Source organism: Xenia sp. Carnegie-2017, unplaced genomic scaffold (genome assembly GCF_021976095.1).
Source record: "Xenia sp. Carnegie-2017 unplaced genomic scaffold, XeniaSp_v1 HiC_scaffold_22, whole genome shotgun sequence".
NCBI lineage: Eukaryota > Metazoa > Cnidaria > Anthozoa > Malacalcyonacea > Xeniidae > Xenia > Xenia sp. Carnegie-2017.
Genome location: NW_025813485.1, coordinates 11,499,092 through 11,560,039, shown reverse-complemented (window position 1 = coordinate 11,560,039; position 60,948 = coordinate 11,499,092). Strand labels below are relative to the sequence as shown.

Sequence of the window (60,948 nt, the reverse complement as noted above, 5' to 3'; positions counted from 1 at the left end):
CATTCGACAACATTAAAAGAACAGCATGAAGCAATTAAGTACGTCCTAGAAAAAATTTCTTATGACCAACATAAATGGCTGATTTGCGTTTGCAACTTAAAAATGGTCAACTTCTTGCTTGGTCAACAGTCTGGATTTACCAAATACCCATGCTTTTTATGCCTCTGGGATAGTAGGGATGGTACTCATCATTACGTGAAAAAATAATGGCCAGTACGTGAAGAGCTTGCAATTTGTAGAGCAAAAAATGTGATAAACAAGCCTCTAGTTGACAGGGGACGTATTTTATTTCCTCCACTGCACATAAAGCTCGGTTTGATAAAGCAATTCACAAAAGCTTTGGATAAAGATGGACGGTGTTTTCAGTTTCTGTGTAAAACCTTCCCCAATTTGTCAACTGAAAAATTAAAAGCTGGTATTTTTGATGGTCCTCAAATTAGGCAGCTGATCAAAAACTCTCCCGCGTTTGAGGAGACCATGAATCCTGTTGAGCAACAAGCGTGGAATTGCTTTGTTCAGGTCGTGATGAATTTCCAAGGCAACACAAAAGCAGAGAAATATAGATCTAGTAGCAAACATGTTATTGGCCTTTACGAACCTTGGCTGCAACAAGGGCATAAAAATGCACTACCTGTTCTCGCACATGGACCGCTTTCCCGAAAATCTTGTCTCTTTAAACGATGAGCAAGGAGAGCGCTTTCACCAGGACTTAAGAGAAATGGAATCACGCTACCAGGGAAGGTGGGAGATGGTGATGATGGCGGACTACTATTGGAATTTAAAAAGAGCTGTGCAAGCACCAAAACATTCGCGACAATCAAAAAAACGAAAATTTAGACCGTAATAATGCAAACAATAAGTTTTCATTTTTAGTTACATGTACTGTACATGATTCTTTGTTAGAATACTGCAATTTTATCATAAAAACTGACATTTTGTTTTGAAACATCATTAGTAAATCTTGAAAACATTGTTTTAAAAAAATATAACTAAAGTCGCATAATTTTAAATTCAAATTTGCAAAAAAATTTGACCTTCGAGAGCAAAATGAATGGTATTTCTAGATTTAGCATAGCAAAAATATAGTAATATGAAAGATTGTTATATGCAGTGCGGTGTTTCATATTAAATGAAGATATGATCTTCGCACTTTGCTGGACAATTTAAGCAATTGTCTCATGAACCTGAAAAATTCAGGTGACTCAATGGGATGAGTCACCTGAATTTTTCAGGTTCATGAGACAATTGCTTAGATTGTCCAGCAAAGTGCGAAGATCATATTTTCATTTAAAAATATAGTAAATCAGTCAAAAAATATGAGACACCTTTTAAAAAGTTTCTTTTTGTTGACCAGTGTTATCAATATTCTTGAGCAGTCCGTATGCTAAGTCAGCGGTGGAATGCTCGATTGCTGTCAGCGGATGCCGTATTTTTAGGTAAGAAATCTTCTCACGCATGAGCAGTTTCAACTCCGACAAATTAAATCATTTGCACAATAAGATGAAACATTGACAGTTGGTAACGTTTAATTGATTCATTGTAATCGCAAATAAATAAATAAAAATGCCATCTAAAACCTGAAGGGGACGGTTTGTTCTTGATAGAAAAAATACATCAAACAATTTCGACGAGCAACTCAGCAAATAATAAAATTAAAGATTGATGTCTTAAAAAGGCGACAACCAAATGCGCAATAAAGAAAAAAAAACCAACACATAATACTGCAAACTCTCAACTGATTTATACCGAAACAATCAAGCGCTTCAAAACAGTACGTTCACAGATTACGACGAAATACATCGTAGAAACACCCGTGCTGCATTTGGGCACGAATTGTTCGCAGTCTTGCCGAACTTCGATCTTTTGACACTTAACTTTCAGCCGTCTCTTCGCTACAGGACAAAGAAACAAATTGCATATTGGTAACAGTTGGTAATGAGCTGACAAAGCCTAAAGGCTGCTGACGTATTGATTTTATGGAGCGTGTGGCGTAGCCAGCCCAGCCTACTTAGTCCTGAAGCGTAAATTTTCAGTCTGTTTACTCACTGTGGAAACAATAGATTTCTAAAGAGGACGAATAATGATAATACTCTGGGGTCAGTTGCACGATGACCGAAAAGCGCTTTCCACTGGATAGCATATTTTTGAATGTTTAAAAAATCTCTTAGGAAAAATATACGATTTTAAGAGAGCAATCAGCTGAAGTAAAATATTACTTCTAGGATTTCAACATTTCTTTCTCGTAAGGAGAATATATCAGCACCTATTTTAACAGGTTTGAAAATTTTACTATTTAATGGATTACGCTATCTAGATTTCGTGCAACCGGAACCAAAAATCTTCATAGCAAGACAAAAACTTGGTTGGTTATGCCAGTGCATGTTGCCTTGCAACACGGTCACAATTAACATATAGTGACGCTCCATTTGAAAAAAAGAGGAAAGAGACGTTTAGTATTCTTCTATAAGAATTTATGCATTTTATAAAAATGCTATTTTGTACCTGGATACTTCTTTCTCTTTCGAATCGTCTTCATCATTCTGTAAGCAAAAACGATAAAATAATGTTAAGTCGCAGTGCGTCGAATCTTCTGAAAAGTCTTGTAAAAAAGCCTTCAATGACGAGAAACGTACGATGCTCTAATCCCACAGGGTTGTGGAAACCGGAGACTCGTCGTGTAATTGTGAAATTCATACGAAAAAAAACCCAGCAACAACACATGTAATTGAACGATATTTTAAGATTGATACCTGTTCGTTGCTTTCTTCCTTTTTATTTTCCTCGTCATCAACTTCAGTTTCTTCCTTCTTTTCTTGACTGCCATTTTCATCGTCATCTTTTACATCCTCCGTAGGTTCATCGGTTTTTTTCTTCAATGCAGCCTCGTCCACCTGTAAATATATGCCATGAACAAACAAGGAGCATTTTAAAATAAATTTGCGTGGCGGAGAGAAACAAATTCATGTAAAGAAAGAAAAAAACAACAACGTGAATTTCAGTGCTATCTAGTAGTGACATCAGGTTGAAATTTCACAATCAATCGTTGGAATTGCCAACAAATCAATCGAAGATCAAAAATCTACTAAAAAACAATTCCATGTATTCTTCACTTACACAAAAGCCAAAGTGTTAAACCTTAAGGTAAAACAACTTTTAATGTTATCAGTAGTTACTGTTATGACTTGCGAGTAAGCCCACGAAAAAGAACTACTCGCACAAAGATATCAAATTCATAATACTGCTTTTCATGCAGCAAATAACGAAACGTTTATCAGGGCCAAGATCACGTTGCCTGTCTCACGATCAAACCCAAGTCCCTGAATATGTTTGGTTGTACGTATACCTTTGAACTCGGGAAACAGCATGCAGCTATCAAGATGAAAGGGACTATGACTACGACAGCGTACAGCAACCACAGCCATGGCCTCTCCTTCGTGGCTTCCATAAGATTACTCACAACGCTGCCCTTTAAAAACACATACACAGATCGTTACCGTAGGAATGAAATGACATAAAGATTACAGACAGTTGAATAAATAAGTTATGTTCAATTTTTAACGTTTAAAAATATATTCTTCTTGCGCCATCTTAAAGTCTTACTACGGATTTCAACTTATCGAGGATTTATCAGTAAGTGCCGAAGTTCGTTCTTTTTTGAAAAATAGCTTGATATAGGTTAAAACTAAGATTGATTGTTAGAAAGAGACGTCAAGTCGTGCAGCACGAAGATTAAAAGTGAATTTTGAAATATTTGCCGAATATTTTAGTTGTATTTTAATAATCGTACATTCAATCGAACATTCAAGGTAATTATTAAAAGCAAATCGAAATTAAGAGATCCAACAAGAATATATTTATACTGTTCCGATTAAGTGCGCGACTAAAGTATGTCCTTTTCCCATTTATAGGTTTTAATTAGATTATCTTCAGCGCCAGGGATATTTTTGGCACATACATAAAACCCCATTCTTGGCTTGCATCATACACAGTTGAAAAAGCTTACCTCGCCAGACATTATGCCATCTTTAGTAGCTTTAAGAGCCCAGCTATTCAAAAAAATATTTGAAAAACGTTTTTCGTTAAGCTCTAACATGAAGTTCTTACAAACGAGTACAAATATGTACTGTTATTGTGGGATCTATTCGCAACATTAACCACACCTGTCCTCTGCTAGTTTATCGGCAACCGTAAGATCGTCCGTGATCAACAAGTTATCGAAAAGAATGTTTTCGGTCATTGACCACAGCTCAAAACCAACAGCAGCCTGATATGGAAATAAAATATAAAATGAAGCATAAAAAATATGCATTTTTCACTTTCATATATAGAGGGGAAAAGTTATTTTTGTCACTGGAAACGACATTAATATAAGCTGTTGATTATAGATTCTAAAACAGCAAGTTCATTAAACACTGTGTTTATTTGACGTTGCGAAATATAGTTCTACTTACGAACGTAGAAAGGAAAAAATCAACCACCACTTAAAAAAACTGAGATTATAAACTAAACCCTAATTGCCCAAAAATAAGATATAATGTACTTACAATGGGTGTCATACGGAAAGGTTCTTTGTCTTCAAAGAAATCTGGATTTGGTATTCTCCTAGGCTTCCATATACCCTACAAACGAAATTCGCATACTGTAGTACAGCACATCTCAAATGGAAGATTTCTAAATTTAACGAATGATTGGTTAACTAGAGAATAAAGGCTGACACACATATATTACGTGTGTTTCACATTCATTTCCTTCGACGTACCTGGTAACTAGGGTTTGTTATCAACGGAGCACTCCACTTGCCCTTAAAGTCAGGGTTGTCAATAGTTGGTCGCTCCCATTCTCCACAGCCAACTTTCTCGCATTTCGGATTCGCTGAAAAGAAAATGATGTTCAAAATAATAAACAGCGTTGATATACCAAACAACCAGTACCCTCAGGGTTTCATATTGCACGAGAAAATTTATTACATTTAAAAGGTAACAATCCATCGGGAGTTTGCAAAACTAAATCGTTAAGTGATCCCCTTTCAATCATGACGTATAGTTTTGCAAACGAATCAAAATAAGACAGAGCAAAACTAAAACAAAGTTTGTTCCATGCTTCAGCAAGAAAGTATCAAGTAGATACAACTTCCTGCAGCATAATTTTTTGTGATACTCTCCAGCCAAAGAGCATTACAGGACAAAGTAATAGCATGCATGATTGTGAACATAAAAAGATGTCATAATCACCAATTTGAGGAGGTTCCCACTCCCCATCTTCCTCATTATCCCAGTCATCGGGTTTGACAGCTTTAGGATCGGGAATATATTGCGGTTCGTCGTCCAACCATCCCTCGGGTTTCTATAAGAAAAACTCAAATATAGAGATTGGATGCGATGATAGAAGCGATGAATTCAAGAAATTGACGTGTAGCATTTAACATATATGCATTTAACAAGTTATGTAGCGATGTATTTAAAACATTCGGGCGAGACACGTTGGAGACCGTCATAACTTACCAAGTTCGAAACTAATCAATCTTGTTTGATATGCATTTTTTCACGATAGATATTCAAGACAGAAAAACCGTTTCAGCAAAAGAACAAAATCTTCTAAACTTCTTTATGTTTAGAGAAGGCAAAAACTTTAGTAGTAAAATATACAGACTTCACAAGAATACGCAAATATTAACATAATTCAACAAAGTTGATCACATCTTCTTCCAGTAAATTCGACATGTTACATACATATACAAATGCGTGTACAAAGATAATCATCAAACACACCTTTGCATCAGGATCAGGAATTGTGGCGGGAGCCTCCTCATCCCAGTCATCGGGTTTCTCCGCATCCGGATCTGGAATTTTCTCGCGCTCGTCCCAATTCTCCGGCTTTGAATCATTAGGATCGTCGATCTCGGCTGGCGGATTGACCGGAGGTTCGACATCCTTTAGTAGACTCCCGGAGAAAATACTGCTGCTATCCAGGAATATTTCAAAGCTGTTATCGGACTGCACGACCAAGCGAAGCAAATGCGATTTCTTATCGTCGAATATGCTATCAAACTTGTCACTAGGAATCTTTGCATGCTTCTCTTCGAATGCACCAGTGTTTGGGTTCTTGTGTCGAAAAATGAAATGGAGCTGCACAAAATGAAATGTAGAATTTGATACAGAATACTTTGCGACTCAATATATGAGGAACACAATAATGGCGAAAAACGACAGGAAAAAGATGAGATGGGATTTTTTTTAATTAATTCTTCGAATCTACCTTTTTTTCCAAGCCACATTTATCGGGACCAAACATGATGGTGTAAGGTGTTTTGTCCTGAAATTGGCTCTGGAAAAGAAAGCGAAACACTCGCGAAAACATTTTGGCATAAAAACAACAGAATGCGAGACGATTTTGCCTTTCTTTCTGCGTAATTAAAACATTCGTACTCATGAACTACTTACGCTGTGTAGCCCTACCTTGATGGGGATTATAAAAATGGGAGCTGAAAAGAGGCTGTAGGCTAAATAAATCTTCACTCAAATTTGCTAGCGCATAGTCATGCACAGACACGTGATTCGATAACCAAAATCTATATTTTAAAACACTTAATCAAGTGACAGTACGTAGGTGCATTTGAAAAAGAGAAAAGCGTAACTTTCAAACAAATAAACGCTTATAACAATGAATCAAGCTTAATCACTAACCGTACTTAGTAATGATTTCATCGCGAGATTAACTTCCAAAGGACTTTTTAGTATACGTATTAGAGTGGGGGATGAATAAAGGGCGATGGGTTATTTTTTTGCTACGTTTCAAGTAGATTATTAGAATTGGGGGGGGGAGGAAATATGGTAGTTGTAGAGCAGACAAATATACTTGGTGGACATTGGCAGTGGCATATACTTGACGATATATTAACTGGGGGGAGCGGCGGCGACGAAACAAGTATTACGGGTCCAACATACGTTAACTAAAGAAGTCATTGGGTGTGTATACTTTTGTTAAAAATATTTGCTTTGAAATAATTGTGGAAGAAATTTTTCCCGCTACTGTCTGCTACTGATGATTGCAATTTATCATAAGATAGCTACGTACTGCATCAGCTTACCAACTCGAGATTGTCTGCCTTGCTGATCAACTTGAGGTAAGCTCCACCACATTCCAGAGGAACTTGAAATTGCACTTCATACCTTCAACACACGTAACATACTATTCTCGTATTCACGCGCATTACTTCCTAATATTTATGTAAGTATTTCCATAGGTGATGTACGTTATTATACCATTTACAGTTCAATATTGCTCAGATTCGACCTTTGAGATTATATTGTATCGGGTGGTATGTCGGTCATTACTAAATCTCATAGATGACGCGAGATGCAGTACATTATTCTGAAGCAGCAAATAGGAGCATAGTTTTCAATTCCTGCCAATGACAAGCAGGAAAGAAGCAACTTACTGTACTATTAAAGGCGATTCGTCGAACTCAAAATCCTCGTTAAGTTGAAGCGCAATTGCATGATGTTTGGCCTTAGACTAAAAAACGAAGAAAAAACTAATTAATGCAAAAGAACATGCTATTCATCAGGAAAATCGTCGCAATCGTTTAATCGTATCATTCATATGCCCCACATAGTAAGGAAATCGTACTGGCATAAACATTTTCTCTTATAGAAAGAAAAGCGTTAGCAAGGAAGCAATGAAACTCGCAAATTATACCTTCAATACAAGTCCAAGATCACCAGGAAGAAGTTTCTCTGAGGATTCTTCAACTGCCCATATTCCTGATAAAATTGATGGAAAACGCAGCTTATTTTCCCCTCATGATATAAAATCTCGATGAAGAGCACGTATATATAACACTTAAGAATTTCATGTTGAACATTTAATATTTATATGTACGTACCGTCATATTTTGATATCTCGCTATCAACTCCATCTTTCTTTGCCTCGGATACAATCCATCTACACATAAATGACATTCGAGTTAAACACTGCAGGTTTCCCTTTTGCAATTAACAAAAGCATGTATGGCAATTCTATCATCAAAATAATTAATACCACAAGTCAACATAAAGTGAAAGTGAGTGTTCATTATTTTTATGTTGACACCAAAGAGAAATGGCTTAGTTAACTATTACCCCGGCTTGGTAAATATAATTCTTTTATTGGCTAGGTTGAAATGAAAATCAACATCATACAATAGCTGGGTGAGAAAAAATGGTTGTTGAAAGGTTGGATAGCAGTTTTTCTTTTATCAGTTTGTTTCTCCAAGGTATCAATCCAGGTGAAAATAACAAACACTCTCACATAAAGCACAGCAAGACATTATGGAAAGCAATGCAGTGAGACATGTCAATTATGAGAGCAATATAATCGGGCATGTTAGAAGTGAGAGCAATGGAGTTAGGCAAGAAAGTAATTGCCATTGAAAGTAATGGATGTTGCAAGAACGTTTTAACATTCAAAAAAATTTGCTATCCAATGGATAACACTATCCAGACTTCATGCAACCTCATCCATTGGATAGTAAAATTCTCAAACTTGGATATTTATTAAAACTTCTAGACATTTTTGCTCTGGGATAATTCCCATTCCTATCCAATGGATAACACTATCCAGACTTCATGCAACCGATCTCTGCATAGTACAAAGCCCAGGATATTTATTAAAACTTCTAGACATGCTCTGATAATAATACACAACACTACTGCAGTCAAGCTGGAAATAGTACACAACATACAAATGTTTAACAAAGGAGATCTTTATGTGAATAAACTTGTTATTAGCAAGACAGATAGTGTCGTAGAGCAATACACTACCTCTTTTTGAACTCTTCTTCTGATTCAAACGGATCAAATAAATAAGCACTAGCCACTTCAGGTAGTTTGTATTGTACCTATATTCAGGAAAACATAGTTGGTAAATGTGGCATGACCAGCATAGAATGAACTTTTTTCAAGAAAAATAATGAGGGACCATTTTTTTTTATTTGAAAGCTCTTACTCACATCAACATTAAGTCGAGATGTTTTTTATTATTGTTAGAATTGAATATTTCCTGTTCCTTGAAATTCAAACATTCAAGTCCGAGAGCATTCAAGTTAAAAATTCAATTAGTTTTTGAAATAAACAACCACAGAAAGCTTGGACTCCTTGGAGTCCATTAAGAAAGAACCATTCTCATGAATATGCTAAGGCAGAGATATAGTTGCCACCATGAAAGTATAAAACGTTGGATAGTTGTCATTGTGTGCCCAATGCAAATGCAACTCATAGTACCATTTCATGTGCAATGTATGATGCTTTCAATACTTGCTATAACTACAATGTACAAATTTATTTTTCCATATGGTTACGTTGATGAACACCTGTTCCATACAAACGTATATACAATTCAAAGTAAGTATGACACAAAGCGCGTACATTCACGTATTTTCAAGTTTGCATAGGTTCAAATGTCAAATGTGGCGGACAATGGTAAAAGAAATAGACAAAATTATAAATGAAGGAGAAATATTAGGCTCGAACCAGAAACCGTCTGTTTCTCAATGACCACAAATTCAAACTTGTAAGTAGATGGGCTTCGACCAACAAACTGATCTTAAAACTTCAACATTTTGAACACGTCCTTATAAATAAAACTAAAATCGGTCGACTTAACTGCTCACATTTATGGTGCAACTTACTGTACAAAAATTATTCAAATGAAAGTCCAAACGGCTATATAGCATTGATATAGACAGTACGTTGAAGGCCAAAAACTTACTGCAACATCTTCCCCAGAATCGCTGTCGTCAGCCAGGACATATTGGTCGGACCATACAGTGCACAGAAGAAACAAACAAAGATACATGACAAAATGTGCAAATTTCATAATAATTTATCCAATAATCCAGAAAGAGCATGAACAACAAGGTGCTCTCGTTTACAAAGACTGATGTGAAAGCGGTCACGAGTATTTGTGGGGGGAATGGACCGGCTGTGCAGTACGTTGACGCGCGGTGAATTTTGATTGGTTCTTGAAACGTTTGAATTGTTTCTTGTGCATTTCAATTTTCAAAGTATTTCTGGCTTTGTGCCATCCGTTGACGATGCTGTTGGGCCACTGGTTGGGCAAAAAGTTGTGATTGTTTGTAGTATAAGCTAGGGAAGATGTATATAGAGAGATCTTCCAAACTGATCTGTTTCGCATTTTGCTCAACTTTTGTACCCAATGTACATTTTGACACTTTCAGTTTTATTTGATAGTAACTGAACCACGAAGTGATTCCACCCTTTCCTTGCCTTTTTTCCGTCGTCTGCATGGATCCGTGGAATGAGGTAATGGTAATTCAAAGTGCATATCCTTTTATGCGTGAATCTTTCACAAAAGTTTCGAGATCGAAAATTTGATTGATGATGAGAGAATAAATCAGGTATTAGAGTTTGTAACCAGTTGCCCCACCCGATTGCAAAAAGTGGAAAAGTGGAGGTGAAAAAAGTGGAGGCGAGGCATGACCACTTTGCAACTCTCGTCCAAATGCATTATTTGAAAGAGAAGCCAGAAGGATCCATTTTAATAAGTTACCAAGTGATTTTTTCAAAGGGCAAACCGAACCATGCCCCTGAGGCATTGCACACACCACAAGACATGTATACTGTAATTATTTCTTGAATATATCGCAATAATCGACTTTCGACATTCTTTTTCCGGCACATATTCCATTTCACATCATGTAAATTGTAAACAAGACATTTTCATGACTGTATGGGTGAATCATTTGAATTTGTACAAAATACTGTGGTAAATTGATTTCGGTGGAAATGTTATTCCTAATGAGTCACATCATGTCCTAACGAGTCACCTGACTGTCAGTTTTTAAGTGAAAATTTGAAATAAGTTCGGCCAAAGAATGGCCGGCTTTACTCATGTCGCATGGGTTGATAGTTCCATTACGGAAGATCACCTTGCGTGCGACAAAGAAAATGACATTTCATCGATGGTCCCGATCGTGGAAGAAATTTTAAAATGCGGAGAATCGTTTGACAAATCGTCGAAATCTTCGAGTTACGCTAAACTGCGCGAATATATTAGGAAAGGTTTACCGGCTGTATTACGTCCGAACACATGGAGGACACTGTGTAATTCTAAAAAAGTGGTAGAAAGTACACCAGGTCTTTTCAATGACATTCAACAGGATTTTGGTAAGTACCTCATCTAGATATCCATATGTTCCAGGTCCCCCACCCCCCAACATGAACTTGATGTTCCACATCCCCATATGCATATATAGTGAATGTTAATAGGGGGGAGATTTGTGTCGACAACTGACCATAAGCAACACAAATGCTAACAGGTTAATTGCTCATCTTGCTCATGGCTCAACATATTTTTGGAATTATTTGTGCATTTACTTTGGTGATATTTAAAACCCAATTTTGAAGGATAATGTGTTGAATAAATTTGGCAAAGTGGCATTTGGTACAATCATACTTGGAATAATTGCATCACAATGTTTTACAGTGTCCCCGTATCTCCTGATATAATCTGCAACTTTTCAACACATTATGAAACTCATTGAGAGTAATCTGTCCTCCACAGATTAAGTTTCAAACAAAGTGAATTTTATTTAGAATATGCCTTATTCACGGGAAGTGGTCAGTATTTCAATGCAGGTTTCATTCGCAAACATTTCCTAACTGAAGATGGCTGGAAAAATTGTCAGGAGGTTCTTGCTGTGCTTTCTAAATTGAATTGTGATGTAATGTTTTGCCCAATTCTTCAGCATCTTGTTTGCATTTTCATGCACTTTATGGGCAAAGAAGATTGTTTTGCATGTATGGACTACATATTTTCTTCAAAGAAACATGGATTGGACAAATCAGCTACAGCTTACTGCTTGACAGCTAAAACATTTCAAGATGCTCTGAAGACATGGAAGGTACAAGCACTTAAGACACTGATAGTAACTTTCCCTATTATTAGCTAGTAGATTAGTCCTCTCCTTCCAACCATTGTGGCATCCATTACCTTAGTTTGTCAAATGAATTTAGATGTCTTAAATGTCTGTAAAAAGAAAAATGTCATTGTATGTTTTAATTTGCAACTGCATGCATGCAAACTTATATTAAATGGTTGGGAGTTCTAAATTATTGTTGCAAGATCAAAGTAGAATTTTTCATTTGGGAAAGTGATGGGGAAGCTTTGAATCAGCCAGCATCTTCCCGTGTCCTCAGTCCTCGCATCACTGGAAGTAGGTCCGAAGCACTTTGTGATGGATTTTGTTGTAACTGACTTTTGTTTGGTTCAGTAATTCATACCCATATGATAATAAAATGCTCACAATGACAATGCCACCATGGTCAGTGTGAATGCTCTGTTCTATCCTTTTTAATTACTACTGGCCTCTTTTTTGCACCTAGAAACCTGTGTATGCATGGTTTAAATTGATGTTAAAAGAAAACCATGACATTAAAACGAAAAGAGAAATATTCTTCGTGCATTGGCTTCAATGGATCTTCAAATACCTTGACTTCTGGACATTGGTTTGTATACAGAATACTATGGTCTAGTCGACATGTTTGCAATTCTTGTTTTGCATTATTGATGACTTTAAATCGAGTAAAATGCGTTTTATATGTTGACGTGTTTTTCTTCAATTTTTCCCCAACAATTTATTGGCACTTGGTCATCCCATTTGTACTTAGCGTACATGACCTAAACGCCCTGGGCGTTAACAAAATCTAGGAAGCGTTTAATACTGTCTAATTTCACCATAGCGCAAGCAAATGAGAACAAAACTAAGACTAAATGTACGGTTCTGAGCCCAATCGATGACCCACTGTGATAATAATATTATCGCACTCATGGGAGGCGTTTATAGGACATTTATGAGACGTTACATACAAACTCACGCTTCAAAGTTTCAGGAAAGGGTGTATATTTGACAAGACGCGTTCATTTGATAAGGAGGGCGTTTATTGAATCATTTACGGTGAGCAAAGAATTAGACGGGTAAGGTGTATAATCCGTGCGTATATTCGCGCACACTAAGGAGTTACGGCTTCTTTAGCCCAGGGATAATGGGCGAAGGTTTACGTTATACTAATTTGTAGTAGGGAAGCAGAAATTTTAATTTGTCAAAGTATTTTTATCCAATGTACATTTGTGAACGGGAGAAAGGTAGTCAAATTGTACATTTGTGTTTACAAGGGAGGCGTGTGATTAAAATTCGGAATATTTTGTTCTAAATAGACAGCACCCTGTCTTTGTAATAAGAAAAATATTTTCCAGCCGACAATTTGAAGGAATATAAGATAAACCACACTCCAAAAAACATCATCTTGTTAACTCAAGAGTCGAGTTGTATTAGCAAGAGACAAGACGACTTTATTTTTAAGTCATTACCAAGGCAATATGATACATTTCTTTTAAAGGAAAAAAAGTTGTTGGTTTGATATGCTCTCTCGTAGTTATTATTTATGTGTTGACGTAATTGCTAAATTTGGCATTCTTGCAACACAGGTCCACATTCTTGACAACTACCTACTTGATGGTGAGAAAATATTTTATCGAGTCGGCCTGGTTACGTTTGAGCAAGTCTATAACGAGTGCAAAAAACGAGGTGAATATTTTATAGAGTTTGATGTCATCTGAAATACTTTTATAATGCTTCTCCTGGTTTAAGTGGATTTCCATCTGAAAACCTTGATTCTTAAGTGAAACGCGCTTCATACCGATCAGTGGCTGATGTGAATGCCATTGCGTCGCTCTCGGTCTTGTGTTGCGTCTTTTTGGGGAACACCCGGTGGGTGGAATAAGAAATATTCAGAGGGGCCACTCCTTTGAAATTTTTCGTGCAGGGCATATTTTCTTACGCGAGTGATGACTATCATGGTAACCAGTGAATTGTCTTTTTTGACCTATAGATGACATCCCTTGTTTACGTTTTGCTGGCAGGCAGATTTGGTCGAGTGTTTTTAGACAACACTAGCAACAATAGTTAACCTCTCTTAAGATTACCTGCCAGACAAACGAAAACAATTAAGGCAAGTCATCTGTAGGAATCACGAAATTTATAGCTAACTGCAGCCAGTAATTTAATTAAACATATAGCACCAAGTTTCACATGAAGTGGACCTTCTGTATATTCCTTTTTCTATGTTGCAGAGTCCACTTCAAGCAAACATGTTTTATAAAGACAACCGATTAGCTATATTAGGGATGCTCTTCTGATGCCAAGTTTTATGATTTGTGTTTTGAGTTGCCGACAAAATGAATGGTCAATTTTCTTTGAATGGAGAGCACTTTTAACTAGTAATGCTATTCGAAATTTCCTTGAATCAAGCCGTTTCTTTTTTTCCAGGAAAACTCGAGGATGAAGAAATGGAAACATTATTTAGTGAAGTTGTATCGACAAGGTTCGGGAAATCGTCGGATCTTATCAATGTATGTTTGTCTATGTTTAAGTCGATGGTTTTATTCTAAAACATATGGACATGATTTCCCAAAATACCTTACCGTATTTCCCGTAATTAGCCTGGTAAGGGAGAAGGGGCTTATTTCTTTGCAACCTTTTGAATGGGGGATTATTAGAAGAGGGGGGTAAATATATTTTCATACAAAAGTGCTAGCGCGTACTAATTTATACAACCATGCTTCAATACTGAATTTCATTAGTTAAAATACCCAATCCAGTAAGTGCAAAAAGAATTTTGAAAAAAAGAAGAGCGAAAACACATAACTATGATTTTGGTTGAAATTTTGACTCGAAGTGACTACTTAAATTTTTAAAGTAGCAAATTTCAAACGAATGAATGCTTATAACAACGAATGACGTTCGATGAGCATTCGTAAGTTTCTTATGATTTCATGTTATGAGATTGAGTTCCCGTCAATTTTTTAGTTTACTGAGAGTGGGGGATATATAGAGGGCGAGCGTTTGTTTTTTCAACCTTTTGAGGGACGATTATGGAATGCTGAAAATGAGGCTGTGAGAATATACTGTACTTTCTTCAACACGCATCTGCTCCTGGCGTTTATTATAGAGAGCTCTAAAAATCCCTGGGGTGTCAAGAAAAATACTTGCAGAATTGAGACAGAAAAATATCATTTACGAAAAATCTGGATTGATCAAGCTTCCCGAGATAGAAACTGAAACGCTATTTCGTGGTGTCGTGAAAGGTTCTGATTTACTCTCCTCAGATCAGGTGAAGAATTTCATGCAAAATTCCATTATTACCCTTCTTCATTGTTTATCATACCATATTATACCAGATACATCAAAGGAAATTTTTCATCTTCTGAGTCTGTCTACTCGTCAATAGTTCAATACTTTCAATATCAGGTGCAGGATCTGTTTGCCGCATGTCCTAGAAGAGTACGACAGCTCTGCAAACTAACGTGTGTATTTTCTACGGAGGTCGACGGAACCAGGTATATTTTTCCAAACAACTGACCCACAGGGTTCGTTGGTTCATACACAGTTCTCACATTAAGGCCTGTTTCAAACGTCGCATTTTACATGTGCCGAATGCATTTAAAACAAAAGTTAGTGAGGGCCTAAATCCAAGACTTTCCATAACCATATTTAAGAGAAATCCATGATTTAGATTTCCTGAATTATCTGCTTTATAACTAAACCGAAGCGCGCTTCTCAACGTAAAGCAAATGGTAACACCATAAATGAATTATCAAAAGCTGAAAATTTACGTTTGTCCAGAAAAATGTCTTGCGGAAATTTTCAATTATATTCTCGAAGTCCGCAAAAATTTTAAAGGGTCTGTAAAAAGAAAATTTTTCTGTTTAAAACATATTTTCATTGAAGAGAACTTTTGGAATGATAACGGACATTCTAAAATAGTTGAGTCATATCTTTTTTACTTCTCAAGATATTAAAGTTTCGTGATGTTCGATTTTAACAGAGTGACGTCATTGGTATGAGAATTGGAATTATTAAGGATAATATGTTAGATTAACAGGATATAGTTCCTGTCGTTGTGAAGTGCTAACGGTATGAAATTCTGCCTATGTATTTCATCCGAAAGTTGGTAAGAAATTAAGGAATATTTTAATAAATTTGCAGCGATGTGACGTCACTGGCTGTGTAAAGCGACACGAAAAGCTCATTAAGAACGAAAACGACTAAACTGAGTTCTTTTAAATGAAACTATAATTTCAAAATGTTCTGGCACTTACTCATAGTGGGCCATAAGGGCCAAGACATTACTCCCAGTTTAAAGCCTTAAAAACAATAGGGTTAATAATTTACTAAGGCCGGACTCGTTCCATATCAAATTAAGTGTTCATTCATCAATGATGATAAAATTATTCAATCCTTTTCATTTCTCCTATTTGCAGTTGTCCGTGCAATTGATTCGCTTTCGCTTTGTTTTCATTGATCGGTGGTCACTGCAATTGATTCGTTTTTAGTTTGACATCCTTTTATCGAAAATCAGAAGCAACTCCATGCACTGTTCTTATCGTCAAAACGTCCAAACAAGAGGTTGGTGCGCAGCTCGAGCGAAGCTCTAGCCGTTAGTTTGATGAAGATAATCGGTGAAAAAAGGGGCAATGAAAAAAAATTTTGCCCATTTAAATTGTGTTTTCTCAATGAAAAGAACTATTAATATGACAGTGGATTTTCTAAAGTTTAGTCACATCCAATGTGGCCAGATTGGGTAATTTTTATTACCAGATCTGCTCTGTTGAGCTTAGACAATCCCACCTGATTTACATAATTGCAACATCTAAAACAGGAGGAAGCAATCAGCTCAGATCAACGAATTTTTCATAATAAATTATTCATACATGGTCACACTGGTCACATGTCTTTCCATTTTTTCTATGCTAATATCCGATTTAGATAACCATTGACAAATGGATTAATCAGAAATATTTGCTGATATTATGGTATAAAAATTCTGTTTTAGTATTTCGTCCAACAGTTGACAAGAAACTGAAGGATTTTCATAAATTTGCAGCGATTCACTATGTAATGTGATAGCAGTTGCTAGATCGGAGATTACAAAAACTTCGAAATCTCAATAATAAAAACAGACAAAAAATTTAGAAAGTCCACTGTCAAAATTTCGTTTTACTGGCCCGCTAAGATCAAAAATCTTTTTCAGATTTTTGGGGCATTTCTATCAACGCCGTGGAACGAACGATTTAATCACAGCAACAGTTTCTTTGGAAATGGCGAAACATTTTTGTTTCGTTTCTACCCGCATTTCATAAGATATACGTGGTGCGGTCTCAGGAAGAAAGCTGTAAACACACCAGCCTTTTTCATGCTAGCTGATTCTCAAAGAATTGTCGTCGGTGGAGGGTAAGATATACATAAGTCGAGCTGCCCGTTGACTTTATCAGGATATGATTGCACATTTCATAGTACTTTGCTCAGGTTAACTCCATGGTTAACTCGTGCTAGCTTCCACGCTAACTCGAATAAATTTCATTTTTCCTTGGTCAAATTTCCTTGGATAACTCGAACTTTAATCCGCGAAACGCCAAAGGGTAAATAAAACCAGATGGCTTAAATTTTGTAAGTCGAAAGTCTAAATTCGATTTGAACGAGAAGGAATTATTCCATTTATACATAGTTTTAAAAGTTCGTAATGAGCACTTTTCCTGAGCAGGGTTACAACCTTGATATAACCAATGTTACCAATCTAGCATATGCAGGTCGTAACTATATATATGATGCACTTTCTATTTGAATCATCTCAGTGCTAATTGCAGCTCACTATTGTAAAGAACAGTAAAACTACTATAGCTGAAGTATTGACCGAAATATACGAAGTAACATCATTCTCGCTAACCCTAACTCTAAACACCGCATGATAAAAAGTTTTCTTTCCCCCTAAGTGTTCAAGTTATCAGGGTTCTACTGTTAAATATATTACGCAACCCCGACCATTCCAGCCTTGATTAGTTTTGGCGTGATTTTAAGAGCATGTTGATTTCAGAAATGGTTGGGGATTGAGCATCGAAAGTGATCTTACACGCGGAAGAAGTCAAAAATGTGACACTTTTGAGAACGAGCCACTGTCAAGTGGAAGCGACGGTGAATTTGAATGTGTCCGTGTGGAAGTGTGGGGCTTGCAGGAGATGGGTCATCTTACAACATATGAAGATAGCTTCAAGGAACGCACAGAGCCACCTAGTTCTCTCTGCACCGATGATCAACGAGTTGATTTGGCGGGGGATGTGAGGCTTACGTGTAAAGATATCGACTAAGTCTTTCTGTTGAAGTTTGAAAATTTTGACAAAACCAACAGCTGAATTTATATAATTATCGATGCATATACCGGAATACTAAACCCTACGATTGCCATTTTGGAAACTGTACCTCTAAGCAATGCTATAAACATAAGCGAAATTTTGCTTGCATGATAAAAGTTACACAATGGAAATGAAAGTTGAAAAAGAGAAGGAAAAATTTTCAACTTTTGTAAAGGTATATCTGCGTAAATCTGGTTATAATAATCATAAGTATAGCTACCATTTATAGCAAACTTTTGTTTGCGCCAAGAAACATTTTCATGTCAAACTTTTGTTTGCGCCAAGAAAAAAATTAAAAAATGAATTGATTCAAACTGAGTTGTATCAAAAATTTCTTAAACTCGACCATCCTTAGTCCAGCTATTTTAGCTTGCTATCACTTGGTCAACTTGGTTCGTACAAAACTTGAATGTCCTTGAATTTAACTGAAAAATTCAAGGCCTCAAAAATACTTGAATTTAATACGTCCTGGAAAGTGCTTGAATTCAAAATTATGATCGAATTTTTGTAGGACGCTGCTTCTTTTTAAAAGTGAAGTTGAAATTGTATCTTAACCTTTTATTGCACAAAAAAGTATCTCTTGGGCTAAAGGATTTAATGTCAGAACTTTAAAGTAACCAACATATCAGCTTTCCATTTATGTTCTTTTGTTTTAATTTTGATGTTTTTTAAAGATTTCTTATTCTAGTTGTGCTTTGTGTACAACTCGAGGTCTTCCTCGTTCTTAAATTTTTCAAAAAAAGTATATGAAAAGTGCATTTTTTTCTCGTAAGCATCGCTCTAGCTCAACATGCTGTTGATAAAATACATGGAATTATACATGACGAAATTGTAAAATATGGTCATTGAACCAAACACGACACAAAAAGAAAGTCCCCCCCCGAGATATATTGTTATAAATTTCAAGTGTGTATTCAATATTCAACCATAAATTGAACAGTATATTGATTGAAAAAAACAATGTAAAAAAATCAGAGAAACTTTCAAGTTCATTCAACTAGTGTTCGCGTGCAATTACCACAGAATAGATATCTTAACAGAAGGTCCACTCGTGTCGGAATCTTTGATGTTTGTGTAACCCACTTTCTAGAGCAATTTTAAAGAGTTCAGGTGCAAACTAATTCAACTAAAAACATCGACCGTTGTTAATATGCTTTTTTAAAAGCAACTATGATGACTGTTAAAAACCAAGTAGATGTAAAACCTGTTAAATATAATCTAGCTACATTATTGATGAAATTGACTTGCCTCATCTTCGTCGTCGCGAGTCCCTTCCATCCCTCTCTCTGCAGTAATGTTCATCAGAGCTATAGGTAACATCATGTCTCTGAACCATCCTAATTGGTTGTCTTCTTCGAGCTTCCACGTGATCAGGATCTCGAGCTTCCCAATGGTATCCACCTCTATCCCTAAACGCACCTGTAGCCCTTCTTCCATGAGGACCGTAGTCTCTTCGCTCAATTCGTCTTCTATCGGGATAAACATCCTCGGGATAAACGCGGTTGTTCAAATAATTAACCTCATAGGAATCGGCGTATCTCAATTGAGGTATTCTTTCATGGCAACGAAATCCAATGTGATCCGGAAATTTATCTACGTGAAAACGGTGGAGGCGCGGGTCATCATGGGAGGGTCTCCGAGTACTACGTGTATCATCACACCTACAACATGAAATAATACATGCTAAGTTTAACTGCGACCCATCGGTTTATTGAGGGAAGCGCGAAAACCTCAGAAAAACTATACAAGTAATTAAACTTCACACTATACATGCAGAGTGCATAAAGAGGTAGAGGTTAAGTGAGAATGAGAACCACCAACTTTATAAATTGCTACCTCGTAAATGGCGGAACTCGGGCCGCTTTTGAGACCTCGTGAAAATATTTTTTCCGTGTGGACCTTCCACCCGGTAAATAACATATATATATATATATAATTGAAAATAAAATAAACCACGAATTACTTCATCGAAATTTATTCCCTACAGAACTGTTTCGTATGGCAGTTGTTTAACTTGCCACACTCGTCAGGAGAGCTCTCGTGGCATTGAGCACTCTATCCGTGCGATTTTGTTTGCGATAGTTTCTATCACAAAATCCCATTATATATATATATATATGTAAACCATGCAATTCGGCCGTTTCCGTTTGGCTGGCAGCCGATTTTAAATAAACACTTTATCTAGTGTGTTTTTTACGGTGGCTCACAAGGGACACCACACAAAATAATAAGAATTATACAAAATAAAGATATCAATACATACACAAAATACATTACACACACACAAAATACATTACACACACACAAAATACATTATACACACACAAAATACATTATGCACACACAAAATTAAAATACACACACAAAATAAAAATACACACACAAAATAAAATACACACACAAAATAAAAATACACACACAAAATATGATCGCGGGCGCTTGCAGTGTCGGATAGCTGACTACTATCAGTTTGTTATAAGGTTGTAATCAGATATGTATAATTGTGAATTTAAAATGTGGTCGAATAGTACTTGTCGTCGTATTTAACAGTTTTAACTGCGAAATATTTTTGTAACAATGTTATCGGAAGAAGCGAGGCTGAGGAAAATAACATTGACCTCGGTCTGAATAATTATTGATATCGTGCTCAACCTCATCCAATAATTGCTTATTATTTCTCTTATTTGTTTTTCGCTTCAGTATCGCAAGACCTTGCTTTCGATTCCTTTCCAAATGTCATTTAAATTATTTCGGAGTTAAAACTGTTAAATACGACTACAAGTACTAGTTGACCACATGTTAAATTCACAATTACACATATCTGGTTACAACCTTATAATAAACTAAAGTAAATGGTTTGAACACGGGAGTATCGTTACATGTTTGTAAATGTAGATCGTCCAGGTTGGTATAGTCCTGAGAAGGACTGCTTTTGTTGTTGTTGACTGACGTTTCGACAACCTTAGCGGTAGTCATCTTCATAGTCAAACGAGCCGTAAACGTAGGTTATAATAAACTTATAATAAACTGATAGTTGTCAGCTATCCGACACTGCAAGCGCCCGCGATGAAAAAAAATGAAAACGCGATCATATTTTGTGTGTGTATTTTTATTTTGTGTGTGTATTTTTATTTTGTTTGTATTTTTATTTTGTGTGTATATAATGTATTTTGTGTGTGTTTTTTATTTTGTGTGTATATTTTTATTTTGTGTGTGTATAATGTATTTTGTGTTTGTATTTTAATTTTGTAGGTGTGTGGTGTATTTGGTGTTTGTATTAGTATCTTTATTTTGTATAATTCTTATTATTTTGTGTGGTGTCCCTTGTGAGCCACCGTAGTTTTTATGTGAATTTACTGAAACTACACTAGCTTGCTTAAATGAACGACACATACTATATTTTAGCTCTGTACGTATGTTCAAATTGCACTTTCTTTCTGGAGCAAGCTACCGTAGAGTTTCGAAAGTAGCCTCCACCTGAAATTAACCGCCTTGTGCCTTTTTTAAAGAATCGCGACAGCTAGTAACCGTCCCCACGAAAGTAGCGACCCTCTCGAAAGTACCGCCCTTTTTATAGAACTTTTAAGAGCTTTGCAACAGGTTCCTCTTGGTTAGTTAAGCAACGTTTCCCCAACTTCAAACTTTTTTTACACACCATGTCTATCAGCTACGATAGGTAGTGTACGAAGTAGCAGCAGAGGGTTACAGGGTTCTTACAATGTAGAGACTAAGAAAAGGCAAGCACTTTTCCAGATTTTTAAGGCATGCATGAACGTAGTGCATGATAAATAGGAGCAGTGTCATATTATGCGCACCCCTGCTGCCCATCGCGAACTTGAAATTCCACACTTGTATTTTTTCAAGTTAGCAAATCAAATATGGCGGCAACATTTCGTTCTATTATTTACGTATATTACTGTGTTCAGTACAACAACATGATTTATAATGGTAGATTTTGTAATCCGAATAAAGGAAAAGATGTGTTAGGGATGGGATGTTCTAAAACAATCCATAAAGAACAGAATACAGCGATTTAACACCGCATATCGTTCAATTTGGAATACAAAGGACACTACAGTGGTATTTAAGATAAATTTTAAAAAATGCTCTTGTAAGGTCGCCTTCATCGCTAAATATCCTTTGCATACCTGCTTCGTAAGTAGTTGCAAATTTTATGTCAATACAGTCACAGATTACATTATACGAACAGTTTCCGGCAACTGCCGAATGATTATTATGCGCAGAAGGGATGCACTGACTTTGTTTTTATGATAAGTGACGCGTAGGTAGGTTAGTTGGCAATTACGACATCAAGATTACAATTTCACCGAATTTTTATCTCCATTTCCGAGGAAAAGACATCGATTGCGCTAACTGACATGTTAGAATTAAAAAATTAGAATTCGAGGACTTTTAAGCACATCTTTTTAAATTCAAGGAATTTTTAAGTCCTTGGCGTCTTAGACTTACGTATTCAAGAACATTCGAGGACACCAAGTTCTATAATCAAGTTTTGCACGAACCCCGGAGTTAGAAATGTAAGACTTCAAAGAAAGGGAAATATACCTCTTTGTGCCACTGTTGTTTCCATGGAAATGACGTCTTGGCTGATTAGGGAAACCCTCACGGCGTTGCGCGGGGAGGCATTTATCAAAGTGCTGATTATAGCGCGGTTTTTCATCGTTCAAAAAGCCGTCGCTCCACGATTCTATTAAATAATCAATTTCTCTCTTTGACAATCTAAAAAAACAAATAAAACGTTTATTTGATGAGAGGGGCAATAATTGAAAACTGCGATAAATTTACCGCCTTTCGAAAAACTCAACACAAACAAATGCATTTAAAGTATAATAAAAGTGTGCAACAGACATACGTCTTTGGTTTCCGTCCCTTAAGATCATTCAGATAGTTGTCTCTTTCCATTGAATGACCACGAGCTTTATTGAAAACTGACCAAAAAGATAATATATGTGATATATCTTTCATGGCATATAACTCATGGAGTAATTGCATCATAATCTTAATCAAAGATTTGCAAACGAAAAATAAAGAATGATACTAGAACAAATACAAGTATACTCTTTGTGTCCACTTTGTATAGCTGCATATATTTGTATAGGTAAGTATGTAATCGTATGGTCGGCAAAACGCGCAAAAGTAAGCTTTTCAATATTGTAAAAGTAACATAGAGCTTGATTAAGAAACGAGCGTCATTTTGGGTGGATAAAAAATTCACCAGTTCAATCGCAAACTTAATGTATGCTTTAAATATTATTTAGATGACAACGTAACATAAAATCGAATCCGTAAATTACCTAATAAGCGCCCGGAGCATAAAAACGGAGGGGAGAGGGGGGGGGTACGTCAGATAGATACGTTCATTTTATATATTTAGTTTATTTAGATACGATAGATTCAATTGATTGCCGCGTCTTTCATTTATTGGGGGAGGGCAGAAGGAGAAAGCATCCCTTGTAGTAGTATATGTTCCCAATACGACCTCAATTTTTATTTGTTCCAAACCTTCTATGGCTTCTTGAGGTGAATATCCGCGGCATTCAATCAGGTACCTGCGACAAAACCGTTCTTAATTCTCGTGTTTTCACACAAATACTTGCTTCCAAAAGCAAAAATGTCTACTTACCTACAAACAACATAACCCGAGCGGTTTAGGCCATGAGTGCAATGAACTCCAATGACAGTAGTGCCTACACAAATAATTCTATCATATAATCAAAAAATCTTGACCACTTGTGACTTGTTATTAAAATAATGCTGAATGTCAGCGAGAACCTGACCTGTATTGGGAAACTTCCTTAGAAATGCCAAGACTGTTGCCTTAAATCTTTATTAAATTCAAAGAATACGAGTTAAGTCATAATCAAAAGTTTGAATCTATTAACTCAAGCAAATAGCCAAAAGTATCAAAGAAAACAACTAGTTACATGTTATGATGCAAACATTGCCATTACATCTGAGTACCTATTGACAACTTCATCAGATGGAACGACCTTTCCTTCACATTTGATTTTCTTGTATTCAACTTTCCAAAATGAAAGATCCTATGGGAAAAAGCTCTCAAGAATTACAAGAGTTATAATTGCTATATTGTATAATGTATTATCACACTGCTAAGTACCAGAAATTACCCATGGTTGATAGTAGCGTTTGGTATTTGTCAAATCAACAACAAGTCCTAACGTCAATCCTCTATCCCGAAAAATGTCACAAAGATCCTTCGGTGTAAATCTGAAAATAAATTAAATTCTCTTCATGTACATAAGCATACCCTTAAGGTGCAAACAACTATCCACTTAAGAGAGATGTATGTTAAACAAAGGCTCTCATTGTCAAGCTTCTCTCCATAAACAACTATGATAAACATGAAATCAATAACTAAAGCAAAATGATGTGCACTTAGAAACAATTTTACATAAAAACAAATAACTTGAAAACATTTCCGGTGAAATGAATGCTCAAATTAACACAAAGTTCCACACTCTTTGCATGGCAAAGACAAAAAAGCAACTTCAAGAATGATTGGTGATTAAAAATTCAGACATTCACTCCAATGTCATCAATGGTCACAATGAAATTGAATGTCTGAAATACAAGCTGTCAGCAATTATTCAGACCACGATGACAGTATATTCATAAATATAAAGGCCTGGAGCATACTCATTGTCCTTTTGCAAACAATCTTCAGCATTGCGTTCATTTCCAGTGCAGTGGTAATTCTGTAAAGATTTGTTGACCATTAAAACAGTATAATTGATATTTAAAAGGAATTTTTTTTAAGAGTAGTTACTAGTTAGACGAAAATTTAAAACCCAAATAACACACCACACTGATCAACTTAAAAAAGACTTGTACATTATATACTTAATTATATTTTGGTTGTACATATGAAGACCAGAGTCAAGACAACATTTCCTTAGAAACAGGTCGTAAAGGTGAATCACAAAGAACTAATTGCATAACAAACCTCTGATAATGGAGTTTTAAATGAAGCTAGTCGTTCACCAGGAATGACCTTTCCACATCTAGTGTAATCAAGCCATCTATATTTAGGGGAAAAAACAATTGAATTACATGTAAACATACAAGTACTACTGCTAAAAAAACATAATGCACCAATGAAACTTTGGCTACTATCATACGTATGCTTATCAAAAAACAAGACAAGGGCTGCTGCAAGTTCCATTATGAGCTAGCTAAACAATAAATAATGCATCAGTTTTAATATGATTACAAATTTATGTTTGGCACTCTTATCTTTCATCTTTCAAATTCAATGGCGTCAATGTGGAAATTTCAGAAAAAAAACAGTACACCATAAGTTATTACAAATAGAACAGAAGTTATGCTGCATGGCGGTAAAGTAAGCATATCGTAAGATAATTTTACTTTCATTATCTACAATAACCTATCATATTAACTTGAATGTGGTACGAAAAAGTAGATGTTGCTTAAAAAGTAATGCAGAATTTATATAAATACATATATATCATCGTCCTCATTGAAATTCGTTGCTTTTTGACAAACGCAGTTCACTTTCACAATTAAAAAGCACTGTAACTTTTCTTGGAAATTGGTACTTAATGCATCACTCATGATGAAAGTTCAAATGAGAAACACTACTACGTGATTGCAACATGAAAATACCCAAAGCTTACTTTGCGGGGATCCGTGTGAATTTCTTAGTTTCGTTCTCTATTTTTGCCATGATTTCTACAATCGATTTTCGAATTAACCGCATTAGAAGTGGTTAGATGTTTGGGATTTAGACACGAGCACATCACAATAACAAATCAATGACTATATAACTGTGCTCGAAATGCATGACGGTAAGGACGAAAAGCTCCCAATCGCAACTGTGCTGAACTTTACCACGTAACTCCAAAGGAATTTGGTTACTTTTGTAGGCCTTTCTTCTCCACTTTGCTTCGATTGTCATAGTACTTACTGTAAAATGTAAACGATGGTTCTTTCCTAACGTCGTGATTCATGTTAATTGTGAATTTATGGTCCCACTTATTCAGTCACTGCCTTTGAGTTCTGGTAAGACTGGAGCACAGTATAGGAATATACAGTAAGGCCACTTTGCTGGGCAACTGGCTGCTGTATATTTAATTAGTTTACTGGCTGCCGTTTGCCATATCGTCAATCCTATTGGCCACACAATGCAATTTACTGGCTGCCAATATGGTAATCACATGCGTAATAAGATATGCGTGGCACGAAAAAATTCCATGGAGTGGCCCTACTGTATGTTCTCTTTACTGTGGACTAGAGGGAGCATGTCATCCAGATTACTATGTATTATTAGCAAGCGGCCGGTTGCCAAAAAAATTCCGAAACACTTTAATACCTCGTCTTGGGAAATGTTTACGTTTACAAGGAAAAGCACAAGGACAACTGCAAAGTGAAAAGTTTCTCAAAAAACACGCCATTTGAACAGGGATAATATGCTAAACTACAAGCATCAGTTCCATGAAAGTGTTAAAAAATAATTAAGAACCCACAATTTTTTAATGGTTGGTAAATTCTGCTGCCAAATGTCGTCCTTACGTCATCAAAAATTACCTAACAAACAAAACAATTAAAAATTAAAAAAAAGCAATGAAACTAAAGGCCCGTTCACACTATCCTGCTTGTCGGATCCGATTGTTTCGGTTCCGCCTTTTGGTTGCTTGTTCAGACGGTGAAAGTCCGATAGTTTTGTTGATATTTATATTCGATCGTTTACATATTTATAGTCGTCTCTTGATCATTTACAGGAGACTAACTTTATACAGGGTGTATCGAAAAAAGACCTTTAGAAAATGACGTAAGCGATAATCTCATTATTTCAATACCTATTGCTGTGCTAAGCCCATAGATAACGTATCGTCAGCTACATTCATAATTTACATATAATTATCATTTGAGCAGAACCTTTTCATTATTCTCAACGGATATCATTACCGCCATGCTTTTGACAACCGGGTCAAGGCCCTTGTTCCCTCCAGGTCTTATAGAACTCAATGATTATAACATGCATATAAGAATAAGACTCCCCCCGCGAAAAATTACTAATATTCCTATACGCCCATACTGTAGAGATTGTTTACTTGACGTTTAGCCGCGATTTTGGTATGCCATTTGAAAGGAATGATTGAGATCCTTTATAATCTTCGATTATACGATTATATACGTATCTATTCTGTGCTCATGTAATGAGACTTGCATAAGTTACATTAATAGAAAGACACGCAAAGTGATACCGGAAAAGGTTTTTTAACTGGGAGGTTTGTCAATTGTTATAAAAACAACAAGATTTGCTTTTCTATCTATTTTCTATTATCAATCATTTCTTTGTAATTATCTTTTCTACTAATCTGTTCTACAATTATCCATTTCTAATTTTCGCTTTATTATCTATTAATCCGTTTTGAAATACAGCGATTTTCAACAGTCACTGTGAAAAAACTCGTAACAATTGAATTCTGGTCAAACTTTTTAAGGATAAACTTTGAAAATACCAAAAAATCATTTTGATTTCAGTTGCAAAGATTTATAATTGCCTAAACATTGAAGTACTAACGACACTTATAAAAAGTTTAAGATGCTGCCAATAGAGCAGGTCCAGTGTTATAGGAAAAACAAATTATAGCCTTGAAATAATTTCGAGGCATTGAAAGGAGGCAAAACTTCAAGCGTAAATACTACAACTGTTTGTTAAGCGCGACAAGTCATTCCTGTTGAAATTCTCAAATTAGGCCAAATTAGTTGTTTTAATTTTAAATGTTTTGCGTAGTTATTAAATCAGAATATTGTGAAATTGCTCGGGAACATTTATCTGATTATAATCACTATTTTATGCCAAAAACTTTATCGCTTGACTGACTTCCGGCTACCCGGGCTCATGGAATCAGCTCCTTAACCAGCAAATAAGACAACATATTGCTTTTTAGATATTTAGACACATATAATCATCTTTTAAATCTATGTATTATTGCATTATTTGTATCTTGAAATATTTTATTCTTTAGAGTTTATAAATCTTATACTACATTAAGAGAAAACAAGTCCATGGCAGTATTCAGACTGATTGGTTGGATTCTCTGAAAATATATGTTTTTATGCTATAACGAAAAACCGAGAAGGGTTATGGAATGAACACTTCAAACATTGTGTAGAATTCCTCTATGCAAGAATATTCATAATATGCAACAAGTTTTTTTTTGGGGGTTCTGATACTCGTATCTCTAAATATTCATACACATCGTGACATTCCACGAGCGTGTTGATTAGAATCGTCTCAAGATGTGCTCCAAACAAACCTTTATGGCATCGTTTGAAACATATGTTTGCAATCCTGCACAAAGAATATCTAAGATATCAGTGTCGCCTGCGTGACAAGCCTTTGATTGCTTAACACTTGTGATGAGATCATGAGAAAACAGCAGAAAAGACGCTTCGCTTTAAAAGAAAAGACGCTTCACTTCTAAAGAAAAGACGCTTCGCATATATGTAAAAACGCCTTGGTTGATCAACCATTTAGTTTGATGAAAGGGTTGCTTGAGGTAACTAAAATATTGTATTTGACAGAAAACTACGAGTTTCTCAGCATCCAAGACATTCTACCGAAGTCTTGTTTTGTATTAATGAGTCATAGTACTTGCTCGGTTAGGACAATTCATTGCTTGACGATGAAACCGTGACTTTGTCGAAAGAGAGTGAGAAAACAACTAAGACACCAACAACTTCATGCTATCTTTTCGAAGGACGTGAGCTGCAATTTCACCAACTCGGGATGTTGATAATGATAAAACGAGAGAATCAAACTTTCCTTATTGTTGTATAAATAAAGAAAGACAACTATTTACTCAATCAAGTTATTTCCCCGTAACCTCTGAACTGGGAATAGCGTTTTTAAATACCTGGATTTTTTTACAAAATTCATGATTTTCGATTGCGCAATATGGCTCCAAGTTAACATTAGACGAAAAGTTGTCAGTTAAGTTTCAATAATTCAAGTCTTCATTTCCTATACAACCCAACAGGATAAATGTCAACTTGAGTTTTCTTCGGATACTAACTTTATTCATGACAAAACGCGGGACAACACAAGAACCTCCCTTATTACGGGACTTTTCTGATCCTGCAAATATCCGGCCGAAACAACATGAAACCCTTTATTACCCAACGCCTCTAATATTGACGTTTTCGGTTCGTTGCCGACAAAATCACCGCGACGATTTGTTATTTTCACTTCAAGATTTGCGGAGCCTTCCGTGGTGATTGTGCAATCGACAGCAACAAAAGCCGAAAACATGGACTTCTGAAAACACTCTTCCATCGTGGCCTTTTTCCCGAACACTTCAACTGAACGCGGACGGCAAACTAATTCGACATGTTCATAACAGCGACTTTCAATGGTCGACGTATCACCAACCTTAGACGACAAACGACTGATGCCAAACGCCGCAGCTTTGCTCAAATGAGCCATCATGTCCTTCAACTGATAGAAGTCCACTTCTTGTTTCAAAAGTTCGAATTCGCCAAATCCCTTTGGCAAGTGCAGGTGACCCGATCGCAGAAAATTCAAAACATGCCGAAACAACTTGCCATCTCTGTCAATGAAATAGTTGCCATTCGCATCGGTTTCGATTGGCACACGACCACTGAACATTGCAGCAAGCATAGATTTTGAATATCTCGTGAGAGTTGCAAGCGAAGCGGCGTAAATCATTCCTCCCACATTTAACGAAACTACGGAAGGAAAGCCTTGAGAGGAATTGGATTTCTTCTGAACGTTCATGATTTCTGGTTCAAAGCAACTCTACGGTTCCATACAGCTGCGCTTTGTTTTGAAGATGTAAATGAGTGAAGAACATTAATTATTAATTAAAAGTCACAATGCGATAGCAAAACATTTTAACTGCATCCATGATCCACAAATGGGCTAATTTTCCCTAATCCTCAAGACGAAAAAGAACGTGGAAGATTACATGTTGGTTTCGACAGCTGGTGGGCCTATTCTTGGGTTGCAACCAACCTCAAGGAAATTTTCCAACAATGTGGCTCGCCCACAATAGCATTAATAAAATATTCTTTACGGAATACATTCGTTTCTCTCGTCTTGAAAAATACTGTTAGAAAACCATATCGAAGATTCTTTTTATGTCACGATCACGATGAAGAACGATGTGCTGTGCAGGTCAATAACCTTCTGCTGTATTCTTGACTTGCAATTCAGCCCTGTTGGTGGTCTGATTCAAAAGAATATTGAGGATCCAACAGGACCTGAGGATCCAACAGGACTCGAGGATCCAACAGGACTTGAAGATCCAACAGGACTTGAGGATCCAACCGGACTTGAGGATCCAACAGGACTTGAGGATCCAACAGGACTTGGGGATATAGGTTTACACTTTACATCAGTTGAATGAGTACAGTTGCGATCTTGGACTTCAGAAATTAATAGGTACAATTGGACTGCACTGAACATTTTCACCAAAAAACTACCTCCAAAGATTTATAGTCTTTAAACATGGTTCGGATACACGTACATATGAAAAGCCTCCTCCAAGATGTATTGGGTAAAAACTATAGCTGGAGACTCTCTCTTCGTTTGAAAGCAGGAATTTTTCACCTCAACTACAGCAATATTCAACTATAATAATCGACAATAATGCACAGCAATGACTCGGCCATTTTTTCTCTCCGCCATTATCAACACAGAATAAAATACGACTTTGGCATACAAAATATCTACACTGGACAACATACCATTGCATCTACACTTATATAATAATATTGCAAAATTATGGTTTTTCCCATACTTGGATCCTCTCGCTAGAAAATGGTTGAAGGTAACTACCCCACACACACAACCTTATATTTATATTCCGAAGCTTGACAACCAAGCGTTATGTCGTGCATACGCACGTGCGCTAAAGCGTGTGGCCCGTGCGCACAATTTTTATAACAAAAAATGTTCTGAGAGTCTGTAGCAAAGATTCCAATCAAACTGTTGAGTGAGTTTATTGGATATTATACGCAAACAGCTGCTACAGGAGCTCCCACAATTTTACTTACTATTATTGCCGTAGTAAGCTCTATAGCAAAATTTATTATTGTAAAGTGCAAAAATACTAAACTATCGTAGTGCAAAATTATTAAAAACGGCTTGCAAGGGGCATATATGGGTAAAAGATAGGAATTGGTATTTTCCACTAAACAACAAAACTGACAAACTTTACTTTTCTGACAAACTTTATTTCTTGTATGCATGTTTTTTGAATCCAAAATCTTTTTGATTCCTTATAATTTGATTTTTATGACTTGCTAGTTCATATGTCATTTATAAGAATTGCTATTTCAAAAAACATTTCTAAAACTTCCACGTTCAAATACGTTCGACAAGGGAGCATGATACACGCTGTCTTATATATAACATACACTGCTTTCTTGATTCTTAGCCTCAAACCACAAACACGTCGATTATCGTCAATAAATTTCACCCCCTGTAATAAATAACAGCTGTAAAGTGGACCCAGAGAACATTTCTAGTCTGAATGTATCGCGATACTGCATCATAAACTAAACAAAACACACATTTACTTTACCTCAACATCACATAAATTTGCTAAAAATTCCAAAAACTGTGAAACTTAGTTGGGATCCATGGCCTCTTCTTCCATCGCCTCTTCTTCCATCGCTCCCACATTGCTCGAACCGTCGGAAAAAGTCCACTTCGGAAAGATACGTTTGTATAGATTCATGCACACGGTATCTTGTGCTTTTATCAATCCGTCGAAAAGACATTTCATGTGACCATGCGTCCCTGCATCGTCAAAGAAAAACAGAGTATTGCTATTTGTCACATTTACCCCAAAAGCAGTAATGGGCAGTGGCGGCCACTGGGGGGGGGGGAGTTGCAGGGGCGGTCCCCCTGACAACGTTGAAAGACTAATAATCTTAGGGTAAAAGCACAAGTCCCATCTATATACGGAACTGTCATTTGACTGACGACTATATGATAGACTTTTGTACTGTACAAGTCCCTACACAAACATGCTTGACTTTTTGTTCTGGGTAGGATGCTATGTAAAACCTCGTGTCTTGTGGACTACCACCCACCCACTCACCCAAAATATTTCATAAAGCGTAAGCATAATCACCCATGGGTTCCTTTATGTGTCCTCTTCTACCATATTTAGTCCACAGCTCAACAGGCTTGAACCACGCAATGTCATCTATGAAAGAGAAAGAAACGAAGATTATCATCCCGAATCGATGACTGAAATAGAAAACATACACAACTCTACCTCGGTTGAAAAACATATGCCGAACGACGGCAGATTTCTTATTGATCTTAAAAGGCAAACCGCTCAGAACGATCTTCTTTGTCACAATTCTGTCAGGATTTACTTGATACAGTGACCCGGTCGCAACAAGTTTAAGAATACCAGTTTTTTGATCACGTTTGAATACCAAAGTTGGCGAAGGTGGAAATGTGATGGATGCATACACAGTGGCGACAACCACACCTTCCTTAGGAAGAAAACGTTCCATCTAAAACGTAGTAAAAAATCTAATGAGAGCTGCAATCGCATAAGCTAGTACATAAATTTCAGCATGATTTTTTCAATCAATTCTACAATTTTTTGCCCCACACAACGACAATACTCACTTTAAATTTATTTCCAGGACAATGTTGAGAAAATATCGGAGAGGCAGAAAACCTTTTGTATCCGCATTGAAAAATCAGTTCCTCCTGCGAAAGAAAGTAGCCGCAATTTCTTATCGTCAATTTTTCGCAGCTTTTGCCGTTCCTTTGCTTTTAGAAACAAGCCTCTGCTTCGTCGTGCAATGAATGAACTCGAATCCTACCTACTAGATATCTGAATCCGCCAAATTCCATAATTCCGAATGAGGCAAGGCGCAAAGTCAAAAGGTAGCAGAACTGACGATATGGATACCACTAAAATCTGCTCATTCTGCTTCGTTATACAGTTGCAGAGTTGATAGTCTACGTTGACTTTTTAAAATGTCTTTTGATTTATTTTTGACTGCCAGATTTGCTTTTTGCCACCTTTCAAGATGGCGCTTGACATGGCGGTCAGACATCTAGAGGATTGGGTTCTAAATCATTGCATACAGTGCAATGAAATAAGCATTCTATGACAAAAAGCCACATAAATAAGATGATTACATAAACTAAAAAGAACATGATACGCACTAAATGCGAAAAAAAATACCTTTGCTTTGATTGTATCCGTATAACTAGGATGACGCTTCAGTATAAAATGAAGCACAGATATCTGAAATAATAACATTCACGCGGTCCATAAAAAGATTGTACAAACTAAAACCCGTCGTGATGATATAATTATTGTAATAGAGAGCATAAACCTTGGGGAGTTGGGGGTACCCCTCAAGAAGTTCAGTAAGTAGTTTTTTCGGGGTAAAATTAAAGTTTTTTAGAGAAATTCAATGGAATATTAAAGTTTTCATAAAAAAATTATGTAGTATATTACTATATATTATATACTTTTCAATATATACACTAATAAAAAATTGTAGTCTTTTTTTGGTCAATTCCTGGTTGCAGTATGAACAAAACAACGCTCGGCATATCATTTTGTGCATAATACTACTTTATGAGATTTTTGAAAAATCTAATAAAAAAGTAATTATATTATTAGTGATACAAATTATACCATGCCCTTTTCTCAAGCAAATTAAACACAACGCCCTATTGTCTGGAAAATTAAGTCTTCGCTCCCAAGTTACACCCTGACTGCATTAAACTTATAACTATAGACTTCTTCATTTTCTTATACATCCATAATGTATATATTTGTCTCATAGCATGAGTCGACATGCGTTTCTCTATCCACGGAGATTGAATGCGGGTGACTTTCAAATAATAGCTACATGCAAACATAGAGAATAACGATTATCGAGTGGAAATTATATTTAAACGTCAATATACCTTCTGTTCGTGGGGTAAAAGCCCAAACAATGTCAGCGGTCTCGAACCCCAAAAATATTCTACGCAAATTAAAACAATTTTCTCTTACAACGTAACAATGAAAGCGAACAGCAAGCTCCACAACAATAGCTCTACTATACATAGCAATTACAAAGAATCACGTGAACAAATATCACCTGCAACACGCTTTGGTACATCTTTCACGTGGATCGTAACAAACCAACCAGGCTTTAAGGAAAAGAAACGACGACAATATCAGTACAATGAATGTGCTAATCGTATGAAACGATGACGCATGCTAGAGAATATAGATTTCATTTCACAGGGCGTTTGCACGACAGCCTTTGGTAATTTATTGGAAGGAAGATGCAAAAATATTTGGGAAGATGAAATACCCATGCTTTGCGCTTTTATCGTTCAGCATTTGCAACATGGTCTTTAGTTTTGAAATAACAACAAAACACACAGGTAAAGACACACGAATGAAAAAGTTATTTACTGAAAACATACATTCATTTTCCCAATCTTAAAATAACAATTATATTATTAAATAGAAAATGAACTTTACAGTTCAACCTTTCATTAATTAAAGGCATATGAGGAAATTGCAAACTCCCCGTTCCCATAAAAAACCAAAACCAATTTTATTCAATGACAGCAGCGAACACTTTATGAAACATTGAGACGACACCTCCTTAAAGCGCGAGTTTCTAGGGAGGTCCAGGGGCATACCTATTGCAATACTTTTTTTCATCTCAATACTAAAATTTGCATCTCCAGAAACTTTTTTAAATAATCCTATCCACAAATAAAAAATCGAGATTTAATCACTGTGCAGGGATGAGTACACTACAGAAGTCTGTGAAACAGTCATAATTTAATATGGCAGCTACGTTATAAGGGTGCAATTTGGTGTAAGATTTTTAATCCTTAAAAATTATTGGAGGTCAACACCCTCACCCGTGTCTCCCTCAGTGCAGAAGCGTAGCAAGCATGGATAACTGGGGGAGGGCAATATTTATGTATGGAAGTTATAATCCGCCAATGTGTGATACAATAACCTACCAAGGCTCCTTCGTCGTCCTTCTTTTTTAAAATGCGTCTTTTAGTGCGATCAAAGTTTTCAAATTGGAAAATCCTTGAAGAAAATGCAATTAAAACGTGCACTATAAAACTATATGCAAATTGTATGTTCAAGCTTCGTAATGAAAGAAACAAACCTGGCATAATCTGAAGGTAGATTTTCCTTCGGATCCCATGGAGATGTTCGAAAGCTTTTAAGTCCTCTGTATCTGAATATTAAAGATATAAATTTGAGACATAAAGCGCAAGAACAATTTAATTGTACTGTTGAGTATTTTCACATAAAACTGAAATGAATTTTATGCTACACGAGCCAAACTCTTGATAGATCAAAATGTCAACAACAAAATCGGTCTCTTACGACTACGAATCGGCATTCAATTATTTCAGCGATGAAGCTGTAAAATTCCTCACTTTTGAAATCGTATTCGAGCAGGTACGTTTAAAGGTGTATCAATTTCATCTGGAAACAATTCGTTTTCACGTTCGGCCCTCTTCTTTTCCAATCTACGCAAATAGATGGATGCGATCACGTGTTCATATTAAATGACGTCATCAGCAGTATTTAAATCGACGCTCTGGGCTTTCTTACTCAGAATAATCATCATCGGGATATTTCTCGTCGTATCTGCTATCCTGAGTGTCTGTATTGACGCTTATCTACACAAAACACACAGTTTTTTTAAATGGACTTAAATGTAAATGTTGGATGTAAACTTCGATAACTCAGACGTATTGAAAACAATATAACGTGCAACCGCTTGGTGTTAGGAAGATCTATAATTGGGCAGGGAGAGAGAGAGGGGCGCTTATATTCATATATGCATTAATTTATTTATTTTGAAATAGCATAGTCCATTTTCGTCACACATGTGACAAAGCACATTTGTTTTCGTATCACTAATTTTCAGATAAAGTTACCATGAGACGCAATAAATACCTTATGCTTAGTAAGAATTTAAATATTGTCTACGCTTGAAGCCAGAAATAACAATATAATTACGGTGTGAATGTCACACACGTGACGCGGCATATTTGCCAAGACGAGAAGCGAAAAAACTTCGACAGCAAATGTTTTTTAGATAAAATTACCCTACGTGTTAATTAGCTACAGGCGAAAATGTCGCGTTGAATATTTTGGAATGAAACAGGCGAAGCATACAAATGCTGCTCCACAGCCTGGATGGAAACAAGCCGGACTCCTATGGTTTATGGGACATTCATGTTTCTAAGCAAGCTGTAGAGCTAAATAGAAATGATATGATTTGGATCGAATTGATTGGTTAAGCATGTTACTTACATAGAATGGAATGCAAAATCGCTGCGTACAGATTTAGGAAAGATCGATAAAGATTAACACTTGTAAAAAGGGGACGTCAACATACCGTTTCATATTCTTCCAATTCTAAATCTTCCTTCTCGGGTAATTCGCCCTCCTAAATCAAAAAAGTGAATAAATACTGCAATACCTTGCAAGGAAACCGCACACAATAAGAAAGTCCCCTCCCCGAGATGAACCATCACAAGTGCTACATGAATGAATCTCATCCAGTCTCTAAAAGCCCAAATGCGAATGCCCTGTTTAAATACGACAATCCAGGCAATCTTTGAACTGCTTTACACGATGACTGTATCAGCCGATCATGTTGTTGAATAGTGAGCGAAACTAATAATGTTAGGAATAGGGTTAGGGTTAACCTTTTTAATGCTAATTTTAACATGTAGGGTATTTTTGTATTCAAGAGACGATAGGTCTTTTTCTAAAGCACGAGTGACCTCATTCTCAACATTGCAGTTAGCAAATTATCTTAACTCTACTCTAAGCAGTGCCGTGTTAGGTTATCTGGAATTCATTCATATAGAATTAACTACAATATATATGAGGCCGGGGTGACTTTTTGTGTGGTGTTTATGTATATGTTAACAATACCACGTCACTAGCATCCCCATACGTCATCTCCATGGTAATATCATGATCCATCGTTTCCTTGTTGGTATCGTCGCTTTCCGAACCACTGACGTCGCCATTATCAGAACTGTCGTCGTTTTCCACGATCCAGGAAGACTGATATTCAGATGTGCCTTTAGGAACTTTTTTCACTGTGTGAGTCCTTCGGTCTGTCGCTTCTGTTAAAAATACAGAGGTGTCTGATCTATATTGAGCTGAAAGTCAAGAAAAATGTTTCCTTTCGGCTCCAACAAATTCCCGTTTCTTGCATTAAACTCAATTTTAACAGATGCGTTTTAATCGCGTTGACCTGCAATATGTGTCAAGCTGCGCTAAAAACAGCTTTAGACCAAATGAGGTTGAGTTTTTCATAATAAAAGAAGCTATGTTTTGTGTTTTTCATAAAAAAATTACTTAATAAAATTATGCTAAATTCATTTAAAACCTTGATCTTGTTACTGACTTCTTTTTTATGACTTAATACTTTCAGCATTGAATTCAGGATAAAATGAAAATCTTTTAATGAGCACTTCACCTAATTCTAGCACGCAATCACGTTTGCAACATCTATGCTTGAAAAACATCCGAGCGAAGCTAGAGATCCGATTGTAAGTTATTGTTAAAGTCATAGATTACATCTAAAATTGAAAAGAGCCAATGCTTGCACTTAACGCATGTGTAACGGACGAATATTTACCGGCGTCTTTCAGCTCTTCCTCTGTTGGCCATGTTTGCTCTCCGTCCATTGGATTGGGAACGACTTCTGACACAAGCGTTTCTTGCTGAACAGGATCGGCCGTCTGAAGAACCCTACCATCCTCTTCAACATCGTTGTCATCCTATGAATGGTCAAATTGATTCTTTTCAACATATATCTATACATCAATTTTATTTTACGCATATAAATTCCAGCCATTTCTCAACACATTGCATCTCATATATTGTCATGCAGTTAATCTACTTACGAGAAAATGGAACAGTGGGAAATATCTTACTTAAACAATTTGACGAAATTTTTACTTTTCCTACTTTTTACACTTTATTAATGGGAATGTACAATAGAGAATCTGGCCGACTCGTGGATGAAATGAAAACGATTCGAAGCAATTACAAAGTTAATAAAGTAGATTAAGTGCAAAACAGATAATGTAGCTTCTAGGAGAGGAATTCAGAGAAATACTCCAATGTGCATACGGATGAAAATAAAAGTTAAAAATCTTAACTATAGGGAGTGAAAAATGGCCGAGATTCCAGTTTTGTGCAGTTCGTAAGTATTTTGTTGAATACAGCACCCACCACATTCATGGAATTTGCTTTTCTTTTCACTTTCTTTCCAGGGCAAGGATCTCGACACGAGTCAATCTAAGCACGAATAGTTTACAATGTAGAGTTCACAAATAAAATGCGCAGGCAATCTCACATTGTTTTTTTTTTGCGGTGCATTTCAACATTATAACACTCTTTTCACTCAATAATCATGCCATTGCTGGAATCTACTCAATAATCAGTACACGACTTAGTATAACTTGTCCCGGTATTCACCGACTTAAAGTAAACGCCATAAATGGAGAAAATCAAGTGCTCTAACAATCCTACAGTGATTTCTTCTGGCCTTTAGTCAGCATTGCAGTTTTGTCACGCAAAGCTTATTTAACCAAATCATTTCTCAACTGCCGGTGTTTACTCGTGGTCCAATATGCCATGAATACGGGAAATCATTTTTGAAGTTTTACTTGATCAAAACATGATTTTAATTTATGATAAATTTCAACGAAGAGACATTTTCAAGGAACTTCATTCCAAGAATAACAAAATGCAATTACCTGGGTCAGCTGATAATTTCCAAAGCCAGGAATATGCACAAGTTGGTTGGCTGATAATGAACGATTCCTGACATAACCGGAGACTTTAAGCGTGCCCACATCCTAAAAAATACATATACGTAATGACACAAGTTTAAGAGCTGCGTGTGTAGGTACGGCCATTTTGTATGGTCACGGGTGCAAGCTGGGCAACAAACACGCACGGGTTAGTTTTATCAAGGCACGTCATATTTCTAATGTAATTATTAATCAAAGCACTTTTTCTTGGCAAGTAAAATCGACAAAGCAATGTTATGACGATCAAAATTTGTAAAATCGACAAAGCGTATGATAAAGAGAGGGGTTTACGCGGTTGTTATACAAATTTTACGTAGCTATAAAGCCAAAGCTTTTTCAAAGCAACGTAAAGACGACCTAAATTTGCAAATAATGTTTACAGTTCGGAATTCAGGTCGATGACAGTATGTAATGATAAACACGAATGTTTTCTCAGCTTTGAACACGTTTGGTGGTTGCCAACAATTTTGAATTTTTCCTTTGTTCCGCGGAGAGCACTAGCATGAAACTTTAACGTAAAGAAAACGTCTGCATGACAAGGGTTTAAAATAACTTTTCAAAAAAAGACGTGGGTTTCTAGATGTAGCTATTTCATTTTAGTACCTACTATTTTTAGTACTTTATCGTTGTTTTCTGTGATTGGGGAATAAAAATGAAAGGAAAATTTGTTCAGTGCGTTTTCCCTTGTCCAGGGTTGAAAAGGACTCGACGAGTAATATTCGAGAATTTTGGGCGTGGAATTATTACGCAAAATATGTCTCTTTCATTGATGGTTCGAAGCCTGAATAATGTTGTGAAGAAGGGCACGGATTTTCCCTGTATATTTCTCCTTTCACTTTCCGCCATTATTGTTTTTATGCGCGCGGAAGACATAATCCCTAGTGTACCTGGTGAGTGTCTGAAGGTTCATAAACAACGTCATATGCCGAAATATGCGATCGCACATCTTTGTAAACAACAGTTTTGTGATGATGGTGAGCCAAGATTCGCAACAGCTGACTGCCTTCCTTTAAAGAGAAAAAAAAACAATGAGTTTTGTACACGCAAAGCAAATTTGTCTTGAAAAATGGCAAGGATCATTCATGTTCCCTGAATCAAACACGGCAAATCGCTCATGTAGCAATGACGTCAAGAGTTGTGTGTAACATTGAATTTGGTTGGCATTTCTTTTAAGAAAAGATTGCATAGTGAATTTTCAAAACTATTTGTATAATGTGTTATAATATGTATGTTGATAAGTCTTTTTCTCCTTAAACTAAGGTTACAGGATATTTCATTGCTTTGCCATCTCAGAGTTTAAAGAGAGCGGCACTTGTTTAAAGAACTCGGCACACGTCAACTTTTCTGAGTCACACACGTTACGTAGCACATTTTCCTTACTAACTCTGAGAAGGATGGTGAAAAGCGATAACAGCATGAGTTTTCAGATAAAGTTAGCCCCAGATAGACACCATAAATATCCCATATTTTGTAAGGTCTTAATTAGTGTCCACGATGGAAGCCAAAAAAAAGAACACAATTTAAGTGTGAAAGTCAAACAGGACTGTAGAATGGCACTGGTGTACTCACTTTCGAACATTATAACAAAACTTACATCTGTCGTGTCCACAGCATACACTTTCTCTTTAGGAAATCTTAAATTTGCGTTAAAGAAAAATTGTTTTGCCTTCAATACGAGCAGATTTACCGGGAGGGGGGAGAGAGCGCACCCCTACGGCTCTTGGTGTAAGGGGGTGCAAGAGAAGTGAGAATTTCTCTACGAATTATCAACATACCAAGCAATCAAGCTAAAGCAATTGTAATTTTTGTGTTATGGAGCACACTTCCGAAAAACATTATATAAAAGTGAGAGAATTCAACAAAACAAGGCAAAACCACACCCTAAATTAATCACTATAATTTTATTCAAAGTAAAGCACCCCCGCTACATAATCACCTCGATCCATCCCAGTATCCCTGCTTTCGTATGCACCGAATACTGAAACACAAACATGACAAATGGCGATGGACTAAGACACAAACCTGTGTTCCACAAGTTTACTAAAGCTCTTCTTGACGACATTTTGTTTTTTTGGAGGCACATCTCGTAATCCCTACAAAAATCAATCGTGAAACGACATGAGGTTCGTACGAAAGAAAGTATATGGATGACATATGCAGATTTGTAAAGAAACGAATAAAGGTAATGTACTGAAGTATACATGGCACGACTAAAACGTTTGGGATGGCTAGCCCCTGTGGATAACATTAGAAAGCTTCGGACTTCACTACGAGTACGACAGCTTATTTATAGAACCAAGATCTCTCTCGGTCAAATTTTTCTGCGGTAGTCGTACTCGTAGTCAAATCTGACGCTCTGTCTTATTTTACTTGGACAACATGAAAACATGAAGGGATTCCTTGGGCAACGACACACGATAAACAAGTCTCTCCAAACTGATCAGGAGCATGGTTGGCCTCCATAAGGAATACAATAACATCAGCTGCCTAACAGAAAAATTGCAGAAAAATTGTGATAAGAATTTATTCAAATGGCGAAAAAAATGTTAACAGCATGCCATCTGAGAGGGCCGTAGGAAGATCACTAAATGAAGGAGGGAGAGGGAGCAGAGGGCTAGGAGCTCATATCCATATGTGCATGATATGCTGTACTAAGTCCCCGTGAAATCCATCGTTTTCTACGGATTATTCGCATTAATCAATATGAGTCCCCACCACCCCCACTTATCAATCGTCCATTAGCCCTGCCATCTAACACCATAAATCAGTTTGTGGATGTAGATCACCCAGATTAGTAGAGTCCTGAGAAGGACAATTGGTGTTGATGTTCACTGACGTTTCCACTGCCTTAGCAGTAGTCACCTTCAGTGTTGGTCATCATCACTTAACACTTGAAGTTGACTACCGCTAAGATTGTCGAAATTCCAGTCAACATCAACACCAACAGTCTTTTCATACTTCCGAGTTCAAACCATTCATTTTCACATACATGAGGTTAGTTAAGATTTTAGCAATTTCGCATAATCCAAAGTAAATGATATAAAAAGAAAGTCTTCAACACAAGAGGTTTCGAAAGCAAATGTAGCACACTGTCACATCCACACCAGTACGCAAGAGAATACGCCAAATACCGCAAGGAACATGCAGTAGCTATATTACAAAAACATACAACATGTGATGATAAATTATACATGCATTATATTTAGTGTGCTCAAAACACGGAAAACAAGTATCTGGGCAGTTCTCTGCCGTAGAGCCTGCACAGTAATGGTTCAAAATTGTTTTTATCATATGTAATGGGTAATAATCGTATGTCGAATTATGACTAAATCAGAATCATTGGATGTACCACATAGGTACGTATTTTTCATCATTTGCTGTGTCAAGGTTCACAAAGAGTGGCACTTGTTAAGAGGACTTGGAAAACTTCTATTTTTCTCGGTTTGTAACTCTGAGAAGGATAGTGAAAACCGAAATAGCAGCATATGTTTATTGTTTTTATATAAACTTGCCCTAAGACACAATAGATATTTTATACTTTGCAAAGTCTTAATTATAGCCAGGAATAACCTTACAATTACGGGGAATGCTACACACGAGATGGGAGAGCAACTCACACAGTAAAAAAACACAACAACAACAAAGAGCGAAGAAAATAATGTTCTTCTCACCTTTGCAGCATCAAGAATTTCATAAAGTTCGCCATATTTAAGAAGACAAAATGAAAACCATTGTTTCATTTGAGGACAACTACATCGTGAAAAAAAACAAATCAAAGATTTTGCCTACCTGAAAAATCAATTTATCAATGTTGTAGGTTGAAAAAAGTTTCCAAACAATAAATAAGATGTTTCGAGGCAAACGAAAATTTCATTTGCTTGTTTTCTACTAGCAGTTATACGATGCTGTATCAACGGCAAGTAAAATCAACAAAGCGTGTGATAAAGGGCTTATACAGTTGTTAAATAAATGCTAGCTACATAGCTAAATGTTTTTCAAATAACGTAATGGCGATCTAAGTTTGCAAATATTGTTTCTAGCTTTGTATTCAAGTCGATGGCTATAATGTCTACAACGATAATTACTAATGTTTTCTTAGCATGTTTGTGCATGCCAACATTTTGTAGACATGTGTAATGTATATTTTGAAAACATATTGTCTTATTCAGAAATATACAAAACAAGTGATTTCTTTAGACAAATGATTTCAAACACACAGTCACAAAGACATAATACAGTAGCATCCTTGACGCTCGACATCAGTACAATGCATTCATCTTCCGCGAGGAATCAGACATATGTGCATAAATACACACAAGAAGTCCATTACCAACCGACAATTTTCTGAAGTATAATAAGAAACATACTCCGAACAAAAAATTCATTTTCAACTCAACATTTTAGAAACAAACAAGACAGGTTTTAACGCAGTGTTAAAGAAAGCCACGTAAAAATCTTTTCCGATTAAAAAATCTTTCCACGTAAAAATCTTTTCCAAACACAGGACTCGTTTATAACCAGCGGTAGGTATTGGACTAAAAGTACCCATGAAATGAACAGAGGTCGGTGAACATTAAAATATCACGTAAAACATCAACTGGCGATACGAGTTTTGCTTCAAGACTTTTGAAGCCATCATATTATAGAAGCATACCTTAACATTTTATATTTGGCCGTCGTGACTATTTCATTTTCCTCGTTTCCTTGGTAAAGATTTTCTAAAAATTTATCCACGTTGCACGATGCAGACAAGGGAATTAGACACTACAATATGACAACAGAAAATGCTTAAAACATGTATATTCTGCTTATAAATTGTGAAACAGAGTGTTTGAGAAAATTGGACGATTTTGAAGCGTCCCAAAATTTGGTGAAATGTTGCAAAATCGCATGGGTTAGTAAAAATGGAGAATGAAGAAAAGCATATCCGAAAAACTCATTATTCAGATCAGGATATGGTAACAAAAGTGGGGCCATAAATGCAATTTTGTAAATAGATTGGGTCTGACGAGCTTAGATACTCTCCCCTGCTTTAAAAGGTTGAAAAATTCAGAGCAGGGGGTGTTTAAGGTGAAGAATGTAGTAAAAAATTTGCATTTATGATCACACTGTGGAGGGGCACTTTCCAACAACATGACCTTGATATCCAATTTAAAATCTAACAACTGCTTTAGGACACTTCTCGGAAGCAGACACTGCTTTTGGGTCCTTGCTCATAGGTGTCCGTCTACAGGGGTTCAACTGTACTATCATAAAACACATTTTGGGTAGCAAGTTGTAAAGTTTGTGGTTTGTGGTTCATGAGCAAAATTTTATAGCCTTGTTTTACTACAATTGTTTTGTAACTCTCGATCTAGAACATGTAACATTTACCACCACTTGAGGTGGACCATCGAGCTTTCCTATTTTCCTTTTTTCTCGCAAGACTTCTTCGCGTTTATTGGCTCGAAGCTGCTTTGCCTGAAAAACAACACATTTTAAAGCAATCTATTAGATGTATGTATAGGTAACAATGAATTAGGAAACTTCAGCCTTTCACCCCACATACAGCACACAAAAAATTGGAAAAAACCAAATGATACCAGTAAGGTAATCTGTCATACTGATAACCTATTGACACATTGTTTCAAGCATAAAATAGGATAAATGAATAATGATGCAAAAAATATGCATATCAAAGTGGGCAAATGGTTCATTTGGAGCAATTGTGTTTTTCACAATTGTCTTTTGTTGAATTGATACCATTTGCATTGTATTTGCACCCAAAAAACTAACACAAACACACATGCACATACACTGCAACTAAAGCCCTCGGAGTACACAAAAACCAATCACAAATACTCACATGGTTTCGCCTGTCTAGTTTTCCAGCCATCTTGCTGCCGTTTTTTCTCAACATTTTTACACTTACTCGACCTATACAAATGACAACAAAAGTACAGATGAACTTTTATTTACAAACACCACTAGCAAGCAGACACCTTTCATAAGCAATCATTGCTCGTGGATCATTACCAATATAAGCAGATACCTCTCATAACTTTTCATAAGCAGACACTTCCTATAAGCAGCCACCACTTCATGGTCTCAAGGATATCTTAGATTTGACTGTAGTTACACCACTCACCCACCCATAAGACAAATAATATTGTCAATACTATGCTTGTCAACTAGAAGCCTCTTAACAATCTGTCTGTTTCCACAATTTTTTCACACATGGATATTTGCAGTAATCAAAATTTGAAGAAAAACAGTGAATGTCAAAATTTATGCATTTATGATGGCCAAAATGCTAAATTCCATCCTATTGACAAGTGAGTGTAAAACATTCATATTTTTCATGTTTAAATTTTTCGAATTACAAGATTGGAATACGTGAATTTTTAATCCGTACAAACGCCTTGAAGTTTACTTTCTTCAACTAATATCAATCTTTAAGAAGATTTAGAAGATTATCTAGTAAACTCTGTAAAGATAAAGCACACCTTAGGGCAGCGCAAGGTAATACGACATCAAATGAAATAAGAGCAGAGAAATAGATTGAAATTTCCATTTCGTAACACCGAAAACTTCAAGGGCGCAGTTTTCGATGAGATGATTAAGATTTAGAAGTAAGAAGTGGATCTTCAACTGTTCAGCATTTCACATGCAAAATTTTTTCGTGGCCTGATCTATAAGTTATTAACAGAGAGCCACCAGAGCCAGTAGCCCCATGACCATGGCAAAGTCGTTGAAGAAAGAATATCTTGCAATGCTATGAAGTTAGTTTGGCAAGCAACTAATGTTTCAAACATTAGTAATGATTAAGGAAATGGAACATTGATTAACGACAAAAACAAAAACACTACAACTTTACGATTTACGACTTTGAAAAAAAACATAACATAGTTACAAACCTTTGTTTATAGAATTCAGCATTCCTTTTGTTTTGTGTCGTCCATGCTTGTGGGTTTTATTTTGCTGTTTCAAAGGACCAGGTTTGTGTTGGCTTTCTCCACTGTTTTCTTTCGCCATCTTGAAGTATAAACCACGTGTAACAGAACTTCATAAATTCCATCTACCAAATAGCCATGAATTGTTCGGGAGTGAGCGTAAGGGTAAGTTAAAAGAAAAAAGTTTCTCAACTTATTTTATGGATGCTTAGGTGTTCCCTGGTGCGACACAGGGGTGGTATAGGCTCTTGGTCTGTTCCTTGGGTCAATATTTTAATTCATTCTTCACCCAACATCGTGGAAGAACAAAGGAGATAAAGAGAGGAAAATTTTTGCTCCTCGATCAATTTAGTTTTCAACTAGTTGGTGTTGCTAGCTTGGAAGTAAGTACTTATAGTAGTTTAATAATATTTCAAATAGAGGAAGCAGGGACATGGTTTAAAGCTCGTTGTGTCGAAGAGAAGTTTCGGTGAAAAAGTTAGGGAAAAATCAAATTTTTCGTGCCGCCAACTAATGAAGTAGCAAGCATCGAGAGTTTAGTTGGGATATGACAAAAATTTCGTGTTTCTTACATGTTCGGACTCATTTATAAAAACTTTGTTATTTTTAATCCGTGTTTTCATATCTTGTCGTTTCAAATACTTTTCCCCTATTCTACATTGGAATTGCATTTGATATTACTTGACAATATTATAGTTGTCCCGTTTCAAATTTCGGTGAGCATCGAATACACGAAGATTTTTTGATGATATGTATAAAACACAAAACTTGGACAAACATTGCCGGACAAGGAGAGTGAAGGTCGACGTCTGGAACTCTAAAACCATGACTATGACGTCATAGTAAGTCAAACGCCATGGACAGAGATTTATTGAATCGTGACAACTGACAAGATAGCATGTGAGCATACTATGCAAACACTGAAATGCAAACATGTGATTTATCATCGTTTCTTATCATATTATTGTTTTACATTACAAAAGTCCTCCTATCTTTTCTTATTCATCCTCAACGTGGTTGAATTGTACAATGCTGTTATTTTTGCTTCAGCGGGGAAATGGAAAAAAATCGGTGTGTGTGATCACCACAAAATTGTTTGACATTCTTAGCGACGGGGAGTAAAGCTCGGAGATTAATATGTTTGCGCTTTTTTTACATCTCGATTTCCATAATACGTCTATTTTCGCCATTCGATTTTTACGTAACTATACACACCATGAACATTGTTTGAGATGATCGTCAGTGTGTTTGGTTGAAACTGAACGCAAGAAAAACTGAAGTAATGTCTGTAGTTCGAGCAAGAAGCAACAACTTCTTTGATTTCGGCGGATGTGGGGAGAATGTCGACTCGGAATTATACTTAAATACGACTTATAACAAAAAGCCATGGTACAAATCTCGGTTGCTAAGCATACTTTGTGTTGCTTGGCTCATGTTAACCATTTGCCTTGGCATTATGATGACCATAACATTACTTCAACCACAATGGATCGGACGTGATCGCCTTGGTGTGAGAGCTAGTTTTGGTCTTTATCGAATATGTTCGTGGGTTCGAACCGGTAACTGCGAAGGCAGCATGGATGAGTTCTCCCACATCCCATCTTTGGCGTGGAAATCTGCCTCCGTGCTAGTGTTGCTTGCCACTACCACGTGTTTCTTGGCCGTCTTCGTTTGGACAATGTTCTGCTTATGTTTTGTGGATCGTGCTCGTTTTGGATTTCGCATTTGCAGTCTGCTTTTGTTCACAGCAGGTATCATTGATTATATGGTGATTCTGTTTGCGATTCATAATCGCAGCTCATAAGCATATTAACGAATCAAATTAAAATTTTTCCCATTCTGTTGACCAATGTATACGAAAATTTTCGATCATACATTCACATGGTATGTTGACAATAAATACTATAGCTCCTTCAGGCTTCAGAGTTATTTTAAGATACATCAAACACAAAGGTATTACAAAGATAGCCTGGTTCTTCATTAGTCCCTATTCTCAGTTGCATACATGCAACTTAGTTTTCTTTCGTCAAGATCTGCCATTTAAAAATTATACAATCTCACAAATTTTTCCGTTTAAAACCGACAAAAAACTAATTTTACCAATGTTTTTGGAAGCTTTGCAGTTTATAAATTTTCAAACATGGTGAAAGTTAGGACGAATTTTTTTAATACAACCCACGACTTTCTTTTATTTTTACCCTCTCAAATCATTTATGATCATCTTCATTTAGCAATCATTATCATTCACGACAAAGATCGGTTAACATTGTACACAACATTCGTAACGAATGCAAGCTTTACAAAAGCAAACTATCACTATTAAAGTTTGTGCAAATAGTCTCATTGCTACCTTTTAAACTATTCTTATGCCAGTGCCTGAGCAGTTCTTTTGACTGCCTGTGTACACTTTTCATTTTCCGTAGGAATACTATTTCTCGCGGCGATATTGATCTACCCGGCCGGTCTCGAAGCCAAAGAAGTGCGGACGGTCTGCAGTGAACGTGCAGATTCATACAAACTTGGTGAGTGTAAGATGATGTGGGTCTATTGGCTCGCTATCTCATGTGCTGTGGATGCATTCATTCTGTCAAGTCTCGCTTTGCTTATTATCGTAAAGGACGACAAGTTATTACAAAGCAAACAGAGATCTTCCGTAATACTGAATGGCGGGACAATTGAGCTTAAGACGGGAACTCTTGGAAGAAACACATCGTCCATTTAAGCGATTGTTGGTGTTGTTACACAGTCTAGTTTTGACATTTTTTCATACTCATGTAGATAGAGCGTGTTTATGATTTACGAATACCATATACATTACTATAGCATATGCACGCCCATAATTGTCCCTTTTCATAAATTATGTAGCTATAAAAGTCGAATTTTGTATTTGCGATTCTTAAAAAAACTTAACTGTCGCTAAGTTAATTAAAATCTGTATTGCTGTTTTATCGTTGTTTCATTGTTTCTCAAGAGCTAAATTCAATTTTGCGAACCTTTGCCTTTTTTTCCACAAATAGTCGTCCGACCTGAATGCGTATGCTTACTGTAAATGTAAATATAAATGATATAGCACCAAAAAAACTTCCAAATGATCGAGCTAACTTCTGTCTCTGCTGCCTCAGCGAATTAAATACTGATGGCATACATTAACCATTTGAAACGCAGTTTAGCCACAGCACATTTTCAAAAGTATTGTACTGCATTATGTACATACCAGGGATGCTACTAAATGATCTAATAATATGAGAGCATGATCATTTCTCAGTTGATATGTCACATTCACGCTTGAATTGAAGAGCATTAAAAAACAAGTCGTTACTGGTTACACGATAGGCCGTCGCGTTAAATATTTTTTTAACTTGGTGAATTATGAGAATATCAACAATCGTTTCAATTTCATTCTTCCTGTGCTGTTTGAAATTTTTGTTTGCTGCAGAGAAACATCGGACCGTAAAAACCAGTCGACCGATCATAGGAATTCTATCTCAGTCTACTCGAGAAAGCTATTATGAATCATTCGGCAAAGACTCGTTGCACATTGTGGCGTCTTATGTGAAATTTCTTGAGTCATCTGGTGCTCGAGTTGTTCCTATAAGAACCGATGTGGGGGAAGAGGAGTTGACAAAGTTGTACAGATCCATCAACGGTCTCCTCTTACCTGGTGGCCGCCAGACGAAAGCTTCCAGTTATTACAATGCATCAAAGACATTGCTAGAACTGGCTGTGCAAACAAATGATGGAGGTGGTTATTTTCCTGTCTTAGGAATATGTCTGGGGCATCAAGTTTTGACTCTCTGGATAAGCGGAGTTCGGGACAGGTGCATAACTGCGATGAAAATGCAAGATTCAGTGAGGCCACTAAATTTATCTTCAGGGTGTTGTCGAGGAAGCAAAATGATAGGAAGTATTCCTACGCCATTGTTAAAGTCAAATCCGACAATTGCAACATATCACGCTCATGACTTCTCTTGTTCGTTGCAAAAATTTCTAGCCAGTGAAAGGCTGACAAATTTTTTCAGAGTGTTGAGCACAAATATTGACGACGAAGGTATGGAATTCGTGTCAACAATGGAAGCAAAACGGTATCCTTTCTATTCGATGCAATGGCATCCCGAAAAGTCTGCATTCGAGTGGAATCCCGGGAAAAAAATCCCGCACGATGCAACGACTATCGAATTCAACTACTTTATTTCGAAGTTTATGGTCAATGAAGCAAAGTTAAATGATCATTCTTTCGAATCTGAGACAACTGAACAAAATGCCTTGATTTACAATTACTGTCCAGTCTACACGGGTCGAAACTATTCGTACGAAGCTGAGCAAATATATATATTGTAATTTTAAAATGCACGCAGTTTCAGTTTCAACTATTCATATTTGTAAAAAAAATGTCTTGTGTTCCTATTGTCAAGGGTTTCTTTTGCGGGTGTATGAATTAAGAAATGTTTTTCGTTATCTACACTTCATTGAATCAAAGCCAATATTTCAAAGCGAACAAGCGGTAATTAAAAAAAAAGTTTTGGTTTTACCAAAGTGATTTATCGGCAAATTCTTTTGCCATTTTTGTTCCTATAAATATGCCTCTATGAAGTGGCTGCATCTTCGACATCTTTACTGATTTTAAATCCCGGTTGTGACAAAAGTGTAACAATCATGAATACAAATAAAAGTAAACTAAGAAAAATCTCCGGACTTAAAAGAATCAAAACCGTAGTGTGGAAGCATCGTACGAACGAAAAACAATATTATATACCTGCAAAAATATCGATATCTTTCGGCTAAGTACATTGTCAAGTATGTCACGTTTAATGGTCTAGCTGTGGGACTCTCTATATACACGTATGTATGGTTTTAAAGTTCAAAATATAAGACCTTACCTATAAGACCATACATACGTGTAACTCACGAACGAAAACAATATTATATACCTGCAAAATATCGATATCTTTCGGCTAAGTACATTGTCAAGTATGTCACGTTTAATGGTCTAGCTGTGGGACTCTCTATAACGTATGTATGGTTTTAAAGTTCAAAATATAAGACCTTACCTATAAGACCATACATACGTGTAACTCACGAACGAAAACAATATTATATACCTGCAAAATATCGATATCTTTCGGCTAAGTACATTGTCAAGTACGTCACGTTTAATGGTCTAGCTGTGGGACTCTCTATATACACGTATGTATGGTTTTAAAGTTCAAAATATAAGACCTTACCTATAAGACCATACATACGTGTAACTCACGAACGAAAAACAATATTATATACCTGCAAAAATATCGATATCTTTCGGCTAAGTACATTGTCAAGTACGTCACGTTTAATGGTCTAGCTGTGGGACTCTCTATATACACGTATGTATGGTTTTAAAGTTCAAAATATAAGACCTTACCTATAAGACCATACATACGTGTAACTCACGAACGAAAACAATATTATATACCTGCAAAAATATCGATATCTTTCGGCTAAGTACATTGTCAAGTACGTCACGTTTAATGGTCTAGCTGTGGGACTCTCTATATACACGTATGTATGGTTTTAAAGTTCAAAATATAAGGCCTTACCTATAAGACCATACATACGTGTAACTCACGCGAGATAGCGCGCGTGACAAACATTGCATATAAATCAAGGAATATTAATACTACATATATCGATTGCATAAAAAATAAAAACAGATTTTTGGGCCGCCTATGGTGATACCTGAAGAGTATCAAGTAGTGTGTCGGGCATAGTTTATCAACTTACGTTTCAGTTGTGTTCTCGCATGATTGATTTTATTGATTTAAAAATAACGTCATTTTACAAATAACTCGCAAACTGGCAACGTCTACTTCTACATCGGCACTTTTCCAGTTATAAACCTGTACCCTTCCTTCTATTGCTAGATGCTATCTGTTTTGGTTCAGGGTAAATCGTCTGATATTTTTACATACATGATACACCAGCAAATCATTACTTAGGGGGTGTTTACATGAACCGGAATGAGTTTCGATCCGAAATGAACTCATTCCACTTTAAAAGAACCCCGGATCGAGTTCATTCCTATTTTCATTCCGGATCGAAATTTACTTTTAATCTCATGTAAACGCGAATTGAGTTTCATTCTGGAATGATATTGTGATTAATGACAAAGCACGCATGTGCCATGGGTATTGTCTTCTGGCAAATTGAAGCTCGTAAGCAAATAAAGAGGCTAAATGGGCTAAAATGAGTGCGAAGAAAAACAACAATTAGTTTCATGCAAGTGTTAAGCTGTATTAACGAAGGAATAACAGAAAAAAAAGGGTTGCTACAATGTTTATGTTCTCCATCTTCAAATTTCAAAATTCCCGCAAAATGTCAATCCTTGTGTTGATTTCCCATGTAAACACGGATTGACATCACGTTTCGATCGGGATTGAAAGTCATTCCGGATTCATGTAAACACCCCCTTAAGTTCTGCAGCAACGTGAAACTGTTGTCTCAATGAATGTCACAATGTGCAAATTCCAACAATCAGTCAATCTCACATTCACGACGCCAAAGATCCCAAATTTGGAAGTTTATTTGTTTGTCTTGTAACGTGGTCTGGTGAATTTGTGCCGTTTGCAGTTATGCGAATGGTCTCTTGAGCAGATTGTCATTGTCAGTAATTATTTTTGCTTTGTAGCTTGCAAAGCAAAACTTTTAATAGTACAATCATAACTATGACGAATCATTCAAATTGCAAGGGGAATTTCATTAACCTTAGGGGAAATTTTCTTTTTGTATGCTGTGTGGAAAAATCATTTTGATTATATCAGTCTTTGGTTGATTTGTACTTGATTTTTTAATCAGTCCTGTATTTCGTGCTCAAGATGGGTCATTTTTCATTTCAACATTCAAACCATTCTTTATTTCCTCTTCCTCGACGATTTTCAACATGTCCTCTAGCGCAGAATGCAAATCGGACTCATACGCATCGTCCGAGAGATCGGAAGGAGACAAAAACTGCTCTTCGTTGTTTTGGAGCTCGAAATTCATTAGACTGAAATTGCTTATAAACGAGCTGACGTTGTTATCGCTCCGCACGCGTGCCACCTCGTGATCAGACGGAACAACACCGTTTCTACTTGCTTCCAAAACATTGGGCCTACTTTCTTTGCGTTGTTCGCGAACCCTTCGAAAATGTTGCTCTCTGAGCGCACTGTAAATTTCCATTCCCACCTGTTTAAGTATATCATCCGTTTCACACCAAACGACAAAACATTCCATCTTTACCGCCATGTGATGGTTCAACGCAAGCAGTTCGATATTGGAGCTCAAGAATGTATCGTAAGAAAGTTTGCGTATAGGAATAATTTGTTCCACCGATTTTTTCGATTTCACCGATTTTTTCGATTTCGAATTAAATGAAATTCGCTAATGCTTATAAACGAGCTGACGTTGTTATCGCTCCGCACGCGTGCCACCTCGTGATCAGACGGAACAACACCGTTTCTACTTGCTTCCAAAACATTGGGCCTACTTTCTTTGCGTTGTTCGCGAACCCTTCGAAAATGTTGCTCTCTGAGCGCACTGTAAATTTCCATTCCCACCTGTTTAAGTATATCATCCGTTTCACACCAAACGACAAAACATTCCATCTTTACCGGAGTGGTGTCCATGTGATGGTTCAACGCAAGCAGTTCGATATTGGAGCTCAAGAATGTATCGTAAGAAAGTTTGCGTATAGGAATAATTTGTTCCACCGATTTTTTCGATTTCTCCTTGAAATGGACGCCGTCTCTGAGCACACGTAATGTGACCTTAGGCAGAGAACGCTCCTTGCCTTTAACTATAACATCACCAACCAAATGGCGAATTGCTTCTCGTATTCTTTTAACATCTGGTTCCACCAACACTGAACTACCAAAATACCTTATATCGTAGCTTTGCTGCTCCGTAATCTTTTGTAAGCCGGATTCCAGACCCAGTTTACGGCGAATCATGTTTTTTATATCATCAATAACAACTCTCTAAAAATGTCAAACCGAGTGCGGCGAGTTACGTCTTACTTTAAATAATTGTTGACAATTTTGGGCGACTGACGACACTCTCGTCGAACGAATTAAATTGACACTAGCGAATTTCATTTAAGTCGATTTTCTCTCGGCGACTCGACGAAAATAAACATATATGTACAGCTGTATCGGCACCTGTTCTCCAGAATAACGTCTCCGTTTAGAAATTGTATTTCGGAACTTGGCAATTTAAATCTTGTCCCATTTACGACGCATTGCTAAAAGGTAATCGAATTAATAAAATTCGCAAAGTAGCACACTCGAATTGCGCTTCCTGTGTGTATTAATTCAATCTTCGTTCAGAAAAGAATACCTAATTTAAAGCAATTAAAAAATTTAAATATGAAAAGAGGTGGCGGATGATTTCGAAATTGTTGATTTAGTAATCGACTTTCGTGGGCGACTGCGTCCCTGCGCGACTTACTGCGCTCGTACATGAATGCGGGTTTTGTTAGAAAATGATAAATGCTGGGAATTAACCATGGCGACGAAGAAGCAGGGGTTATTTAGAACTACTACAACAAGAATACACAAATCAAGAACTGCAGCATTTGAGTATTGATAGATGGTTTATTTCATAAAAATATTGCTGAAAATAGGCTTAATTACGCTTATATTTACAGCATAAAATAAGCATAATATAGCATGAAATAAATTTTACGAACAAAATCAAGATAATGAATAATTTAATGCTTAAAAAAATGAAGCTATTTTTAAATCTTCGTAATGAGTAAAATATTTCGTAAACCTGTCTTTTGTGTTCGTGCTAAAATTCGACTGAGATACTTTGGCAAACTTAACCATCATGGAGAGAAGGACTTGCATATTCTTTTGCAAGTTCAACATCGCATGTTATCAGAATGCTTTGCCATAATTGTTCTGGCTTAACAAATTTCATTTTGCCGAACCAGAATTGTTAAAAGATAGAATACACAATTTATTTTATGTCTTTCTCTATTTAGTTTTCAACTGCACTCTGTTCAAAAGTGAGTATCGTTGTCTGATATTTTTTAAAAGAGCATCGAAGCATCTTAAAGGGGCATGTCGCATGAGCCTTTGATACTAATACTATTTAAATTCCTTTCTTCATTGTTCAATTCAGTTTCAGTCATTTTCAATGGTCATATGTCGTATCTTCTCCCATAACGACATAATATGGTTGCACTACTATTCGATTCAGGAAGCATGTTTGTTTTGTTTTTCTTTTTGTGATTTTGCTTGAAACAATAAGAGGCACGTCACCGAACTGTGATCCCAAATCCTAATCGTTGTAGTTTCTCAGTAAGAAAAAGTTAGTAAGTCCCAAAAAAAACGATCGATAGCTTAAAACAACATGTTTCGACAAATCTCATCTTCAGAGCCAAATAAAGTAAATAAACGATCGATGTGAAGTAACTTAATACAAACTATGACTTACACCCATTAGATAATGGAGAGGTCATATGATTACCAACATTGCCGAACCAGAATTGTTAAATGATAGAATACACAATTTATTTTATGTCTTTCTCTATTTAATTTTCAACTGCACTCTGTTCAAAAGTGCAGTATCGTTGTCTGATATTTTTGAAAAGAGCATGGAAGCATCTTAAAGGGGCATGCCGCATGAGCCTTTGATACTAATACTATTTAAATTCCTTTCTTCATTGTTCAATTCAGTTTCAGTCATTTTCAATGGTCATATGTCGTATCTTCTCCCATAACGACATAATATGGTTGCACTACAATTCGATTCAGGAAGCATGTTTGTTTTGTTTTTCTTTTTGTGATTTGCTTGAAACAATAAGAGGCACGTCACCGAACTGTGATCCCAAATCCTAATCGTTGTAGTTTCTCAGTAAGAAAAGTTAGTTAGTCCCAAAAAAACAATCGATAGCTTAAAACAACATGTTTCGACAAATCTCATCTTCAGAGCCAAATAAAGTAAATAAACGATCGATGTGAAGTAACTTGATACAAACTATATCTTACCCCCATTAGATAATAGAGAGGTCATCTGATTACCAACACACTAAGTGACGATTTGTCCCAAAATAGCATAATAGTATCCTTTTATGTTACGCAGAATAGCCAACACACACGCGTTTTGCTGTGTGGTACACACGAGAGTGCAATATATTCAAGATAAAAAAAATTATACATAAAATGATAAACACAGCTTAATACGACGTTGTTTTGTAAGCCGAGTGGCCCACAATTCAAACTCATGACTAAATTCCAGCTGTGATTCAACTAGATTTTTCAATTAAGTTTACTTTAAAGCACATCTTTCCATCATGTTGTACGGGAAAGTATCAGAAATCCGAATACTTTGCCATATCTTTGTTCAAGTTTAACTTATTTCATGACTTTTTCGTTCAACACGAAGCTGGAGACTTCCGAGTCCGAAGTCGGACTTTTGTAAAACCAGACATGTGAAGATTACACAACTTATTTGATGCTGTCTTTCTCTATTTAATTTTAACTGTCTCCTGTTGACTAGTACGGTTGTAATGTGTCATTTGTGTGATATGACTTGAGAGTTTGGTATATATTCACTCTGTATTGAAATTAAGATATTTACAATGGGAACGATGGCTTCCTGCATTCCAGAGTCTTATCTTAGCTTTTCCTCTAGAGAGAGATCTTTTAGGTCTTTCAAGGTTGGCAGGTTTGGTTACGTCAAGTTTATAACAAGCTTATCCATGTGTGATGAATGATCATTTCACATTTGAGCGCATTGATTATGAGTAATTTAATTAAAACTGCACTTTTAACGTCATAGATACCATGGTGAGTTGAGTGATTCAGAGTGAATTTCTGAAGTGCTTTTCAAACTTCAAAAAAGTATTATAAAACTCTTCGATGAAAACCATAATGCATTTCGGCAGATGAGCTTTTCGGATGCTGTTGATGCGCGTGCGCAAGAGTATATCCAACTAATTCTCGTTCACTGAACAAAATTTTTCTTTCTGATTGATTGTATCTTCAGTTTCAGAAGCGATACATAATTGTGTGTTGAGAAAATTCTCTCTTATGTCATGAAAAAAAAGAAAAATATTTCTAAAAATCACCACAAGCACTTGCTTTCTTGTCAATATTTAAATTACGCTGGTTTGACTTTCATCGTTGCCTTAAACTAATGAGTAAGGAAAATAACGATCTGGGTGACGCCGGATCCACGCTCAGTATTGCGTAAGAATTTCTGTAGGGTAGAGGTCGCCCTTGGTTCACCGCTTACTTTTGCGAGTGTTCCTTGTTGAAGCGATCTCCGTTATTACGAAAAACATCGAAAATTAACTTGAGAAAATGCAGTAAATGCTAGTCGCAGATAAATATACATCGTTACTATATTTAGGAAATTACATTATTATCTACAAAAGTAGTTTTCGTAACTTGCGTGACAATCTGCAGCTCAGGAAAGCAGGAAGACAAATAATGTGTGAAAGTAAAAGAAGCAAATGCTAAACAAAGGTGTACGATGACATGTACCGATCGGTTTGGCAGGGGGAAAGGTATTGATTGTAACTGGTGAAGGCGAAAAGAATACTTTCAAGGGTTGATGAGAGGAATGAGAGAGAGCAAAGAGTAGAAAAGATAACAGCTATAGATGACGACGCCATCTTGAAAGGCGGCAAAAAGAAAAACTCAAAATGAAAAGTAAGGTAAAACAAAGTTTAAAAACGTATTTTTTAACGAATATTTGAGCATTCTTGACCATCAAATTTGCGACTGTATATTAACTCAGCAAAAGCAGATATTAGTTGTATATATCGTCAGTTTTGCCACCCTTCAAGATGGCGTTTCCTTCACTCATTACTATATTACTATACAATGCCGATGGAGTCAGATATCTAGTAGATTGGGTTCTAGGTCGTTGGTGTGTCCTGAAAGGATTAAGAGTGATAAGGCAGCTGGTCTTCATGATACCTGTGGATGAGTGAAAAGTGTCTATTTGAGTTGTCTGTTAAGTTTTTGACCAAGCTTATTGATCAACAATGTACTAAAAAGTAAGAAAATGCCGGAGGAATGGAGGAAAATCGTGCTGCTTTAAATTTTTAAGAACAATAGAGACGTGAAAAGTTGTAAGTGTATAGATAGAAGAAGACAGTTGAGCCAGTTCTTAAAGCAAATAAAAAAGAAGTCTATTCAGGGCTACTGAATGGGAAATAATGAAAATATGAGAAAAGGCTGCTTTGTGTGTTAGTTAATTTGGGCAAAGAATAAGAAAGTGTGCCGAGAGAGGAGCGATATGATATTGTGTGAGGAAGTTTTGAGTGTATGTAATGTATTTAAGAGTGATACAAGACAAGCATGACATCTGTAAAACAGTGAAAGATGTTTTAATCGAATGACAAAGGATTTCAATGTACAGGCTCTGTATTCGCTATGATGATGGCCAGGCTATTAGAAGAAGTTAGACACGAATCGCCATGGTCACAGTAGAAAACAAATAATATAGATATATATGTAGTGAGAATACGGAGCAAATGTAGTTTACTTTTGAGACATGCGCTAGCTTTTTTGTTTTTTAATTTCATAGAAAGTATACATACTTCTTCACATGTAATTGGTTTATCAAAAGAGTCAAGAGTGTCATTATTCGAGACTGCCAGATAGTGCAATTGTTTACAATACGGGTTTAATAGCTTAATCTCCTCAACCTAAATACGCACTTAAATTTAATTTATACCATTTGATACGTGGACATGATTTTCATGGTATTCAAACCGGTCTGTTATCCGTGGATAGCTATTCACCTTACTATCCGTGGTTCATACAACGCAATTTTATGCAAATGTCCTATCCAGCAAATAGCTATCCACTGGATAGGACATTTATCCAACTTTGATACATCCGACCCCAGGATTCTATGCACCGCTTATTGTCGGACAACAGATCAATTGGTGTGAAAATAAGCTATATGACGCAAAATGTCCCCATTGCCGTGGGGCTTCAAAATCACCACCTCCTAATTCTTCAAAGACGGCATTTTCACTCAACTGATTGCTTTATTTGTTATATCTTAGGCTTTCTTAACAAAAATCTTGCTATATCTGGAGAACTGACTTTTCCTCTGATTTTTATGTTAATCTCTCGGTAAGTGTGAATATGAGTGAGGTTTTAGCATACGAGCATCGATGTGTTTTAGTGGTAAAAATCAATAAATGTTCGTTGCACTTCCTTGAATGTGCAAGCTCAAATGATAAAGGAAATAATCACGCAGTTGTTTTTCGCCCCCAAATAAAGCAATTTGTTCTTTTTTGAAAACGTCACTGCCACCCACATCCAAATAATCGCTGTCGAGATATCGCAAACTTTTCCAGGGTTAAGCGAAAGAAGAAAGTCAATAAACTTGTATTACTGTAATTCTTTTGAGAAACACAAATTGTGGTGACTTCTTTTTAAATATAAATATAAAATCATAAAGAAATACCGCTCGTGTTTCAGCTACACGTCATTGAGTCTTTATATATATATATACCTTATTCTTTGTTTTTAATGTAACTGTGGGTGAAGCTATTCTTATCTTTTTACCAGAATTTCAAGCAAGTTTTCGAATTTTGTAAAGAAGTGTATATGAATGCCTCGCGCTCTTTAACTAGGACGTTTTTAAAACATGTGTCTTCCCTTTAACATTAATGTTTGCATGCTTATAGTTCTTGGACAAAAACAAAGCTTTTGTAAATTGGAGAATTCGTATTCGGTCATTTCCATATTATTTACGTATGGGAAAATTATGTTTGCTTCGTCGCTTAGCTACAAACCTGTTTGAGTTTTGTCAAAAGTCTTTGATTCTTACTTGTCATGAAATTTGATCACGTAAATTAAATAAAATAAATTTGTTTCGTATGGGCGAGAAGAAATGCAAATAAACGGTATGCTAGGAAATGATCATAGGCTCTCAAAAAAAGTCTATTTAGATTTACATTGAGTACATCGAGGTAATTTTTTTTAATCACAAGAGCCTCTAAATACTTTTAATAAAACTATGAACACATCCAAACCTTCTTTGCTTAGCATTTTTAGCTTTGTTTCTAACTAGTCTTACATTTGCTTTACCTTTGATACACTCGTTTCTGACTCCTTCTCACTGCATCACATCTATAGAGAGCCTTAACATCCTCATATCTGCAAAATACAGCCACATGTCTTTCTCAGTGCTACTCTCTCTAAACCACACAACATTGCTGGTCTCATTACTGTCTTGTAAACTCTTTCATTCATTTATACCTATACTTTTGTAACATGACAAGCCCGAAACTTTTCTCCACAGGACCACATCACATAATACACCCTGCCTGCACACGCTTTTTTCCAATATTCTCCTTTGCTCCCGACTCTTAATCCAAAGTTTTTAAACGCTCTACTGTCTTTATCTTTACTTCATTTAGCCACACTGATCTTCTCGTGTCTCTTGAATTCAAACACATGTATTCTGTCTTCTTTTGGCTAATCTTTATTCCTCCGACTTTTTATAAGGCAAGCCTCCATCACGCTAAAGACTAGAGTAACCTCTACTCACTCCCTATTCCCACTACAGATAAAAAATTTTGCAAACATCATAGTGCATGCGATTCCTGCCTAATCTCCTCCGCCTATCACTTCATCACCACAACAAGGCCTCAGAGCCGTTCGTTGAAGCAACCTCTTCTTTGATATTGAGCTTTGTCTTGCGAAAAGCTCATCTTCGATTGTTTTACAGCTGTCATACATGACACTTCATTGATATTCCAGACTTCCTCATACAATACCACCGTTTCTCTCTCGACTCCCTGTCTTATGCTACCTACAATTTGACAATTCACAATGCATCTTTTTTCCACATTCCCCGTACTTCTTAATCAGTTGCCTAATT

General features: G+C 36.4%; 8 protein-coding genes and 1 non-coding gene across 11 annotated transcripts in view; 4 read left to right on the top strand and 5 right to left on the bottom strand.

The window, feature by feature from the left end:
* Nucleotides 1-1,508: 1,508 nt before the first annotated feature.
* LOC124445393 (calnexin-like) lies at nucleotides 1,509-9,926 on the bottom strand. The gene is made up of 17 exons (XM_046996116.1): nucleotides 9,748-9,926; nucleotides 8,802-8,878; nucleotides 7,886-7,944; nucleotides 7,699-7,763; nucleotides 7,439-7,515; nucleotides 7,088-7,169; nucleotides 6,256-6,324; nucleotides 5,769-6,125; nucleotides 5,232-5,343; nucleotides 4,760-4,872; nucleotides 4,545-4,619; nucleotides 4,161-4,264; nucleotides 4,004-4,046; nucleotides 3,344-3,466; nucleotides 2,751-2,891; nucleotides 2,503-2,540; nucleotides 1,509-1,892 (listed from the first exon to the last, which is right to left on the bottom strand). The coding sequence occupies exons 1-17, from the start codon at nucleotides 9,853-9,855 to the stop codon at nucleotides 1,871-1,873; spliced, it is 1,665 nt and encodes a 554-aa protein (XP_046852072.1). The 5' UTR covers nucleotides 9,856-9,926; the 3' UTR covers nucleotides 1,509-1,870.
* Nucleotides 9,927-10,384: 458 nt separating this feature from the next.
* On the top strand, nucleotides 10,385-18,560 carry LOC124446494 (TBC1 domain family member 24-like). The gene is made up of 10 exons (XM_046997339.1): nucleotides 10,385-11,165; nucleotides 11,595-11,902; nucleotides 12,384-12,506; nucleotides 13,486-13,585; nucleotides 14,327-14,409; nucleotides 15,009-15,170; nucleotides 15,308-15,396; nucleotides 16,393-16,465; nucleotides 17,091-17,290; nucleotides 17,931-18,560. Exons 1-10 carry the CDS (start codon nucleotides 10,874-10,876, stop codon nucleotides 18,199-18,201), a joined length of 1,701 nt encoding a protein of 566 aa, XP_046853295.1. The 5' UTR covers nucleotides 10,385-10,873; the 3' UTR covers nucleotides 18,202-18,560.
* On the bottom strand, nucleotides 13,328-26,266 carry LOC124446495 (RNA/RNP complex-1-interacting phosphatase-like). Its single transcript, XM_046997340.1, has 12 exons — nucleotides 25,923-26,266; nucleotides 25,232-25,307; nucleotides 24,925-24,983; nucleotides 24,396-24,495; nucleotides 24,229-24,308; nucleotides 24,045-24,091; nucleotides 23,891-23,954; nucleotides 23,770-23,816; nucleotides 23,120-23,195; nucleotides 22,813-22,986; nucleotides 19,495-19,907; nucleotides 13,328-13,562 (listed from the first exon to the last, which is right to left on the bottom strand). The coding sequence occupies exons 1-11, from the start codon at nucleotides 26,003-26,005 to the stop codon at nucleotides 19,496-19,498; spliced, it is 1,218 nt and encodes a 405-aa protein (XP_046853296.1). The 5' UTR covers nucleotides 26,006-26,266; the 3' UTR covers nucleotides 13,328-13,562; nucleotide 19,495.
* A 2,810-nt stretch (nucleotides 26,267-29,076) lies between these two features.
* Nucleotides 29,077-30,368, bottom strand: LOC124446927 (BTB/POZ domain-containing protein KCTD21-like). The gene has a single exon (XM_046997811.1). It carries the CDS (start codon nucleotides 30,050-30,052, stop codon nucleotides 29,336-29,338), a length of 717 nt encoding a protein of 238 aa, XP_046853767.1. The 5' UTR covers nucleotides 30,053-30,368; the 3' UTR covers nucleotides 29,077-29,335.
* Nucleotides 30,369-31,491: 1,123 nt separating this feature from the next.
* The window catches only part of LOC124447463 (pre-rRNA-processing protein TSR1 homolog), a 33,627-nt gene continuing 4,170 nt past the window's right edge, over nucleotides 31,492-60,948 (bottom strand). The window contains exons 5-30 of one of the 2 annotated variants that reach the window (XM_046998408.1): nucleotides 46,042-46,202; nucleotides 44,991-45,061; nucleotides 44,519-44,605; nucleotides 43,800-43,909; nucleotides 42,817-42,895; nucleotides 41,516-41,632; nucleotides 41,168-41,238; nucleotides 40,740-40,779; nucleotides 40,033-40,152; nucleotides 39,089-39,190; nucleotides 38,562-38,627; nucleotides 37,963-38,104; nucleotides 37,248-37,444; nucleotides 36,703-36,753; nucleotides 35,910-35,977; nucleotides 35,732-35,824; nucleotides 35,455-35,526; nucleotides 35,300-35,372; nucleotides 34,411-34,462; nucleotides 34,235-34,293; nucleotides 33,498-33,560; nucleotides 32,930-33,013; nucleotides 32,565-32,811; nucleotides 32,418-32,492; nucleotides 31,863-32,080; nucleotides 31,492-31,760 (exon numbers count right to left, since the gene is read on the bottom strand). In XM_046998408.1, coding sequence (XP_046854364.1) covers nucleotides 31,908-32,080; nucleotides 32,418-32,492; nucleotides 32,565-32,811; nucleotides 32,930-33,013; nucleotides 33,498-33,560; nucleotides 34,235-34,293; nucleotides 34,411-34,462; nucleotides 35,300-35,372; nucleotides 35,455-35,526; nucleotides 35,732-35,824; nucleotides 35,910-35,977; nucleotides 36,703-36,753; nucleotides 37,248-37,444; nucleotides 37,963-38,104; nucleotides 38,562-38,627; nucleotides 39,089-39,190; nucleotides 40,033-40,152; nucleotides 40,740-40,779; nucleotides 41,168-41,238; nucleotides 41,516-41,632; nucleotides 42,817-42,895; nucleotides 43,800-43,909; nucleotides 44,519-44,605; nucleotides 44,991-45,061; nucleotides 46,042-46,159 — 2,430 coding nt within the window. In that variant the 5' untranslated portion in view covers nucleotides 46,160-46,202 and the 3' untranslated portion in view covers nucleotides 31,492-31,760; nucleotides 31,863-31,907. The remainder of the gene's footprint in view (nucleotides 31,761-31,862; nucleotides 32,081-32,417; nucleotides 32,493-32,564; nucleotides 32,812-32,929; nucleotides 33,014-33,497; nucleotides 33,561-34,234; nucleotides 34,294-34,410; nucleotides 34,463-35,299; nucleotides 35,373-35,454; nucleotides 35,527-35,731; nucleotides 35,825-35,909; nucleotides 35,978-36,702; nucleotides 36,754-37,247; nucleotides 37,445-37,962; nucleotides 38,105-38,561; nucleotides 38,628-39,088; nucleotides 39,191-40,032; nucleotides 40,153-40,739; nucleotides 40,780-41,167; nucleotides 41,239-41,515; nucleotides 41,633-42,816; nucleotides 42,896-43,799; nucleotides 43,910-44,518; nucleotides 44,606-44,990; nucleotides 45,062-46,041; nucleotides 46,203-60,948) is intronic. The other variant, XM_046998409.1, reaches the window with a different exon arrangement.
* Nucleotides 47,106-49,025, top strand: LOC124447467 (LHFPL tetraspan subfamily member 5 protein-like). 2 transcript variants are annotated; one of them, XM_046998413.1, is made up of 3 exons: nucleotides 47,106-47,828; nucleotides 48,501-48,599; nucleotides 48,695-49,025. In XM_046998413.1, the coding sequence occupies exons 1-3, from the start codon at nucleotides 47,360-47,362 to the stop codon at nucleotides 48,754-48,756; spliced, it is 630 nt and encodes a 209-aa protein (XP_046854369.1). In that variant the 5' UTR covers nucleotides 47,106-47,359; the 3' UTR covers nucleotides 48,757-49,025. The 2 variants fall into 2 exon arrangements, with proteins under 2 accessions (XP_046854369.1, XP_046854368.1); XM_046998412.1 differs by having other exon boundaries at nucleotides 47,113-47,828; nucleotides 48,501-49,025.
* On the top strand, nucleotides 49,388-50,478 carry LOC124447465 (gamma-glutamyl hydrolase-like). The gene has a single exon (XM_046998411.1). The coding sequence runs from the start codon at nucleotides 49,447-49,449 to the stop codon at nucleotides 50,413-50,415; it is 969 nt and encodes a 322-aa protein (XP_046854367.1). The 5' UTR covers nucleotides 49,388-49,446; the 3' UTR covers nucleotides 50,416-50,478.
* LOC124447468 lies at nucleotides 51,845-54,500 on the bottom strand. Its single transcript, XM_046998414.1, has 2 exons — nucleotides 53,674-54,500; nucleotides 51,845-53,302 (listed from the first exon to the last, which is right to left on the bottom strand). Exons 1-2 carry the CDS (start codon nucleotides 54,036-54,038, stop codon nucleotides 52,921-52,923), a joined length of 747 nt encoding a protein of 248 aa, XP_046854370.1. The 5' UTR covers nucleotides 54,039-54,500; the 3' UTR covers nucleotides 51,845-52,920.
* LOC124447592 lies at nucleotides 57,219-57,365 on the top strand. The gene has a single exon (XR_006948769.1). It is a non-coding gene; the product is annotated as a U12 minor spliceosomal RNA (small nuclear RNA).

What these genes read in the sequence shown, in the direction of transcription:
- LOC124445393 (XM_046996116.1), bottom strand. Translation starts at nt 9,855, where the DNA reads ATGAAATTTGCACATTTTGTCATGTATCTTTGTTTGTTTCTTCTGTGC. An exon ending in CGAGATATCAAAATATGACG is followed by an intron (nt 7,764 to 7,885) that starts GTACGTACATAT and finishes CAATTTTATCAG; the next exon opens with GAATATGGGCAGTTGAAGAA. An exon ending in GCTGTTTCCCGAGTTCAAAG is followed by an intron (nt 2,892 to 3,343) that starts GTATACGTACAA and finishes ATATATTTACAG; the next exon opens with GTGGACGAGGCTGCATTGAA.
- LOC124446494 (XM_046997339.1), top strand. Translation starts at nt 10,874, where the DNA reads ATGGCCGGCTTTACTCATGTCGCATGGGTTGATAGTTCCATTACGGAA. An exon ending in TGACATTCAACAGGATTTTG is followed by an intron (nt 11,166 to 11,594) that starts GTAAGTACCTCA and finishes AATTTTATTTAG; the next exon opens with AATATGCCTTATTCACGGGA. An exon ending in ACGGAGGTCGACGGAACCAG is followed by an intron (nt 15,397 to 16,392) that starts GTATATTTTTCC and finishes ATTCGTTTTTAG; the next exon opens with TTTGACATCCTTTTATCGAA.
- LOC124446495 (XM_046997340.1), bottom strand. Translation starts at nt 26,005, where the DNA reads ATGCGGTTAATTCGAAAATCGATTGTAGAAATCATGGCAAAAATAGAG. An exon ending in TTAAAACTCCATTATCAGAG is followed by an intron (nt 24,984 to 25,231) that starts GTTTGTTATGCA and finishes AAATCTTTACAG; the next exon opens with AATTACCACTGCACTGGAAA. An exon ending in AAGGAAGTTTCCCAATACAG is followed by an intron (nt 23,955 to 24,044) that starts GTCAGGTTCTCG and finishes TTATTTGTGTAG; the next exon opens with GCACTACTGTCATTGGAGTT.
- LOC124446927 (XM_046997811.1), bottom strand. Translation starts at nt 30,052, where the DNA reads ATGAACGTTCAGAAGAAATCCAATTCCTCTCAAGGCTTTCCTTCCGTA.
- LOC124447467 (XM_046998412.1), top strand. Translation starts at nt 47,360, where the DNA reads ATGTCTGTAGTTCGAGCAAGAAGCAACAACTTCTTTGATTTCGGCGGA. An exon ending in TCTGCTTTTGTTCACAGCAG is followed by an intron (nt 47,829 to 48,500) that starts GTATCATTGATT and finishes CATTTTCCGTAG; the next exon opens with GAATACTATTTCTCGCGGCG.
- LOC124447465 (XM_046998411.1), top strand. Translation starts at nt 49,447, where the DNA reads ATGAGAATATCAACAATCGTTTCAATTTCATTCTTCCTGTGCTGTTTG.
- LOC124447468 (XM_046998414.1), bottom strand. Translation starts at nt 54,038, where the DNA reads ATGATTCGCCGTAAACTGGGTCTGGAATCCGGCTTACAAAAGATTACG. An exon ending in ATGGAATGTTTTGTCGTTTG is followed by an intron (nt 53,303 to 53,673) that starts GTGTGAAACGGA and finishes TTTTGTCGTTTG; the next exon opens with GTGTGAAACGGATGATATAC.